The sequence below is a fragment of the Callospermophilus lateralis genome (assembly GCF_048772815.1).
Source record: "Callospermophilus lateralis isolate mCalLat2 chromosome 12 unlocalized genomic scaffold, mCalLat2.hap1 SUPER_12_unloc_2, whole genome shotgun sequence".
NCBI lineage: Eukaryota > Metazoa > Chordata > Mammalia > Rodentia > Sciuridae > Callospermophilus > Callospermophilus lateralis.
In genome coordinates, this window is record NW_027510157.1 from 903,557 (window position 1) to 975,645 (window position 72,089).

Below are 72,089 nucleotides of genomic sequence, written 5' to 3' on the forward strand. Positions count from 1 at the left end.
CCTCAAAAATTAACAATCCTGTGACACCCTGATTTCAGACTCTTGGCTTTCTTCTCTGAGAGAGAAGACACTAATGTTGTTCAGCCACCCAATTTGTGTTTCTTGCTATGGAACTAGTCCTAGGAACTAGAGAAAGCTCAAAGACAGTCAAGCACATTTCAAAATGAAGAGCACTTTGACACTGGGAAAAACTCCAAGCTCCTGCATGATCCTGCCAGGTCCTTGCAGGATCCATGACTCCTCCAATCTTGCAAATGAAGCTCCCAAGGTACACAGCAGAAGGGCTATTGTAGGATATGGTAGAAAGTTCTTCCAGCTCCTTGTTTTGACTCAGCAGTGGGAGGCTAGCCTTCATTCACTCAAGAATCAAATGTATGAAAGATGATATATCATGAGCTTTGTGATGTTTTGAACAACCAAAAAAAAAAATGTTTACAAGCTGTCTTCTGTTTACCAACCCACGTGCAGGCATTGCAGGAAAGGGGGAACCCTCTCTGAAGGCAGCAATGCAGATATAAACACAAAGCTGCACAGGCTTGGGAAGAAAAGACAGGTGGCCATGGCTATCTTGTGGGGTGGGGTGGGGGGTTGGAAGGGCTAGAGTAGCACTTGGAGGTGACACTGAACAGCTGTTGGGGACGGGACACAGGTCACAGCTGCCTCCAGCAGGGAACCCAGCAATACAAGAATAAAGCTGGACTTAGCCTCCCTGGAGCCCTCCTGGTAGAGACATGCTCTGGTTTTCTAGTTTCCATAGTTGGTCTGCTGTTCAGCTGGAAGCTCCCTAAGAGCGTCCAACTCACTTCTCCAGGTGACACTGTTCTGGATTTCCTCTGTTTCTGAGTCTGATGTGGCAATGTACTCCAAGGGAGCTCACGGGGCCATCAAATCCAGGTTTGAAGTACTCCCATGCATGGAAACCCCAGCCTGTTCCCTGAAGTTCGTTCTTCCATTGGGCTGAAGAGCTCACTGGAGTGAGGAGCTGGAACTATTGCTGCCAGTCTCCCCAGGAGGCCCCTGCAGCAGCCCCTCCGCAGCCTCCTTTCCGAGCTGGTTCCTCATAGGTGGAAGTGGTGGGTGGAGGGCTGGTCTGAAAAGAAGAAGAAGACAACCCCTTCTCTAACCCTGCTCTTCTAGGTGCCCCCCATCTGCATCTGTGCATCTCCAGAGCAACAACCTACAGATAGCTACTGAACATCCTTCCTATACCAGGCTCTTGGCCAGGCCATCGAGGTGATGACACGTGCAGAGGAAGAGTCACCATGGACTCAGCCAATCTCTGTCTTCAAAGGATTCATTGTAAAGAGGTAATTGTTCTACCTCCGCCTCCACCAGTGTGGGAGGGTCCTCCTAGGCCACCTTTGCCAAGGGCTGGGTGAGGGCAGGGCGGAGAGCTTTGCTTTCTAGGCCACCACCACAACTCGAAGTGTCAAGACTTAGGAATACCCTGGCCCAGGGAGAGCAGAGTGTTGGAATGGGATGGAGAGGAGGGAGATGTCACGCCTGCCATTGCACCTACGTAGACCTGCTGGCAGATAATGGTGCATGAACCTTTTTTTGCTGCATCTTAGAAGATAACTACCGTGGCTCCGTGTTCATGCACAAGACTGTAGGTTTCCAGGGGGTCGGTGATGGCCTCCACCCAGACAGAGCTCCAGGCATGGGGTGGGATTCTTCCTGCTGACTCAGGTGCAGCCCCACATTTCCTCCCCTTCCTTATTGTGGAATCTTTGTCTAGTCCAAGGGCGTGTTTGTGTGTGTGTGTGTGTGTGTGTGTGTGTGTCTGTCTGTCTGTCTGTTCGGTGGGATGGGAGGGAAGAAGAGTGAAAGTTCAATGGACTACAAAATTTGGCTTTTAATCTGGGCTAGAATTTTTAATTCCAAAGGTAAGAATGTGACATCTTTGCTCCCTCCTGTACTCTGATTCCCTCCATGCTCAGAATAATGTGATTCCTATTAATTGACCTGGTAAGAACTGCAGTATACAAGGAAATCAGGTTAAGATGTGTTAGTGAAAAAAAAATGCTATCTTACCACATAATCTAATCTGTATTTAATATACACAATCTGCTACACTAACAGGCATGACTGGTTACCACAGAAATATTTATTGAGCATCTAGTATATACTATATGCCAGGTAATATGCCAAGGTCTTGGGGGAATGGGGAGAGATGGCACAAAGATAAATAAGACAATTTCTACTCTCAGACAATCTACTAAAGGCAATAAAATGCAGAGATGTTACTATAATTCAAGAAGAATATAAAAGTAATAAGATAAATTATAGAGTGTTTGTTGAGGAATGAAAACACAAAAGGAAGAACAGTTTAAATATTGTAGGGAAGACAGACAACCTGACTCCCTACCTGGAAGACCCAGGAGAGTGCACTCGAGAGCCATTAAAACCAATGGGTGAGTTTACGAAGGAGAGTGGATACAATAGAACACAACCACCAAGAGCTTTCTCTGCATCAGCAACAGCCAATTACAAAATGTCATGGGAGGAAATACCTTATTCATGCCTGCAACCAAAACTCTAATAAGCCCAGGAATAAATCTATGGCGACACATGCAAGACCCACTTGAATTAAGCCTTAAAACTTTATCAAAGGACATTTTCAAAAGAATTGAATAAATAGAATGATACTTCATGTGGTTATATTAAGATTCAACATTGCAAAGATGACCATGCTCCCAAGATATACTTGTTATTCAATGTAGTCCTAATCAAAACAGATTTATGTTGGAATTTGGTGAGTAGATTCCAAGTTGATGCTGAACCAGAAAATATACAAGAAGTACCAAGAAAATTGTTGAGAGATGCAGCAAAGAGGAGGAAAAATAGAAGGGATGATGATATACTTCGTCATAAATTAAAATATACTCTAAAGCAAAAGTTATCTTAAACAGAATGATACCCAGTCAGGTCTAGATAAATAGATTAAATTGGGCAGAATTGAGAAAGGCACAATGTAGAGTGAGAAGACTCCTGGCCTTAGAGTTAGAGAAAACTGGACTTTATTTCCATCTTTATCAATTATAGCTCTACCACACTGAGCAAGTGCCTTTGACTCTCTGTGCTTTCATGTAAAATGGTGGGGGGGCATCCACCCAGTCCATCTACCATCACGATTATGATGACAAATCAAAGCATCCACATAAACAGCTCACATGTTGTAATTCTCAGAATCTGGGGTTTAAAATAAGTACATTTTCCTGTGTCTGAAGCTCAGGACGTTGGAATGTCACCATTATAACATCTTTCCTGTTTTTGTCAGCTTCTTCACTGCTGTGACTCAAAGATCTGACCAGAACAATTTTAGGGAAGAAAAAGTTTATTCAGGGTCCCCCATTTTCAGAGGTCTTAGTCCATAGAAGGCCGGCTCCAGTCCTTGGGGGCTCAAGGTGAGGCAGAACATCATGGCAGAGGAGTGTGGTAGAGGGAGGCGGCTCACCTGATGATCAGGAAGCAGAGAGAGAGACTCCACTCTCCAGATACAAATATATACCCCTTAATACGCCCCCAATGAACCATTTCCTCCAGCCACACCCACCTGCCTCCACTTACCACTCAATTAATCACATCAGGGATTGATTCACTGACTGGGTTAAGGCTACAATCCAATCACTTCTCCTCCAAACCTTCTTGCACTGTCTCACACATGAGCTTCTGGGGGACACCTCACATCCAAACCATAACATTTCCCTACCTTGTCATCTTGGCTCATATCCGTGACATGAAAATTCTCTAAGAGGCAGCTCTTTAAATTATTGCCACTAGTGACCCCCTCAGACAGAAAAAAATATTCTTTGGAAGCAAGCTTGAAGGAGCAAGATGAGCATGAATATTTAGCAAAGGACAAGCCCAAGGTCAAAAAGTCTAGGAAAACTAATGACCACCTCTATCACTTCCGGGCATTCCAGGAAATGAGCTTCCTGGCTTTGGTAAAACATGCTTCCCTTTGCGCTCTTGCTCTCCTATTTCTTCCTTCTCCATCCCTGCTCCACTCTGTGGAGGAAGAACTACATTTCCCAGGACCCCTTGCTCATCCTCCCAAGGAGGTTCAGTCAATGGCAGACATTAGTGGGAGACTGGAGAGTGGGAAGAATGAAGTCAAAGGCACATCTTCTTGTCCTGCATTGATGGTCCCTAGTGGTGTCTCAGGAAGGGGCAGTAGCAATGGCTGCTTTTCTCCTGCGATTCTAGCTCTGGAGTGGCACACTTCCTTTATTGTCCCACAGCCTGCTGAAGAGTTTCCACCATGCTTCCAAATCCAGTTTGATGACCTGGTTTCTGAGCTCTCCACCTGTTGTTCCTCCAGCACTAAAACTACAGCATTTTCCATTGTTGCAAATATCTGTGATTCTCCACTGATCCATGGTTTGACTTCTCAGATCTTCCATTATGACTAGTTCCCTGTGGTAAGTTTCTTTATTTGAAAGATTTAAAGTCCCTTCTGTTTCCCTGACTAATAGTCAACTTCCCAGAGAAAATCTTACATACGTACACTAATATTAATGCTAACAGCACATTTATTGAACATCTATAAACTACACCAAGCATTGTGCCAAACACTTTAGATAATTTCATTTTTTCCCAATGCAATCAACCTTGTGCAATAGTCACATAACACCCTGAAATTTTAATTGACAGAAACTTATAGCTTACATTCAAAGTTGGAGCCCTGTCTTTCTCAGGAAGGAATTCTTTGGGAGTCACTCATCGATTCTGAAAGAGGAAAGACCTAAATCAGCCCACAAAACCCTGAGCTCCCTGGCAATGTCTTTCAGGCCTCAGGAGGGTCCACAGTGGCAGGCACCCCAGCGGGATCAACATGTTGCCAGGGCCATCCTCAGTTACAATCCCACTGGAGCCTCTGTGTATGGCTGCAGCCATCCCATTAGCTGAGGTGAACAACAGTCTGGCTGGTGACCCCTGGCCTGGCTCTTCTCTAAGTGAAAAATGATGACCATGATCATCAGATGGTCCTCTTCCCTCCTCTGCTCAACATCTCTGCAGTAGCTTTGATGATGAAGCAGGCAGGGGCTGGCCCCCTCAGACATTTTCCAACCATGGCAACTTTCATCACCAGCCCAGAGTCTTTGTTTAAGATTAGGGTGGTTGGGCCTTTCCTACCTGAGTCTAGTCTTTGATCATTTTGCAGAGAAAATCTGAGGTGTTACTCAAACAACACAGAAAAGCCTGCAAATTGCTCCTGTCTCCCTAATGCTTCTCTAAAGCATTACCATCCCCAGCACTCTCACAACTTCCGCCTATTTTCTTAATATACTTCCAAGGAAGTTATGTTGTTGAAATCCTGTAAAGGCTGATTTCTAGGGGGGTCTTCTGTCCGCCTCAGCTCCCTCCATCCAATTTGAGGAAGGTAATTGGTGTTTTCTCATGTGTTCCTAAATGCATCTTTCCTCCGACACATCTTGAGATCGAGAATTCTTGGACTCACATAAATTTACCAGATTCTTCTCCTGATTTGCATGCCTGTCCCTTTAAAGAAAGCCCCATATTTCACCTGCTCAGTGGAAATATTTAATTTATTTCAGTTGATTAAACATTAAAGAGAAAGAGAGCTTTCATGAGGACCAGAAACAACGAAACAGCAGGATGGGTAAAACACAAACCTGAGTATTGTTGTCTGGGGGAGAGATGTGCCCAGTGTGTTCTGTGAATTGAGTTTCATAACAAAAACTAAGCAACCAAAAGTTTGGTCCAGAACAGACACCTCCCTTTTACCATGACTTTGGGGTCAGGGATGTGGGGTCTAGTTTGCTCTCAGTCTTCTTGTTAACCAGAGGATCCTGCTAGAGAACAGACTCGGTTTTTACATGCTTCTCTTTTGGAGTTCTATTTGCTTTTAAAAGCAATTAAGCCAAGCAATTTGAACAATGTAAGCAATTACTTTAACTTCTTATCATGTCTATGGAGGTTTTATAAAAGTAGACAATTGCCGTGTGAAATTGGAAATGCGAAGCTGTCTTTCAACCATCAATCAATCAATCCGTCTCTAAGCACAGTTGTAAGCACTTACTCTATGCGGGTCCCTAGGAAGGGGCAGGAAATGGCTGACTCAGCTCCTGCACTGGTATTTTCCATAGGATTTAGGAGACACGGCTGGTAAGGGCCACACCTTGATTCTAAAAGGTACTCCCTTCAAGTTTGTCAGGAGTGCAATTGTGCTGTGCTCAGCGAAGAGCCAGTTGACCTGAAGCTGCCTGGGAAACAGTCCCCCCAAGGAGAAGGACAGGCCAAAACATGCCCCGTGTGGTTTCAGGGCAGGCAGCCAGGATGGGAAGGTTCAGATCTAATTTGGAGTCTGGTCTTTTTATGGAGCACACTCACTCAGCACCCTAGCCAAAGGGGACTTCAAATCCTTTTTTGTAAAGCAATACGTAAATTAAAGGAGTTCTAGCATATTTGTTAGAACTCTTTGGTTGCAAATAACAGGAACTCAGTGAGATTGGATTAACAGGAAATGGGAATTGAAGGATATTAGTACCCGAAGTTCAGGATGCAGTTGAAGACCAGAAAGATCTAAACTAGGGATGGAAAAAATAGCAGTACTGTCTCTTCAATTCTCTTTTCTGCTTTGCTCAACACAAGGGTGATGCTATTTCTCAGGAAACTGGAAACATCTGCTCCCTTGTCCCTTGTAGCTGTAGGTTAGATGGCGGGCTGAGGTTACTTGGTATAGTTCTAGCCATACTCTTTCTCTTAATCCTGCATTTCCAAGAAAACTCTTGGCTCAGAGTAAGCTAAGGGGCCTCCCTCAATCCAATTGTCTGTGGCCAAGGGGATTGGTCACTCAGCCTCAGCATGATGGCCTGGGCTCATCTCTGCAGATTCCGTGTACCATCAAGGCCACAGCAGTGGGTGGAACAGGTACCTACTATTTTTCTTAGGATGTCTGCCCCACCGCAAGTAAAAGGCATCAGAAACATGAGGGCCATGCCAGGCTTTGGCTGGAGCAGGAGGCACGGCTGTCCACTGTGGTTGTGGAGAAAGATAGTCTGTGGGTACAGAAGCTGGGCTCTTCTCAGGGACTGATGCAACAGTGGGCAGCCCAGTGGGGACAGGCACAGCAGTTTCAGCCTATGTCCACACCCCTCAAAAGAGAAGGCAACACAGGTGTAGAGGAAATGAGAAGGAACGTGAAGGGGCTCAAGTCCCTAGAGGGAGTGGGAGCAGGGGAGACAAAGACATTTTTCTGTCTGTCAGTCTCACTGTCAGCCTGGTGACCTCAGAAACACATATTAGAGACTTACAAAGTAGCACTGTGGACAGCATGTGAGACCTTTGAGACAGAGGCTGCTTCTGTGAGAGCAGAAGTCTTTCAGAAGACAGTGAGAACTGCGTGGGGCTGCAGAGTTTTAAAAAACTGTTATTGCAGGAAAGTTAAACCATGCGCTAAAGTTGACAGAATAACGACCCCCAAACATTCTCAGGAATGAGAACCCAGCTGCACCAACCTTCAGCTCATGGTAAGTCCTGCCTCACCCCACACTACTGGGAAGCAAACCACTAGGCTTCATATCACTGTATCTAAAAGCACTTCACTGTTAATTCCTAAAAATAGTAGGATATTTTTGAAACATAGCCACTATTCCATTGTCACATCTAAGAAAACCCCCCCAAAATTCTTTGCTGTGGTTTAGATAGGAGGTGTACCCCGCAAAGCTCGTGTGTGAGACAATGCAAGAAATTTCAGAGGTGAAATTCTTAGATTATAAAAGCTCAAGCATATTTATTCACTGATATGGATTAACCAGGTGGTAGGGAGGTAGGTCACTGGGGGTGTGACTTTGGGGTTTACATTTTGTCCCTGGTGAGCAGAGCATGCTCTCTTTCTGTCCCCCCATCCCCGCACTCCTGGTGCTATGTTCTGAGCTGCCACCGTGATGTTCCACCTTACCTCAGGCCCTTAGCAATGTTGTTGGCTGATCATGGACTGAACCTTTGAAAGCATGAACCAAAAATAAAACTTTCCTGATGTACATTGTTCTTGTCAGGTATTTTTGTTCCAGCAATAAAAAGGCTGACTACATGGGTTTTTTTTTAATATTACCAATATCTCATCTGTGTTTAAAGAATCAAAAAGCTCATAAATTTTCATATGTTTACTTGAACCAGGATCCAAACAAGGTCCATACATTATAATTGATATGTTTTAAAAACCACTCCCTCATCCATCTCTTTCATTTTTCCCTCCTGAGATCATTAACAAAAACTGGGTCATTTTGCAATAGAGTTGACTGTGTTCTGGATCTTTCTAATTGTGTCTATCTGGTGTAGATTAATGTTTTCCTGCTCTCTGCATTTCCTGTAAATTGCTAATTAAATCAAATAGCATAATGAGATACATATTTTCTTTCCTCTTATTTTTGGCAAGACAATTTCATGGGAGGTGGTGGTATATTCTGTTATCAAGAACCACATGTATCTTGCTGGGCATGGTGTCTTGCACCTGTAGTCCCAGTTACTCAGGCCACGGAGGCAGTAGAATTAGCAGCTTGAGGTCAGCCTGAGCAACATGCATAACTTGGCAAGATCCTGTCTCAGACAGACAAACCATAAATGCCTGTTTCTCTCTGTTGGGATTTTAGCAGTTACTGTCTAATGCCAAAGTCCATTAATTCATTAGGGGTTGCAAAATTCTGACATTTCCATCATTTTCTCTCCATTTATTCGTTGAAATGTATCAAATAAGAGAAATTTACCCTCATCTCCTATTTGGTTTTCCCAAATGAAAGGGAAGGTAAATTCTTTCCCTTTATTTTCAAAATAATGACTCAATTATGAGGCCATTCCCAAGGGCTTCACTTACATATTGCTAGGTAACCAACAACCTCAAAACCTAATAGCTTAAAGCAATAGGGAATTTTTTAATTCCTCACAATTCTGCAATCTAAGCTGGCTCAGCTCAGTGGCCCTTCTCCTTCCTGTGGTGTCTGCTGGGCCTGGATCCTCCACCATGGCTTTGTCACTCATTTTTCTGGTCCCTCAGCTGGAATGGCAGGGATGCCTGGGGGTTTGTGGAGGTGGCTCTCTCCCACGTGGCTGAATTGGGCTTCCTCACAGCATGGCGGTCTCCTAGCACCTTGGACAGGAGATAGGACAGCCAGAGAGAGTGGTGAAATATACAGACCTTATGAGTCTCAGCCTTGAAAGTTACACAGCCTCAGTCCCACCCCTCCCGTTGGTGGACACAGGCAGCTGCCCAGATTCAAGAAAGAAGACCCAGATGAGCAGCAAAAAGTGGACAACCAACTTTAAGTCGCTGAACTTATCTTTCATGAGTCACTAATTAGAATTTTTCTTTCTTTCCTTTCTTTTTAGAATGACTGTGGTGTGCTTTAATCCACTTCAGTTATTACCCTTATTGATCCTCAGATTATTTCATGTTAGGCCAGTGGGGGATTATTTTTCTTCCAAGTCCTTTAAACCCCATTCTGGTTGGCTAAATGTTTCCTTGATTTCTGGTGAAACAAGATATTCCAGGCCCATCTGACCCACTTGAAGAATCCAAAGGAACTCGATTCCTCCATTTTCTTTTCCCCTAATAAAAGTCTAATTCTATTTATGCCCATCCTTTTCCTCTTCCCTCCCCACCTCCATGGTTAAGGGTGTGAGTCCTTCCAGAATCTTTTGGTTGCAAGCCACAAGAACAAAAGGCTCATCTAATTAAGCCTCCATATGTAGATTTGACTTGAGGCTAGCCACAGGAGGGTGAACTTGGCCTCTTTATTCCTTCTGCATGTTAGTTCCCAAATGGCTTGAGTCAATCAGTGGAGTCTAGGTTGGCTCAATTAGAGAAAATCCCAGAAAAAAAAAAAAAAACTCTGGTTGCTGAAAGAAGAGAGCCCCCCCACCTCTCTGGACAACAGGATGTGTAGATGTGAGATTTGTGGTGGCTACCATCATAAATGAGGGTAACCTAGCAGAAGATGAAGCTGACAATAAATGACAGAGCAAGGGAAAAAAAAAAAAGATCATCACTACACATTTCACTTGTGCAATCCAGGAAATACCCTGTAGTGCACAAAACTGTCTGTTTGCTTTTCCATTAACCACAACCTAGACCTATGAACCACCAAAGATTTCCTGTTCTTCAGAAAAATCACATTAGTTCTTTATATATGGACAGTACTTTATAGTCAAGAACTGACATAAAACTCACCTCATGTCTGGAAGTAGCTTGGCATTCTGCTCTCATATTCTGTTAAGTAGATAGAGAGGACTGAGTGTATTACTTTTTTATTGTGACAAAATATACTTAACTTGAAATTTACTATTTTAACCAATAAGTGTACAGTTTAGTGGCATTAAGTGTACTTACATTGTTCTATAATCATTACCATCATCCATCTTCAGGATATTTTCATCTTCACCCACTGAAACTCTGCACCCATTAAATAAAAGCTCCCCACCTCCCCTTCCCCCCAGACCATTATATTTTGTGACTATAAATGTGTCTACACCAGGTACCTCTGATTAGTGGAATCATACAATTTTTGCCCCTTTGTGACTGGCTTATTTCACACTTAGCATAGACCTTCCATGTTGTAACATGTATCAGAATTTCCTTCTTTTGGGGACTGAGCAATAGTCTATTGTATATATAACTACATTTTGTTTATTCACCCACACATTGATGGACACCTAAATTGCTCCTGCTCTGTGGCTATTGGATAATACTGCTATCAATGTGAGTGGACAAATATCTGTTTAAGTCCTCGCATGCAACTTTTGGGGACATAGAGCCAGAAGTGAAAGTGCTGAATCATATGTTAAATCTATTTTGTTTTGTTTTTTAAATTTTTTTTTGAGGCACTACTATACCATTTTTCACAGCAATGGCACCATTTTACAGTCCCACCAGTAATGCACAAGAGTTCACATCCTCCATATTGCCACCATCACTGATTATTTTCTCATTTCAAAGAGAGTTTTTTTTAATAATAGCTATCCTACTGCGTGTGAAGTGTGTTTTTCTTTTCATCATTAATAGGCTGCCCACCAACCAGGCAAGGGAAACCCAAGGAGGTCAGACCTTAGGTACCAGTTAGTGATGTTTGAGGAGCTCAAGAGGGAACACCTAGCTCAGCATGGGTTTGACAAATAGAGAGAGTCCATAAGTGTTGGTTAAAAGAGTTGGTAAATTGTTTTAGATGAGCCTCTCCCCCCGACTCAACAACAACAACAAAAAGAAAACCAGAAAGCAACAGAGGAGTTGGAAAGGTGAGGTGGGTGGGAGGCTGATGGTAGGATACTGTTGGGGCACTGCTAGGGTGACAGATGAGTAGAAGGGCAGGGGATGAGATCACTCCATGGTAAATCTTCTCAGGACCCTGGGTCCTGGCACCCCAAATGCCTTCTGCATCATTTCCCTATGGCCTGCCTTTCCTTCTGTCCAGAACCCTCCTTGTTGATTTTTTAGAAGTCACAGCCTTCTGGAACAGCACATTATGACTCAGAATATCAGCAATGGTGGTGCCTTAGTTTACATCAGCATTATGCGTTGTTGTGCCACTCAAGTAGGGGGTCTCTTTAAAACCCACGTCCTATCAGGCTTCAGCAGGTAGAAGCCCTCATGGGGGCCAGACATTCAGCACACCTGCCTGAGAGCTCTCTCCTTAGGATATGAGACCAGAGATGACAAAATCAATACTTCTCCCTTTGGGAAGATCCCAGGGTGTTAAATTCTGAAAAATTTCAGTAGCATCAGGAACTCCTTGGGATCTGGAAGTTTCACCTTACCAAGGCTGTACAGGCAACCCCAAATTTATCTACAGCCTGTCAAAATCACTTTGGTCTAGACACACAGCTGGAAATCTCCTGAGAAGCCTCTTTCTGGAGATTGCTTTGTCTTTTCTTCTAAAGAGAGTGGAAATAGCAAACAAACAACAAGTGATCTCCATGCTGTGATTTTCTCCCAAATGAACAGACCATGGGGAGGACTAGGCTTTCCTGGGTTCCTGGTTCCTGTGCTCTGCTCTGGAAGTCCTGCACGCCATTTCCTAGTAGCTTCTTCTCAAGCCATTAGTGAACCCCTCTCCTTCTCTCTGCTCCTGCTCCTCCCATGCACATTGTGATCCATAACTCACCCAGGAGCAGCCAGGAGAGTCTCCCAGGGGTATGTGGGCAACTCCGCCCATTCTGACGAGGAAAGGAAGGAGCATCGACTCTACACCCAATGGTGAAGGGTCCCAAATATCCAGTGAATGACTGGAATCTTTAAATATACCTTTCTGTCCTGGATGGCTTCCCTGGAGAATCTTACAAAGCATTTTACGAAGAAATAATATCAGTTACATGAACTCTTCCAGAAAATAGAAGAGACAGAAATAAAAAAAAGAGAAGGGATCACGTGCAACAACATGGGTGGATCTCTCACGCAAGCATTATGCTAATGAAAAAAGTCAGGCACAACAGCCTCTGTCGTATGATTCCATTTATATGATATTTTAGAAGAATACAGAATTAAAGGAATAAAGTCAGATTGGTGGTTGTCAGAGATTGGTGCTAAGAAGTAGGGATTGGATGAAAAGGGACACTTGGGTCTTTGGTGGTGGCAGAACTCTTCTATATGTTAATCACATTGTGGTTATGCCTAAACCTTTGTCCATACTCATTGAGTAAGACACTTAAAAGGAGTGAATTTTGTTTTATTGAATTATATCTCATTATCACTGACTTTTAAAAAAGAATGAAGAAAGGAAACCCTGGCTTTCAGAGCATTAAAATGTAATTTATTAAAAACTAGTTTTAATGGAGGTAGGGTGGTACATGCCTATGATCCCAGATACTCGGGAGGCTGAGACAGGAGGATCACAAGTTTGAGGTCACCCTGGGTAATTTAGTGAGACCCTGTCTCAAAATAAAAATAGCTGGTGATGTTGTTCATGGTAGAGTGCTTTCTAACATGCACAAGGCATTGGGTTCAATCCTTAGAACTAACTAAACAAAAGAAATAGTTTAAAAATACATTTTGCATTTACTGTTAAATATATATATTCATGTACAAATAAACACGTATGTATATATGTATTATTTTTGCCATGTTACCCCATCATCTCCAAGTCATAACTAAGAACAGCTTCTCAACTGGCCCTTGTCTCTGATTGTACTCGCTCTCATCAAACTTCTTTATCCAAGGCAGTGACTCTTTCCCAAGCTCTGCTTGGGCATAGACCCAGCAATGACTCAGTCAAGGCCAGGGTCAGCACTTGAGTGGGCACTGAAGGGATCTATAAATGGGCAGTAGACTTGAGAATTATGTGGTTTTCATTCTAAAATAATAGAAATGTTGTAAGATTTAAGTGAGGTAATGTGCATAAAGTGCTGAGTACACAGTGAAACTTCAACAAATATAAACTCATCTTGGTACTTTTATCAGCAATAGAAGCTCATTTTATCTCCTATCATCAGGTTCCATTTGACTTTCCTGAGTTGTTAGGTACCATTTATTAGAAATAGATTATGGCTATCCCAGTCTGCAGACATGAACAGCAGGTGGGAGGGAATCTGGCCCTGAATAACGAAGCAAGAGGCCCCCTCCTCCAACATGTGTCTGGTACCTCCATTGTATCTAAGTCCAGGAAATGCCAGTATTAGTCTGACTTGTTTCAGTTATTCAACAAATATTTACCGACCACCTAAGATAGTCAAAGCTCTCTCATGCGCTGGGGATATAGTTGTGAACAAAACAGACAAAGCTTTCTGCCCTCCGGCTTTTAAATGGTAGCCCAGGGTGACCCATAGAAAAGAAATACTGGCTTCACACCATCAGTCATTCTGCTCAAAGAAGTGGCCAAAGGCTATAGGGCACCTCCTTAGTTTTTTTTTGTTTTTGTTTTTGCTTTAGAAATTCTCCAATATTAGATAGAAAAATATCCTGTAAGTATAGAAGAGAAAAACCTCACAGTTCAAACCAGAGTAGTAGGATGAAACTAAAGAATAATTTAATGGGGTAAGATGGACAAATTTGAAGTAATTATACAAATTTTATAATCCAACTCCAAGACCTTAAGAGGGATACAGAAAACTGTTTTGTGTGCAGAAGAAAACTGGTAAGTAAAACGACTGAAGATATGATATTCCATGAGGAATAAAATTAATCCTAGGATCTATGGATGTGCTATCTCTCCTTAAGGACTTGCAGATCCAATTATAGAAAACATATAAGCCCTAGAAAGTGGGAACTACAGAGGGATATATTTTGGCTTACAATGAAGAAGGAGCCTCTTAGTATCGCAGTAGACTTAAAGTGGAATGGGCTACCTCGATTTGGGATGAGTTCCCCACCCCTGGAGGTGTTGGGAGTCTTCTGTATGAGAGTTCCATGAAACCTAAACCCTCTAGTATTTGCTGTGTACCTACTATGTTCCAGGCACATGGTCCTGGCCCTCAAGGACCTCTAGGTCTAGTGATGGAAACACATGATCACCCAATGGAATGACTGATATGGAGCCCAGGGCTAGGGGAACACACCTCCTGACTCTGCACAGGGGACAGGGAAAGTTAGTTGCAACAGGTAAGTTGAAATTCTTTTCCATTAATAAACAGGAATCAAGCTAGAAGTCAAGGGCCAGCAAAGGGTTGGACTACAATTAGTGACTTCAAGCTTGCACCATGATCCTTGAGGGTACCCACATAGACTCTTGGGGAGATATCCCGGGTGACAGGACAGGACTATGTGACCAGAGTTTCAGATACTTCCTCTACTTCAGTAAATTTTAATCTGTTACGTATCTCAGGAATCCATTTAATATTTTCACTCAGGTTTTCTGCATCTAAAAACATCAAAGAGAGAGAGAGAAAAAAAAGAATTCAGTAAAGCATGTCCCAAAGGGTGTGTCTCCTAGCCTGGGGTATGCTTTCCAAAGCTCGAGACTTAACATTGGAAGTATAGAGAGTTCATGGGTCCGAAAGGGCTCCATGAACCCCAGAATTAACCAGACCTCTTTAATTCTCCATTCAGACATGCTAATGAACACTGGAGTGGTGCAATAAGAAACTGCGCTGATTTCCTTTTCCAAGGGGAACCCTGTGACTGTAGAGGAGAAGTAAGAACCCAATATAACCAAGGTGCTAAGTCACGAAGTGGTTTCTGAGCCGTTCACTAATCACTCTGGAAGATGCTTCAGCACCAAGGACAGCGCTTGCAGCTGCTGGCTCCTCCCCAGGGGCTACCTAGTGAAAGAAGCCAGCTTCACCCTCCTCCACCCCTACCTTCCTGAGACCTGCTCTTGCAACTCTCCAGTTATGGAAATCCTGCTTCTACATTTAGCTTCCTTTTGGTTCCTATCTCACTAGAAAAATCAGACTGGGCTGAACTTAATCATTTCCCATTTAATTTGAGCAAACTCTTTTAATTCAAAAGTATAATTAGCCATAATAGCATGCTAAATATAAAGGTACACCACTCATCTCTAGGACGTGATAAGTGAAGAGAGAAATGAAGGGGGGTGCTTAATATTTTCTTCATTCTCCACTATCTACCGAGAAAACAGTCAATAAACCACAAGAGGAGATGATCTTTTGATGGAAAGCGGGTAATTTGGGAGAAGGTGAAGAAGAAAGTTTATCTTACCAGTGAGAGCAGCTTAGGGTGCATTCTCTGAGAGATAGTTACAAATGACTGAGCAATTTGAGTTGATGTCTGGGTTTTCAATACACAGAATGATAGTTCAGAGGCAGGAGCACTGGGTGCTCTATCCACATCTTGAGGGAGGGTCAATGGAGGCCCATCTTTGAAAACACTCATTTCCCATCTCATAGGAGGCACTGTGAAATAATCTGACTGGGCACTCAGAGCTGTCTCCAAACATCAACAAGACACTCCTGCCTAGTCACTTTAAATTTCCAAAGTTCATTTTTTTCCATAATTAAAATGAATAATATATCCATCTTCCCCAGGGGGTTGTTAAGAGGATTGAATGAGATAACCTGCAGGAAAACACCCAGCCCCATGCTGTTGCGCAGTCAGTTTTGAGAAATCAGAGCTCTTGTCCTGCGCACTTGCAAGGAATTGATTCTGTGCAGAGTGGAGGCATACAGTTTCTAAGTGGCTTAATAATGACTGTCTAGAAAGCATAAGCCTCTCTCTCCATCTGCTCACTTTCTGCAAAGGTAGACAGACTTGTTTGTTCCAGTGTAATCTAAACTGGCCCTTGGCAACGTCAACTCCACATGCTCCAGTGAAGTCAGAAACAGGTCAGTAAGTTTTGTGTAGGGGTCCTCCATGGCTCTTCCAAATCACCAGTTTCTCAATTACAAAGGAAATGAGCCTGAAAAAATGTCTATAGCTTAATCATTAAAGGTACTTTTGCTGAAAAACAAAATCCATAGCTTCTCTCCCTTAACTAGAAAGTGATATTAAACATTTCCAACATGGAGGACTGGGTACCAGCTCCTGGATACTTGGAGACCCATCTCAGGTGTCCCCAAACTTATTTAAGCTTGGAAAATTTGCCGGGGGGGGGGTGGGAGGGAGATTAAAAACGGAAAGAGGTGATGCTTTATGACCAGTTTCCTGACACATGCTTTAGAAAAATCACTGCCCTGGACTTGCTTGCAGGAATGTGCATCTCAAATTTAAGAATCTGAAAGATGAAGCAAAGTATAATGACAAAATGCACAGACTTTGTCAAATCAATTTCTGCCCAGAAAAAAAAATATGGCAATTGGGATCCCCCAAGGAGTTGAGCCATAGAGCTCACCCATTTCTGCTCCCATAGATAACAGAACTCAGGCCCTTCTGTCCAGAAGCCTGCCAGCAGGGAACTCAGTTTCTTCCCCCTTTCTCAAGATTCACCACCACCAGCTTCCCTGGAAATGCAAACAGAGCAACTGGCCAGCCTCTGTCACCTTCTCGGGCAGCATAGTTGCCCTATAGCCTCCTTATCAGGAAGATGCCTTCTGAGGTATTTACAACCTCCCTGGGAAGCCTCTTTAGCAGCAAAATTCATTGCTGTTCAGAGGCAAGTGTGAGAGGGAAACTCCTCCTGGAAGTGGGGCTGTGGTGTCTCTGTGTTCACCTGTGGGTCACCTGGTCACCTGCTGTCTTGTCCACCTTCCTTACTAGACTCTGCATATCCACACTGCTGGCCTCTGGTAATTTATGGACCAATTGTGTTTCTATCCTCCAGGCAAAGCCCTGCAGGGTGGCTGCTGATGGGCTCAGTTCATAACACCCTGCTTGGAGGAGAAGCCCTGCATTTCTGGCCACCTCAGGACTCTTGGCACCCTTTATACAGATCTTTCCTGAATCAAGGGCTGACTCTTGGTCGAACCAGCAGCCACCACTTCTCCTTTGAACCGGGAGTCAGGAAAGAGCACCACAGACCATCCAGACACTGAGATGGACGTGTCCTCCGGCAGCATTGCTGAGTCTGATGGGGACAATGCAAGCAAAGCCACTTCATGAGCCTTCCACAATACACAGAATGAAGCGTACACTTGACACCCCTCTGTCAGAGACCACTATGCCGTGTTCCCACACAGAGTAGTTTGTGTGGATTGAGGAACAGACTGGGTTCATCTCCCAGAATGATATTTGTTCCATAAGCAACCTAACACAGTGACTTAACCCTCCCTGTGTGTGCCTCAGTCTTCTCATCTGCAAAATAGGGATAACAATTAATCCCATGAAATTGGCTAACTACGTTAACTACAGGTAAGCACTTAGGACAGTATGGAGTACCAAGCACCTGATGAGCTAGCTGCTAGTTCTGTTATCTAGTCTGGTAGGAGGCTTGCATGGAGAATCTCTGCTATGTTCCCCCCACCTCGGACTCAGCCCAGGGCTAGGAGGTGGTAAATGCCCCATCTTGTTAATCTGCAGACAGTAAGTCATGTTTGTTGAGGCTGCAGGTACAGGGGCCAGAGGACTCAGTGCAGGAAGCAGGAATGATCCTCAGCAGTTGAGAACTGAAGAGATAATGATTATCCTCCACCCAGATCCAGCCTCACCAGGGACTTTGCTGACAGTAGCAGCAAGTAACTCTTGGCTTGTCCCAGTGGTAGTATTCCATGGAAGTGCATTTATGAGGTGTCTGATTAGCTCCATTTCCAAGTATATCTCTCTACTATTTTATCCCTCTACTGCCTGCGCCCCCCCAGCCCATCCTCCATCCTCCCTCTCCCTCTTCTAGACTCTTCCCACTGTTTCCCTTCATACACTCTGCTTCCTCCGTAGGTAGCACCAGAGCAAGCTTTGACACAGGAGCAGGTCAGATGCTCCCTAGTATTCCCCAATGTGGACAGTGAGGTCCCAAACGAGTTAAGCAGTTCTCTCTGGAACCCCTTCCCAACTCTCTACCTTCCTGCTGTGCAGCCTCCACAAGGTTCCCCAAAAGCTCCAAGGTCTGTGTGGCCCTACACACATTGCCCCAGGGCAGAGAAGGCTCCCTGCTCTCTCTACCTGGGTCTCCCTAGGTCTTCCTTGAGCCCTCTCCCAGGTTAAATCTGACTTCCTCCATTACACCGTCTCTTGCTCCTCCTGATCTTCATTCTCTGCGTGAGTCTGTGACCAAGTCTGTATTTATTCCCATGATTATGTGCCTGTTGTGCACGCCCTGTGGTACACGGGGCACCTCTGAAAGCACAGACCAGGGCTGTCCTGATTACCATTGTAACCGCAGTGCTGAGCTCAGCTCAATGAGTGTTGGTTGAATGAACAAAATCGAGAATGATCTCTGAAATCAGAGGCAGCCAGCAAAGGAAGCTCCTGGGGCTCCAGGGATCACAGCAAGAGCCACCTCATAGCATCCCCCCGGATTTGTGCAGCTGTTTTTTGAGGAAACCTAATTTGAAAGGAGTTATTGGGCTTGGCGCCTAATGTGACCCAGGGATCTTTGCAGAGATTAGGAATTTGTGATCCAAGAGCCCAGTTAGGCTCATAAACCAGCTTTCTTTTGCTAGTATTATTAGCGATCTTTTAAAAATTACTTTAATAAGCAGAGTGCCAGATTATTCTGAAAAGCTGGAAGCGTCAGCAATGGCAAGCTCATATATCCATGTGGCTGCAGCCCACCAGAAATATCTACTGCCCTTTTCTGACGGGGATGAGCTCTCTAGCTCCCACCACACCTCCATACCTCCCTGGCATCACGGGGAGATCTGAGACAGCTCATGTCCTCTGGCAAAGCCAGGCCCTGTCTGCTCCCAGCTCACCCTTCCTCTCTCCCTTCCCGTGCCAAGTCCTCAGGCCAAGGGTTGTGGTTAGAAATGTTTTTCAGTGCAGTTAGGCAGTGGAGGGGTCCTAAGGGCTGGCAGTTCGCTGTCACTGTGCCCAGGGACTCAGGCCATCACAAGATCATGCACTGCAGTTTTTGGGTGCCAGTGGCCTGGTCTCCCTGCCATTTGGTTTTCTTCTTCTTCTGGCTCTTTTCTTGGCACCTAATGTGACCCAGGGATCTTTGCAGAGATTAGGAATTTGTGCTCCAAGCCCAATATCTCCTTTCAATTTGTGTCTGAGTTCTCCATCTGGGGCTGTTGTGGCTGGAAACATGAGTCTCATTGATGAGTGAAAGGGGCAGCTGCTGGGAAGCATCCTGCTCTCAAAGTTGTGTCCGCAACCAACCTCCCCTGATTTCACTCTGTGGGAGGATCCTAAACTGAGGCATCAGGAAGCCCATGATGGTGGCCCCAAACCTGTTCCTAATCAAGCCTGCCTCAGTTTCTCCATCTGAGAAGGCAGACTGCTCCGTTGTCATGGCAACTGGGAACCCCAGCTCAAGTCCCATCCACGGCACCCTGCCCATCGCCTCCTATTTGCTCCTCTGCCTCGGCCAGCCTCCATCCTCCTGTCACCCCAACCTTACTCAGGAGTAAAGTACTCATGGTGGGAAGGTGAGAAGTGAGTAACTCGGCTCCAAGGAGCCTGCCCCTGCCTGGTACGGTTTTTGGCACTACTGGGGATGGAACCCAGGGTGCTCACGGCCTAGCTACATCTTCCATCTTCCAGTCTTTCTATTTTTTTTTTAATCATTAGATAGTCTCACTAAGTTATAGAGGCTGGCCTCAAACTTGTAATCCTCTGGCCTCTGTCTCCTAAATCACTAGGATGGCAGGCATACACTGCCACACTGGGGTCCTGCCGAGTGCTCTCACCCTCACAACAAGTACACACCCCTATTCTTCACTCCTCTATGGTAGTATTACATCTGTGTCACCAGGGCCTCCTGATGGGTGAAATTGCTTCCCCAGGTCTTGATCCTAGCAGTCCATAACTTGCATAGCTTGCTTGGGTCAATGGGGTGTCACCAGCCTTGATATAAACAGAGACCGACAGTGTGCATAGGTGGCTGGTTGTGACCCCTTATGCTTTGCCATCACTTGAGAGCAGCATGCCCTGGGCTGGCCACAGATCCAAGGAGGATGAGAGTCACAGGAAACTGCTCCAGGTGGTGCACAGCCTAGAGCCACATCCGGCAGAGCCCAGCCCAGTCCAGCCCAGCCCATCAGCCTATCCCCACTCAGCTGGCCTGCAGCCACCTGAGGGAGAGTAATGTTTTAAGCCACTGAGTTTGGGAATGTTTGTTACACACAGAATTTAGCAGTTACACATATCACTGAATTTGTGTGAAGTGCGGTGACCTTCTACTCTCCTTTCTTTCATTAGTACATAGAAGGTCCCCTCCTCCGCCTGACCTGGTGTGAAATGACTGGAGAAGAGAGGAGAGGTGCCAGGCTCCTACTTGCAAAGACCAGGGTGGTTTCAGAGGAGGACAGGAGGCTCCCTGACCCCTGATTCCCTGGGCTTTATCAGTGTCTCTGGTTTTATGTTCACATGTTTTTTCTTCATTATTTCTTTCTTTCTTTTTTTTTTTTTTTTTTTGGTACTAGGTACTATGAGCCACCCAGGAAGCCATTTCCTCGTACCTCCACTTACCACATCTAAGTAGATGTGAAGGAGAGAGCTCAACATCGGCTCTGTCCTTCATATCAGTGTGACCTTGGACACAACACAAAACCCCGACCAACAATGCCTCCCACTTTCAAAGCCTCGGGGAAATTGCTTAGTTCCCAGGAGACCTCTGTTTCCTTATCTATAGTAGCTGCTTTGTGGTTTCACTGTGGGAATTAAATGGTTTAACACACATGAAATAGTGAGGAGACTGTCTGACCATTAATATGCTCTTGATAATGCTGTCTGGGTCTTAAAAATTAGATAATGCATGTGAAAAAAGAAGAACCAGGACAGTTCCGAACACATAGTAGGTGTGCAACAAAGGCCACCTCTATCCCCTCCCTGCATCCTAGAACAGGTCACACCTCTGAGCGGGCAAGACCCAAACTATAGTCAAGATCAGTCGCTCGCCTAGCATGTGTGAGACCGTGGTCCGATCCTCAGCACCACATAAAAATAAATAAATAATATAAAGGTATTGTGTCCAACTACAACTAAAAAATAAAAATATTTTTTAAAAAGATCACTTTAATTAGACCCCAAATGAGAATTTTATACTTTTGTGCTTTTTTTGGGGTGGCGGCTCTTATCTTTAATTGGGAAGTCTCTTGAGCCTCACAATTCCTGCAGGGAAAATCTAGAAGGTTCTTCAGAATCCACATAGTCAAAACAGACTCACCATCTCCATACTTTCCTCCACTCCACCCTGATCCTCTCTGGAACCCCAGTCTCAGTTAATGGCACCTCCATCTACCCAGACGTCCAGCTAAAGGGATGGAAGCCTCCCTCAACTCTCCCCATCCCACACTCATTAGTTCCCAGGGCCTGTCACTTCTTAAGTGTGAGACGGGCATCATGCTCCGTGTTGTCTCTGGAGAACGTCTGCAGCTGTGACCAGATGACGGTGGTTGCCTTCTTGCTGATCCCTCTGGCTCAAACTTGACTCCTCTGTGTGACAGGCAGGATGATACTTCCACATCACACCCCGATCCCCACTGGCCCTCCACATCACCTAAGTGCTGTCCAACTTCCTTCAGAAGTACAAAGTCCTTCCCTGGTGCCTTATCTCTCCATCGATTGTACCTTTTGTCCCCAAAGCAAACTGCTGCTGGTGTCTCATCTAATCTGTGAATGTCTCAACCTGGAATGTTGCTTATGCTATTCCCCTGGTATGGATAGACCTTCATGGTAACCAGCCTCCAAGATGACCCCTAATGAGCCCCACCTCCTACTCTTCCTGCCCTGGAAGTCCCCTCCCATACTGAATAGGGTGGACTTTCCTAACAAATAGGATACTGCAGAAGTGGGCGTGTGGTTTCTGAAACCAGATCATAAAAGGCACGCAGATTCTGCCTCTCTGTCTCTTCCATCATCTACCAGAGGAGCCAGCTGCTCTATTCTGAGGACTCTCAAGCCTCCCTCTGGAGAAGCCCACAAGCAAGGAAAGAAAGGAGGTTTCCTGCCAATAGCCACGAGTGAGTCCACCTGCAAGAAGATCCTCACCCCAGTCAAGCCTTCCAGACAACTGCAGGTCCAGCTCACATCTTGACTGTGACCTGATGAGATGCTCCTGAATTCTACAGGCTGTGAGAAGGTCAATGTTCACTGTTGCCTAACCCCCTGAGTTCGGGGATAATGCTTTGCATAGGCACAGAAAACTAAGGCACTCTTTCTCCTAGTCTCTGCCTGTCTGACTCTTAAGCATCTTCCAGATTTTGGACAACCATAAGCTCCTGAAGGAGGCTATTTCTGGCCATGCCCAGATGGTTAGGCATCCACAATCGTGCTCAAAGTCTCCTCTGGTGGCACCTCCCATCATGCCGTTTTCTCTTCTATTCCTTCTTCCCTACCACACTCGGGATGCTTTAGAGCAGTGGCAGGGCTTGCCTTGATTTCCTTTCCGTTTCTAACATGCATTTAGAATCTACCTGCCTCTGAGGAGTGAAGGAGCCTCTGAGTTGTTGAAGGAGCCAGGAGTGGACCGAGAGTTGGTTCCTCCCAGCCCCCATCAGCGTTCTCTGTGTTTCCTGTAGAATTTTCAGTCTCTGTATTTCCAGCCAATAAGTAGCTTTGGGGGAGAATAAGTGTGCTTCTTTCAATCACCGTAAGGTTCGCATATGACCTCTCTCATTCAGCCTCCACTGAGAAGCCCCTCCCTTGCTACCCTACCTGGTGACTCAGCCCTTTCCTGAAGAAACTCACTGGCTTCCCCTTCCCTCCTGAGCTCACCTCTTTTCTTCACCATTCATAATGGACCAAGAGGACATGTCACATTAAACCCTACCCCTTGCATGTCTATTGGCTCTGAAATGACCCTTCAGCTTACGTTCTGACCCCTGTAGCTAAAAGATGCAAAGCATGGGGTGACTGACCCATCTTCAGAGGTAGAGCTCAAGGGAGCTACGCAGACCTCCAGACACAGAAGAGTCAAAGGTGGGCTGCTCCTTGGATTTTAGGGCCCCAGAAAGCCTCAGGCGCTGTACGATCCTCCCAAGGCTTGTGGAGGCTGCTGGCCCAGCTTCAGGTAAGACTTGTCAATCACAGTGCTCAGAAGGAGGCTGTTTAAACAGGTACTTCAGCGGAACATCCATCTGGAGGCTGGAGCCAAACCAGTGCATCTTCCGTCCCTCCCTTCCTAATTGATACATAGCAATTATACACATTTATTGAGTACAGTGAGACATTTCAATATGGATATGCAGTGCAATGATCAGGGTAACTGTCACATCTGTCACCTCAGACATTTATCATTTCTCTGAGTATGTTAAGAACATTTGAAATCCTCTCTTGTAGCTACTTTGGAATATTCAATTGGTTGCTGTCAACCGCAGCCATCCTACTGCGCTGTAGAACATTCGAATTTACTCCTCCCGTCTCTCTGCATCCCTGTGCCCATTCCAAGTAGCATTTCCTACGGTTTCTCCCTGGTGTGTCCCTGTGGCCTGAGTTTCTGCAGCAACCTCCTTGCTGGTCTCCTGCCTTTGCTCCCCTTTCCTCTGGTGAGCAACCAGAGAGGCATTGTTCCTAACCTCGAGCTGGCTGGGATTGAAGCCTGAATTCCTAACCATGAGGACAGGGCCACCAGAGCCTGGTGAGTGCTCCACCTCACCTCTCCTGCTCCTCACTCCCAGTTGCCCCCTATGGTGGACCATTGCCCAATACTCTGTAACTCCCAAGCCTGAATCTCCAGGTCCCTCCTCTTCCTTGAGCTTTAGAATGTCCCTCTGTGTTCTGCCCATCTTGTTTACTTGGCTGTCCCTCAGGGTCTACAAACTCAAGCCACCTTCAGCCAAACTCAAATCAGGTCTGCCCCCTGGGTTCACTGTTTCTTCCACAGTGGACCCCCTTTGCCCCTCAGAACAATGTCTTCTGTATTCTGGATTTATGAATCTTATTAATCCCATTTTGGGATGCCTCCTGGGTTCATCCTGTCTTCTCTAGTAATATGGTTTGGCTTAGGATCTCCATGCACAAAGTATGGTGATGACCTTACCACTGTGCTTCTTGCCCCTGGGCCCACCACTTTTGTCCAGAACCCTGGGTTGTCTTTTCCTAACGTTCAAGTGCAAAATCCTTGGTGTCTCCTCATGACCTGTGAGATGTAACTGCATCGGTTTGTATGATGCATATGAGAAACAATCAGTGTGATACCCAGGTCCTCCAAGAAGACCTCTGCTGGTTTTCTCTTACCGTTGTAACAAATCATTGCAAACTTTGTGGATTAAACTTTGCACATTTATTCCCCTACAGTTCTGGATGATGGAAGTCCTAAGATCAAGGAGTTAGCCGAGCTGCATTCCTTCTGGAGACCAAGAGGGTACTCAGTCCCTTGCTTTGCCTGGCTTCTAGAGTCCCCTGCTTCCTGTGGCTCATGGCCCCTCCTCTGTCTTCAAAGCCAGCAGAATGGCATCCTCCAGCCATGTTCTCTCTGCTCCTATCCTCCCATTGCTTGCTTGAATATTGATCTCTCTGCCTCTGTCTTGTGAGGACCCTTGTGATTACATTGGGATTTAACCCCATAAAATCCAGGATCATCTTCTCACATTGAGAGCTTTCCCCTGATCATATCAACAAACTCCCTTTTACAGATATAGGTAAAATATTCACAGGTATAAGGTAAACTATTCATAAGTTCTCTTTCAGGAGTCATTCTACTGATTACCACACAGCCCCAATTCAGCTTTTGTTTTAATCCACCCATCCCAATTATTTGGGGGTGTAGAAAAATGATTTTGGAATCCAGGATCACTTCCTTTTAGAGCCAGGTGTTGCAGGGATACCCATGAGAATGCTCCATCACTATTCCTTAGAAACAGACACTTCTTCCACTCAGACACCCTAGGGAGCAAAAGAAATGTAGCTTCAGTTGATTGTGCATATTCCATTGGTTCATTTAGTCAACTTACTGACTGATTTGCACTGGACCCTGTGAGGAGAAACAGAGGCCTTCCTTTGAGAGACTTATGATCTACTTCTTTTCTCTAGGTCTTGTTGTTTTAGTCACCTTTTATGTTGCTGCATCCGCAGACCTGACAAGAACAATTTTAGAGGAGGAAAAGTTCAAATGGGGCTCAGGGTTTCAGAGGCCTCAGTCCATAGATGGTCAGCTCCATTGCTCTGTGCCCAAGGGGAGGTAGAATATCATGGTGGAAGGGTGTCACAGAGGAAAGCAGCTGGGGACATTGCACCAGGAAGCAGAGACAGCTCCTCTCACCACTGAAAAAATATATACCCCAAAAGCATTCCCTCAGTGACCCACCTCCTCCAGCCATGCCCTACCTACCTACAGTTACCCCCCCAGTCAAACCCTATTAAGGAATTAAAGCACTGATAAGCTTATAACTTTCATAATCCAATCATTTCAACTCTAAATTTACTTGCATTGTTTTACACATGAGATTTGGGAGGACATCTCACATCTAAACTATAACAGTTGTTCCCATCTTTTCCCTGATATCCAGCCCCGTGTGTGGTGGATGGCTTATGCTCAGTGAAGAAGTTTATGGAGCTGAGATATTGCTCAGCATCATCCCCTTTCCCTAATTTCTCTCTTCTCTCATCAATCCTTTCACCACTTGTGGTTCTGAGCAAGAAACAACTCCCACTAGACTGGGACCCTAGCTGAGGGCAGGGGGTGTGGGCTGTGTGTGTCCGTATGTGTCTGCTCTCCTAAAGCCAAAAGTCTGCTGACTGGAGATTGCTCTCCCCAGGATGCTTTCCAGCAAGCTGCCTGGGCCGCTGTGCCTTATGATTTGGATCCATAAATACTTGTTGCATGGAGAAAGTGCCTGCCAGATTGTGCAGACACAGGAGTCACTCCAAAAGCACTAAAGGAATGAGTTTCTGCAGATAAAGTCACATTAAATATTTATGCCCAAGAAACTGTAGCCTTTTCTCCCATGGGGGAAGAAGTTGGAGGCAAACTCCAGAACGGCTCTGTCGGGAGTGAAAAACAACAGCAACAACAAGTGGCCGCAAACAGTGCCTACAGTCATGTTTTGGTGATGAAGAGGTCCAGGAATCGTTCATTTGTTCCACAAATGCCTTCAGAGGACCCGCTGCATGCCAGGCACTGTTCTGGCACAGAGAAATCTTTAGGGAATGAGACCGTCAAAAATAGGTACTCTTGCATAATTACTCTGGTTGAGGTAGGAATGGTGCTGGGGAGTGGTAATAGCTGGCATTCACTGGGTGCAAAGTATGTACTAGGCATTGCACTAAGTAATTTACCTACATGAACTTCTCTTTGACATCTAGAAACTGTTCTTCTTCATTCCTGCTTTATAAATGGGGAATCTAAGCATGGAACACTCTATTAACCTCCCCAAGATGGCAAAGCTTCCGGTGGACAAGTTGGGATTTAGTTCCAGGGAGCAGGATGCTGTGAATCTTACACCCAACTGCCCCTTGGTTCCTTCTTGTCATGTGAGAGGTGGGGAATTTAGGAGAAAGTCTTGGTCTTCCAAGAGTTAGAGACAGAGTAACAAACTATCCTCTGGGATGAGGGGTTAGGAGGCAAGAGAGAGAAGAAGCTCTGAGAAAATGAGCCTCCATGATGTCTGAAGTCCCTTCGCAGGGTCTTTTGGACAAATGCTCCCATGTCATTTGTTAATTAGTCTTAGTACGAGCACAGCTAACTTCTTAAGTTAGGAATGGAGGAGACACTTTGTTCATGATATCTGCTATGGTTTGAAGGTGTCCCCCCAAATTCATGTGTCAGAAGCTTAATCCCCAAAGCAGTAGGGTTGGGGGCAGCACCCAACAAGAAATGAGTGGGTCAGGAGGGTGGATCCCTCAGGAATGGATTAAGGTCCTTATCTCTGGAATGGGTCTGTTATCTCAAGTGTAAGTTGTTTAGACTTGAGCCAATTCCCTTCTGCTTCCTCCTTTGCACCTGCTCACCTGCCTTTTTTCTCTTCTATGTTTTACTTACATATCATGTGGAATAAAAACCCTCACTAGATGTTGAAGCTAGGACTTCAGATTTCCCAGCCTCCAGGACTGTGAGCTGACTAACTTCTTTTCTTTATAAATTACCCAGTCTGTGCTATTATGTTACAGCATCAGAAAACAAGGATAGGATCTTATTGAATCTTTCTATCACTTTCTTTAAAGTCCATAAAACACCATGATCAAAGGATAATGTCAAGTTAGACTAATGCATATGGAAAGATTCCAGTCTGGGTATGGGTACAGCCTAAGCTAACGCTTTTCGCCCCTCATGATTTCCTTTATGGTCTGCACCATAAATACTGTTTAAAGTATTCAAAATTGTTGACTCAGAAACTCTGCTTCAATAATTTTTTTAAGAAAATAATCGGATAGGTATAAAAATGTTTGTTGTCATCTCATTGTCACCTCTAATTGAGGTCTCCTCCTGTCCCCCATGTTGAACTGCCACTCGGACTCTATCAAGGTCTCCTCAGGTATGCCTCTGGCCTGGGAAGGTTGTTACCTCTTCCTAGCAAAATGCTGGAAAATAGAATAACTCAAATATCCAACAACAGGAAACTAATTAAATCAATTATAAAGCACACTTAATAAAATCCATGTGATACTTTCATAAAATATATGTTTAAGCATAGAGAATTGTTCTGAATATATAAGGCTAAAATAAATCTACTTGTGAATAAATGTAGAAGCTTGAACACACATGGTTAAAATTAACAGGAATAAAAGCCTGCTGGATGTTTACCAAAATGCCAATTGTGGTTATCTATTCATGGTGATTTCTAAAGGATTTTCAACTTACTGTTTGTTTCTTTAATATGGTTAATTTCTTTCTACAGTGTGCATTCATTGCTCTTTTGGTCAGGAAAAAACTATTAAGATAAATGCAAATAGTTAGAAACATAAAAAGTCTATTTTAACATTTACTTTTAAGACGAATCTTTGGCCTCTCAGTTGTTATGGTCTTCGAATAGAATTTTTTAAAAAAAATGATCCAGTTCCGTGGTTAAATTGAGAACTCATGACAAAAAAAATATATATATATAAATCGAACAGTTGAGGAAATTGATTTGTGGAATGACTTTTCCCCCCTTTTTGAAAACATTTGAGCTCTTGAGTTATCAATCAAATTATGTGCAACCTTTAAGGAAGCAAAATCACTGGACCATCTCAAAACTGCATGAGATGGATATGGCATCAGATTAAAAGCTAAGCCCTTGCCTATGAAGAATTTGTAACTGACTGAATTAACTGCAGACCAGCTAATCTGCGGTGCTAGGGGTCTAGAGTCAAGGTTGCTATGATGATCCAACGCTCATCTCGAGCAAGAATGATTGCAGTACATGGAAGTCAGGATCTTGTTTATACTTCCCTTAAGGTCAGTCTGTGAGACTTCAGACTTTGAGTCATGAGAAAATACAGGCTGAACTGGAATCTTTGCTAAGACAAACAAGTGCATAATTAAATATGCACCAGCAATAATGCGTTTAAGGCAAGGAACATAATAAATACGTAATTCCTCTTGCCAATGGAATGTCAAGGAAACCTCAATATCTAGTTTGATTATTGTTTCCATATTGCACATATTTGCTATAGTCTTTAGCCAAGACCATCTTTTTTCAACTCTCAACTCCAGCCTGAAGGGCCCTTGCCCCAGAGGAAAAGGTCCTCCAGAGCTCTGCCTTCTTCCTTGTTTGAAATGACTGGCCCTTACTCTGGATTTGTCATTTATTTGTTTTCTTTCTTTTCTTTTTAAAGTGTCAAGTCCTTCCTTCCATTGGAAACATGAACTCCTCAAGGACAGAAATCGCTTTTGATGCAATTCCATGTACATCACGATAAAAATGAGAAAAATGGGGTGAATATCTGGGAAACATGAAACTCTGTGCTTTTCACCTTCTCCTGCATAAATGGTGCTTCTCAGCAGTCAGTCAGCCATGATGTTGGGAGGGAAGGACGGGGAGGACACAGCATATGGGGAAATCCTTTTTAAATAGGAACCATAAGTAGAAATCCCACCCTTGGTGGATAAAAAGAAGGGGAAAGTAAAATAAGTAGAAAAAGCAGATGGTGAGAGTCTGCTCTGAACTCCTCTGTGGGAAGAAAGGATTGTACATAGGCTGAGGGGAAACTCCAGCCAGGGGACTTCTGTCCTGCCTCCTGTGCAGGGCTCAGGAGGCCGGAGGCAAATCTGGGGAGACCCTTGATAGAGTCCGAGTTGCAGTTCAATGTGGGGGACAGGAGGAGACCCAAATTAGCACTCCCAAACTGTGCTCACCACTGTGGGCATGGAAGAGACCCAGGATGGGCGAATGAAGGAGTCAAACTTGATTTTCTGGCTTGTGAGCCTTAGGAGAATTATTTCTGTGCCTGTCAGCCCCTGCCAGCCTGCCTCACCCTCTGGTTCCTCCCCAGATGGACCAGAATTGGCTGAATCTGATCCAAGAGTACCAACCCCACCACTTCCCCAGTTTTCTGTTTTATGGAGTCCAATCCTGGTGGATCCCCACCAAGGGTCATCACTGAAGAGGCAAGAGGGCCAGTAGCTCACATGAGCCCCCTACCTATTACCACCCCAAGAGTCCCTCAGCTGGAGATCAAGCCCCATCTCCTTGGAAGTCTTCTATGCACATCAGATGGCCACAGGTAGTTGTCTTGAATCAGAGTACAGCAGTCCCCCTGCCGGGGAAAACCAGCAGAAACAGTGCTTTCCAATGTGCGCATCCTGGACCCAAAGAATAAAATCAAACATTCCACTTACCATCCCTCCAGTACTACTGCAGGAATCAATTTTGCTCCCCAAATATTTATGACTTGTGGAATGTAATACAACTGTCTGGCTCAGGCACGATTCTGAGAGACTCCAGCCAGGTTTTGTCTTAAAACCTGTTACCAGGAGAGAAGGCTGTTCTGTCAGAAACAGGGACAGGAACAGAATCTATGCCATCTTTTTTTTCCAACCCACTGATGCCTCTTAAGATTCATGGCCTCTGAATGGGTGCATTTCCTCCATGCACCTGGCCCTCCACCCCACTGATATCAAGGGGCCAACCCTACCTGCCAAAATTGTGCTCACTTTTGGAGAATATGGTAAGACACGGACCCCTCCAGCAGCTAACAACATGGGGTGGGTAGAATGATGGGTCCTCAAAAGATGGTGTATATTTGTGTCTTAATCCCCAGAAATCGAATTGTCACCTTACATGGCGAAAGACGTGATTAGGTTATGAGGATCTTCTGAGGGGCTCGTCCTGGGTTATGGGGTGATCTCTAGATGCAAGCACATACATCCTGGTAAGAGAGACAGAGGAGGAGATGCGGAAGGAGTCAGAGACAGGTGATGACGAGATCCACCCAAAGCTAGGAAGGACAAGGAAGTTTCCTCCCTGACAGCCTTCAGAGGAAGTGTGACCCTGGTGCCACCTTGATTTCAGATCCCCTGGCCTTCGGGGCTGCGACAGGATAGATTCATGCTGTTCTAAGCCACTGGGTTTGTGGTCATTTGTTACAGCAGTCACAGAAACTAGCACACCACCTAACAAAGGAAATGTCTCAGTCAGCCTTTCCAGAAACTCCTGGGGACCAGGGACATGAGTCTTTTCAGGCATTTCCCTGGGGAAAAAAAAAACAGGAGTCTCTCCTGAAGGCAGATAGAAAGGGGTTTAGAACTAGTGCCAGCGGATCAGAATAAACTTCTGTAATATACACGCCTCTGGAGGGGAAAGAATTCTCTCCCTATCCTTGCTCAGGGAAAGGATTCTTCCAAAATGCAGCTACTAGGTGAACCTGTTTCCAGTCCCATCAACATTTATACTTTCTCCCCCCAAATGTCACTGTGCAGACAAATGATCTTCAGCATGACTCCAGGTGAGGGTCCCATAAGGCTATCCCAATCCAAGGTTATCTGCCTCTGGAAGGGTGGTGGGCTCTGACCAGGCAGACCTAGTGGACCACAAACCAGGCCTCTGAATAGGCAACACTGTAGTCCCAGGCTCTGACCTCCTGATACATTATAGTCCTCTTTTCGGGATCCCATTGAAAATTGTCCTTACCTAATTCAGCTTGAATTTACTGATGGAGAGATACTGAAGTTTGTTAGATTTTTTACTACTAGAACAAATACCTGAGATAGTCTATACATAAAGAGAAAAAAGATTATTTTTGGTTCATGTCTTCAGAAGTTTCAGTCCATGACTGGTTGACCCGACTGCTTTGGGCCTGAAGCAGCTCATCATGGCAGGAACACATGATAGAGCAGAACTGCTCCCTTTATGGAAGGGATGGAAAGAGAGAGAGAGAGAGAGAGAGAGAGAGAGAGAGAGAGAGAGAGAGACAGAGAGAGACAGAGAGAGACAGAGAGAGATAAAAGAAAAGGCCACAGTCCTAATAGCACCCTTAAGGACACATTCCCAACAACCTAAAGACCTCCCATGAAGCCCCGCCTCTTAAAATTTCCAACACTTCCCAATAGTACTATTTCAGGGACCAAGCTTTACCAATGGGCCTTTGGGAAACATTTATCCACCCCATAACATGAAGTAATCCCCTCAACCAATGTGAGATCCCTACTGGTGGTATAAATTATTTGGATATTGTACACAATATGCAGGCAGTAAGATTTTTCTCCTCAAGGACAAGGACTACCCCCACTTCACCAGCCACATTGCCCATAAAAACTTCAACCCATTTCTTTTATCTTCCAATATCATATTTTATTTGAATGGAACCCCCTGAAATTATGCCAGGTGAAGGACATGGCATGGACAGCCAGAAGTATACTAAGCTGTTGGAAAGCACAGAATGATCACTCAATGCAGAGCAGGGCACAGAGAAAGGTGGGAGGGGACCATGGAAGCCAGGAGCCCTGAGGATGTCTCTTGGTCAGTAGAGAGTGGAGGGAAGGATTCTTGGAAATCACAGGGCTTAACTGGGCTTGGGAACTGCAGAAGGAGGTGCCGCAGGATATTCATTTCCCTCTTGCTTTCACCCAATGTCGTTTGGGACTCCTCCATGATTTTTCAGAAATGAAATTCCTACTTCTCCCCACCTGGAAAAAGGCCATGTGAAGTTGCCTGTATGAGACATAGCCAGATTGCAAATCAATCTGTGAACCAGGGAGAATCGACACTTGGGATCTTTGATTTAGGGGTGCATGTTGGAAATCCCTGTTTGTTTTGCAGATACATGATATGTTAATATGCGTGCCGTCTGTCCTCTGGCTGGTAACCCCTTGGCCTCCCCTCATGCCTCATTTCGGCTGCAGTGAAGCCGTCTGCTGACTGCTTTGAGGTGCCTCCGGGGACCCCCAAGGATTTCACAGAGGCCACGTGGCCTATACTTTAAGACAGTTCATCCCACACAGACTTTCTAAGCTTTGTGGAAATCAAACCCAATGCTTTTATGTTTTGCAATAACAGATAAGCACAGGGAAATTTGGTTTCATTTATATAAATTCTAGTTCAATTTCTGTCAGAGCATCAGAGGCACCCACGGAATAGGGGAATCTCTACCACCAGGAGAGATTTATCCAAGGCCAGCAGAGACCGTGTGGTCAGCTTAGAGAACCAGATCTGCTCTCCCAAGCAGCCACCTTCAGAGGCAAGGGGAAGAAGAGGTAGAAAAGGGAGGATGAACTGTCAGGTCATGGCCAGGGGTACGAGGAGGCAAAACACAGCAGGCGTGAGAAGTGGGTCAGGGCAGGCTGCTCAGGACTGAAACTATGAACCCTGAGAACCTGATTAAAGATTCCAGACGGTTTGACCAACACATCTGAAATAACTAATAAATTACGTGTGAGTTCCAAAATGTAAGTATGCCTGACTTAGAGAGTTTATTGACAGGGAATATTACCCACTATTCTTTGTGTTCTTATCAGCAGCTGGCTTTTACCCTTTCTCCCAATATTTTGAAAATGTTATTCAGAAATGTTATTTAGGAAATGTTAATCCTAAAGAAAATAAAACAGATAGTGTTGGAAAATCCCATCTGTATTGGGAACATGATCTTGTCACCTAATTTCATCACATATGGCCACACACTCTCTCTCCAGTGGTTTGGTTAAACTATTTGAAAGTTAGGTACAGACACAAGCGCATTTCACCACCAAACACATACCAATTGTTTTTGATTTTTTTTTTGAAAATTTTATTTCATTTCCAAAAGCATATTTATGACAAGCACAAAACTCACTTATGACGACTCCACAAGCAATGTGTTGTGTTCCTTGGCCCGTGGAGTATTGACTACCAAATTTTCACTGAATACAATTTGAAAGAGAACACTGAATCTTTTCAGATGCACTGGAATTGTCAATTCTCTACTAGAAAAAAAAAAGAGATCCAAATATCGAGTCTTCAGGGATGCAGTAGGCATAAGGCAAAGGAGTGTCTGTCCTTCGCTGGGGTGCAAGAGGCTGGGGAGGCCCTAGGTGGTGAGGGGACATGGTTGGGGAAGGGAGACAGGGCAGAGGGTCAGCACTGGCCGCCTGCTTGCCCACTCTGACAGTGTGATGCCATCGTGATATAACAACTGGGCTCCAGTAGAATGGGTGCCATGTTGAATTCCAAGACCAGAGAGATGACCAGGCTGAGCAGGAAGGGAAGAACAGAAACCCAGCTCTGTAGATGCTGCAACATAGCCAGACATCACTCCTGGAGCTCCTTCCTTTCCCTGGGGACTGGCTACTTACCTAACCCCACAACATCTGGAAATGGATGGCATTACCCTCATTTTTGAGAAGGAGTCAAGATGAAGAAAATGCCCAATTCATGATACTTGTCAGGATGCTGGTAGAAACTATTCTCAAACAACTTTGGTCAAAACAAAACAAAACAAAAAAAAAAAAAATATATATATATATATATATATATATATATATATATATATATATATATTCATATAACCAGGAGAGCCAGCTGTTTGCCCATGGCACACTACAGGATGAGCCCAGAGCAATTGGTCTCATGCTCTTCCCTTTCTCCCAACATGGCTATGGAGAGGTCCTGTCCTGGGTGCAGGCAGAGGTGAGAAGGTGAGTCTTAGGCAGCTCCCTTAAAGCTGGGAGTCAGGAAAGAAGGAGCAGAAGCCCTGGGAATGTTGGGGAGTTCAGATCAGACACTGGCCACAAGCAGCCCACTGCCAGAGGACACATCACCTCCAGAAGCTTCTGCTGAGGTAGTGGGCAGAGTTCCTTTGACTATGCTCCAGCTATGGGGCAAACACTGCTGGGCTCCACAAGGCTCTTGAAACCTAAGGGTCTCTGGACTCCTTTAGACTCTCAAGTCTACCTGCATTAGAAATAAATAAACATAATTAAGAACTTGAAATAGTCTCTTTTCTATTATAATGAAGTATCTGAGGCTGGATAACTTACAAAGAAAAAAAGTTCATTTGGGCTCACGTTCTCATCTAAGGTGGATGGCTGCACCTGGTGACAGCCTTTTTGCTGGAAGAGCCTGCAAGGTGGTGCAGGGTGTCACAGGGTGGAACACAGAGAGCATTTGAGTTCACATCCTCTGGTCTCTCCCTCTTTCTTCTTAAAAGCCGCCATATTCCATCATGGAGGCTTCCCACTGATGACCTTATCTAATCTTAATCACCTCTCAAAAGCCCCACCTCTAAGCACCATGGCCAGACTGTTTTCACCCTCTTGGTACCTCTCAATTGGGATTAAATTTCAATGCATGAACCTTTGGGTTCAGACCAGGACCTCACCATAGCAGACCCCTAACCTATACCCTCCAGTGGCCGACCACTTCCAAGGACTCCTGAGGAAGACAGGCAGGGGACCTCTAGGTGTATCCCTGTAGGACTGAGTCCTGTCTCTTCATGGCCAGCCTAGGAAGCTCCATAGCCCTCATTCTCTTAGCTTTTGGCCTAATGGTGATCCCCAGAGCCTTCTTTCCCTCCCATTAGCCCAAGGACACTGGCTTAAGAGAGAGACCTCAGGTTTCTCTACACAGGTGACACCTGCATTGGGTCCTTGCTGACTCCCTACAGAATGGGAAGGGTATCTTCCCAAGCAGAAGGGACTCTAGGCTTCTCCTATCCTACTAGCCAGAGCAGAGTACCCAGTAGAGACCACCCTAGTGAGGACTTACTGCAAGGGAGGGAAGTCAACCCTCATCAACTTAAATCTACCTGCATTAGAAATAAATAAACATAATTAGGACATTGAAATAGATCCCTGGGACCTAAGTTGTCACCATCCTCCTCTGGGTAAATGGTGAAGGGAGGGCAGCCTCATTGGTCATAGCCTCTAGGACCTGCCAGATCCTCTCAGTGCTGCCCACCTGTCTGCCCCACTGCCCTCTCTAACCTCTGGGGATGGTCACTCTTCAGGCTGCCATAACCAAGAACAGTAGACCCTCCACATCCACAGGTTCCACATCCAAGGATTCAATCAAATTTGCATTAAAAATAATTGAAAAGAAAGCTGTGTCTGTGTTGAATGTGTACAGATTTTTTTCTTGTCATTTTCCCCTAAACAATATTGCATAACAACCGTGCCACAGCACTTACACTGTATTAAGTATTTTAAGAAATCTAGGGATGATCGAAAGAATACCCGAGAATGTGTGTAGGTTATGTGCAAACACTACAGCGTTTTACATAAGGGACTTGTACATCCGTGGGTTTTGGTATGGGGGAGGAGGGTCCTGGAACCAGTCACACTCAGACACTGAGGAAAGGCTGTACAACAGACGGGGCCACTTAAATAGCAGAAATGCACTTTTCACATTTCTGGAAGCCACAAGATCAAGGTGTCTGAAGATTGGATTCCTCCTGAGGTCTCTCCAGATTGTAGATGTCTGCCTTCTCCCTGTGTCCTTTGATGGTCTTTTATTTGTGTGTATGCATCCCTGGTGAACCTTTCCCTTCTTATAAGAACACCAGTTATAATAGCCTCCTTTAAGTATAATTACCTCTTTAAAAGGTCCTATGTCCAAATACAACTGTATTGGAGGTTAGGGCCTTCAATGGGTGAATGTAGGGGTCACAATTCAATCTGTGACAGTCAATTTTTCTCGGGCCTTTCCCGACTCCCCCTTGCCATCCTGCCCCCTGCCTTTGGATTCTGGCCAAGAGACAGGATTCAGGTGTAGGAATCCTCATACCCACGCCCTCAGGCACTCAGCTGCAGCCAGACTCCTCCACCTGAGCCTCCTCCCTCCAGGGCATTTCCACGCAGAGCCTGGGGCATCACAAAGCCCAGTTTTTGTTTCTCTCTTCCATTTAATTAAGGAATGAGGCAGACGAGCACTTTCTCCAGTTTAATGACTGTTCTTAGTTAGCATCATCCAGAAAATGACTTCTTAAATTAAAGACCAGAAAGCACTCAATTTTCTGGATATTTATTGTCACATCTACAGCAACACAGCTGCCACTGAGCATGTGATTCCCAAGACTCATGCTGAGATGGGAGGGGAAACCAGTCTCATGGTGCTGAGACCTCCAAACAAAAATGACAACATTCTGTCACTCTCAGGGCCTGGCGACACCGAGGCCATTAGCCCAAGCCCTGGGGATCGCAACCCCGGGGGGCAGCTGATCCACCAGACACCACCGTGCACAGCTGCCTTGGAGGAGAGGTGGGAGGAAGACACTGATCCTGGGAGAGAGCGCTTCCTTCCTGTAAAGAGCTCACCAGGAAACGTTGGCTCCCCCCGCCCCAGCTCTGTTCTGAGAAGAGGTAGAATGTTCCTTGCAGGGGAAATCAGAGTATGCAGGACTTCAAAACCTGGAAGTCAGTGTTTCCTCTCAGCAAGAGGCTTTGGATGGAGAAGAAAAGCTGGATTTCCAAGTTCCACTGTGGTTCTATCTGGGAAAACTTGCCTTGTTCCTGAATTTCCGTTTGGTGGACTGGGGAAGGCAGAACTCCCAGGAGAAGGCACTGTTGGTATCTGCTGGTGGGGAGATGTCCTGGTGCCACCTCCTCTAGAAGGATTCTTTCAATGGTGCCTCCCTCCCTTCTGTGGCAGGAACATTTTCTCTAGCAATTGAGAAGGATCAGAAACCCCAGAATTCTAGGCTGCAACTGCAGCTCTGGGAGGAAGAACCTATCCACAAGGTGGTCTGAGGACACCCCTGGTTAGTATTTTAGCTTGAAGCTGAGAAGCGCCACCTCCAGCCCAGCAGGTTCCATGGATACAGCTGAGATGATAGCTGACATCTCAGGAAAAGAGCATCCGTGTCATGATGGCCCTCACAGCAGTGAAGACCAGTCCACCTGCCCTCAGCACATCTATTGTCTGCAGTTCTCCTCAGCTCAGAGTTCTGCAGCCTCTCTTGTGTGGCTGTCATGGCCCTGGGGGACAGAGGTCCATTCCCATCTATACTAGATACCACGCAGTCCTCTATTGAAGTTCTCACCCACCAGGATGCTCCAACCCTTTTAAGCCTGTGGATGTTGCCACATGCTGTCCCTCTGTCTGGAAGTCCCCTCCTGACCTCCTTACCTTGCTGCCCATAAGCCAACTCATGCTTTGGGAACCCACTGTTTTAGGAACTCTCTGGAAGCCCTTGAAGATAACGACTGTATCTCATGCATCTAGTGTCCCCACAGTGCCTCACACGGTACCAGTAAAGCTCACTTATTATGCATTTATTAATGAAGAGAATATCAATGCACTCATTTTCTATTAGTAATTTAACAAATTATACAACTTCAGTGAGTAACTGCAACTCAAGCAGCTTAAAACGCATGTCAATTATCTCAGGTTTTATGGGTCAGTAATCTGGGCTCAGGTGAGCTGGACCCTGTGTTCAGGCTGCAATAAAGTTGTCAAGCAGGTTATCTTCTTTTTCTGGCTCTGGGGTCCCCCAGTGAGCTCATACCATTGTGCAGAATTCAGGTCCTGGTGTTTGCAGGGCTGAGGGCCTCTCTTTTCCTCAGGGAAACTTGCACCGTCACAACCAGCAGTAGAGCTGCCCCCTCCCCCATTTGAAGAGCCTTGTAAGACATCACATGACTGCAGAAGTGTAGCCCAACACCTTTGCTATGCAATCCTACAAGGGCATCCCATTTCCACATTCTCCAGGTGAGAAGCAAGTCACAGCTTCTGTCTCACCCAAGAGGAGGGGATTATAGAAGTAAAGGACTCATCAAGGTCACCAGAGGGTGGTCTGCCAGCCAACCACAACTCAAAATGACAAAGTAAAAAAGAAGAAGAAAAGTTACCACTTACTGAGCTCTTACAACATGCAAGTCACTTTTCTGAGTTCTCTCCAAGCATTGCCTAACGAATACATGAAGTAGCTGGAGAACCAGGATGTCCTATCTGTGATGCAGGACAAAAAGGACGATTGCAGGAGGGAAAGTATCCCACTGCCATAAAAGCCACTGTCATCCTCCCACTGGGTCAGGCAGGGACTCACCTCTAATTGGCCGTCTACCTACCTTTGCACATTCTAGAAGCCAGCTCTTGTCCCCTGATCAAGTCCCAGGCTGTGACCAGGTCTTCTCTCCCTGACGTGGACCCTCTGAGCTCCAAGGGCCAGCTGAGAAGATTTATGCTGAACCCAGGCCCCACCACCCTTCCCTGTAGCTGGGGTCACTGCTGACCACTCCTGCCCTGGTTCCTTCCCCGTTCCTTCCGTCTGGTTGGTAATGCTTGGCCAGTTCTTAATACCCAAAATCTGTGTTCAGTCCCTTGGTCCCCTTGTCCTACTTCTCAGCTCCTATTCTCTACCTTTAGCCCCTTCCTGAATTTCATTTTGAGACAGAGTCTAAGTTGCTGAGGTTGGTCCCAAAACTTGGAATCCTTATGCTTCAGCTTCTCCAGTAACTTGGATTATTGGCATGTGTCACCATGCCTGACTTAATAGAGACTTTAATAAAATTAGTTCTAAAGGAAATCATAAACTAATTTTCTTATCATAAAGTTACACAATGATTTTAAAGATGGATAATACCATGCTTTGCTCTCCCAGATTTTGAAACGTATTATAGGTTGTGAATGTTTTTAAAGTGTGTGAAGTGGCCCCAGGCTCAATGGTGCTAATAGTCTTTGGTCTATCCATGAAGTTCAGATGGTTCTTGGAAAAAAATGATGTGGCCATTTTAAAAGTATATATTTATTTATTATTTATTTATCTATGTATATATGTATTATTTATTTATAATTATAGAAGGATACAATGTCTTTATTTTTTACTTTATATGGTGCTGAGAATCACACCCAGCACCTCACACATGCTAGGTGAGCACTCTACTGCTGAGCCACAAACCCAGCCAAACATGTGACCATTTGAACCCATCATTTCTATCCTCAGAGAGTGTGTGAGAGTGCTGCCAGAAAACCTACTGTGGTTAACAAGGTTCAGACATTATACACAGCTCTGAAAATTTTATATTGCTTCCATTTTCTCTTTCCCTGCCCCATAGAGGTCTCCACTGTGCCCAGATACTCAATGAGTTAACTCTCATTGGTGTATTTTCTCATCAGACTCAGGAAAGTCCAGGAGTAGGGGAGGCTAATAGGATCAACTACTTTATTTTTCCACATAGCATGTGTTTTAGAAACCAAATGTTTTGCTGGGCACAGTAGTACATCCTATAGTCCTACCAGCTTGAGAGACTAGGCAGTAGGATTCTGGGTTCAAAGCCAAGCTCAGCAACTTAGTGAGGTCCTAAGCAACTCACTGAGGTCCTGTCTCTAAATAAAATATTTAAAAGAGGAAAGAGAGACTGGGAATGTGGCTCAGTGGTTGAACACCCCTGGGTTCAATCCCCAGTACCAAAAAAAAAAAATCATTCTTAGTGTGTAGACAAGTGCCAAATTATCATATGAGTGATGATAGTTTTCTTTGAGACAAAAAGTTTACATATTTACCACTTTAGAATTAGTATGGACTTCTTGTAGGTACATGTAACAGACCATTTTGGTACATGTGGTACATGGACTTCTTGTAGGTACATGTAAGAGACCATTGTGGTACATGTATTCTGGGTGTGCCTGCCTAAGCCTGTTTCCCTGGGATAACAAATGCTGTGGGATCAGCTGTACACTGAACTGTCCTCCTGTATTCTCTAATAGGCTTTCTTGTGTATTTCACTATATCATGGTACTGATGTGTGTGTCTCTTGATCCCTACCCAAAACCATATAAAATCACCAAACATAGCTGCAGTCACATCTGGAGTAGAGAAAACCTGGGGACAGATAAAGAACAATTCTAATTAGCAAACAACAGTCTGTCAAAAATAAAAACTCACACCTGTAGCATTTTACATTTTGTAAAGCTCCGTCACATATTTGGAATCCCTATAACAACCTCATATTTTATACATGTGTAAAACTGAGTGATAAAGTGACTTAACCAACAAGAAGCAAGATTTAAATAGTTCAAGAACTGGCCATATTAGCTATCTTTTCTATATAAGTCATATTTCAACCTAAATCTTTTGCAAACAATCTTATTCAACTTGGTGTGGTAACTAAATACACCTGGGTAAGACACCCTGCATGTCATACAACTGGGTGCTGAACATTGGCATGTCACAACAGGTTACAGATATGCCAAGATGCTGATCCTTTCCACCCTCTGGGGGGCTGAGGGAACCTGAGGCATACAGGGCCTTCAGACTAATTGCTACCAGCAAAGGCACTGTCCAGACTCCATCACATTATACATGTGCTATGGCACAAATATAGTTGGGAGGTACTACCACAGAAGTATTAACTGGATAAGAAAATTTAACTATGACAGCTCAGTTACCTGACAGTGATGTGGCACATTGTATTCAGGATGTCAGGATGGCTACAGCTATAAAATGATAAGACTACTCTACTGTGGGTTAAAGTACAGAAATGTAATACAGTTTACAAAGAAAGAAATACTTTGGCAATTTTTCTGTACCTAAAATAAGTAAGTCTTGCTAGTTCCTTATTATGTGGAAATCAAAAACCTGGTCTTTTGAAGTCCATTAAAGAATTCAAGCCAAGAGCAAGCAGTTCATTTCAATTGAAGGAACACATTTTTTTTTTTCTGGGAAGATATTTGTCTCTGCTTCTTAGCATCACCTCTACTTGGATTGCCATTATGAGAATATATAATAATTTTTATACAATACTAAAACTGAACTCCTTGTCAGCCAAGCTCTATAAAACTAAGAAATTGTTATGAACTAACTTTATTATTTCTATATGGAAAAAAATGCAAAACAAAATTCTGCAGGATCACACATTTTTCAGCTCCTCAAACAAAGTGTCATACAATCTTGATTTAACATTCTTAGGCTTCAGTTACTTTATCTGATATTTGAAGATTACAAAGCCAACCAATTGGAATAGGAATTGACTAAAAAATAATAATAACAAAGGCATTAAGTGAAGACTAAGTATATTGGTGCAGGATATTTTCCCAGCTACCAAAAAGCTAATGAGTTTGGCATTCTAGCAGTTGATAGAAAAATGTGTAGTCTTCCTGACATGGAAAGATAAAGGCATCAATAAAATGGGCATAGAAAAGTTTACAAACTTCAATCCAAAGGAGTAAACTTTCTATTTTTATTTAATACATGTAAAAGAATGCTCTGCATTATGGTTTACACCTTACAGATCTGGGCAGAAGCTTGACCTTATAAAAAGAGAGTGATTCTCTGCAACTTTCTGTACAACAACCCTTTTCTGGGTCACAAGAATGAACCTGTGGACCCTAAAAAATAAGAACAGGATCTGAAAACTAGAATCAATGTTTGATCCTGGGAAAGATAATCAATATTTCATTACTTTAACTTCAATGTGAGAATAATTATACCCACTAAAGAGTTGTTTTAAAAATAAACGTGTAATTTTTAGAAGTACCAGGTTTATTGTAAGCTCTACAGTGTTAGCTATCTTTAGTTTTCAATATTACCAAATTACATATACCCTGCTAACCCCTGGTAACCCCATACATATACCCCTGTGTAGCTACACTAAGTCTACAGACACAGAAATGCAAAATCAACTTTTTTCAAAATTAAGGTCTAGGCTTTCTTTATATTTCCTTAGTTTTTAATCTAATGCTGGTTGCTGCTACAGGATACCACACTACATTCTGGCGGATGTACCCTTAGGCTTTCTGTGAATAAATATTTACATCAATTGTTCCCCTTCTCAGTTCTTAAAAACTTTTGGATGACTGAATTATTGAAGTCTTAGTACTGGGCACAGGGTCTGGAATATGGCACACACACAGATATTTTTGACTGAATGATAAGACATTAGTAGCCAAGTAGAAGTCAGTATTAAGACCTTCTTGAATACCCCAATGGCACTGAATCTCCCTTATTATTCATGAAATAGTGAATATTTCTCTTGCTGGAAAAAGATTTGAATCCATTTTTTTATTTCTAGCCACCCAGAACTCCTTCTCTTTGTCTTTTTGTTTGAGTTCCAGTTTTTCACCACCTACTTTTAAACATTTGTCTTGATTTCATCCTGTTGTCTTGGAATTCCTAATTCATGTCATTTGTTATTATACACCATCAATTCCCAAATATGTATCATGCAATTATTGGCTTAACATTTTCCATGAAAACTAATACAACTACCTACTACATAGTGTCAGTATGAAAGAAAACTTAAAGGACCTTCTGAAAGCTGGAAAAAAATCTGAATTTATTTTTTTAACAAAATGTGCTCTCTAACACACATCCTCTATTCCTTGGGGTCAGAATAACATGTATAGCTCTAGCCCTGAGTCATCACCAAAAAGTTCTCTTATTTCTTTCTCTCTTTTGAATATTTTTATCTAGCCAACAAATTGTATTCATTAAAGCAAAAAGTCATAAGTTATTTCTTTCTTTTTCAATCAAATGCATGTGAATATTGGCTGCAACTTCTTGACTTACTTGGTGTATACAGGTATATGTTAGAAACTTAAAAAGAAAGGCTAGTAGAGTTATGCATAAAATCTGACTTAGTTTTAGCATTTTTATCTTGAGTAAAAAATGTAATTTCATTTAAATTTTTTGAAGTACTATGGGTATAGTAAAATACATCATGGTGTGGTGAAGCTTGGCACAAGGAACACTGGTTTAAGGATTTGGGTCCTTTTACTATAAATTTTATTACCATCAGCAACAGAGTTTTAGAAAGATTGAGGGATTATCTGAGTACCACTTACTGTGAAGTTAGATTTTCTAGTATGGGCTAATTTTTAAAGATTTTAAACTACAAAAATGTTTTTCCCTCTTCATTTATAAGCTTTTAAATTTGGCTTATTTGATTTTACTTTAATTTGTTAAAATAGGTAATATACAACATGCTGTGTCTCTCCAGCCTGGGAAAGCTGGTTCTTCATTTGTTCCAATGTGCTGTGTAATAATTGATATGTATTGTCATGAAAAGGTTTGGGAAACAAACTGCTAATTTTCCCTTTTCAGTGAGTAACATAATATTCAGCTTCTTTGTACTTTTCTAGAATCAATCAATGCATGTATAATCATATGTGTATACATGTAGTTTTTTCACAAATGGTAACTTAACACACTTGGATACATTCTATATTTTTTTCAACTTTTAAAGGAGCACCTTAAAAATTGCTCTCTGTCAGTGTATAAAAGTTACTTAATTGTTTTTTTGTTATTAAATAAATATGTCATCTTTGTACAAATGGTAAGTTTTTAGGAAACATGGTTAATGTTTATTTAAAGTAGGTGTATATTGTTTATGTTATGTCTATTTCAACAAAAACAGCTTTTAGAACTTTTTAAAATTACAACTGTTTATGTAACTGGTGGTTATTTCCCTGTGCTACAGTTTTCCTGGTTAACAATTTTCTCTTCTTGGCTGAACTATTGTGTTTCTTAGCTGGGCTTTTATTGGAAAAGTGGGATGTTTTTAAAGAGATTGTATTTACATGACATCCTGGAACTGTGGCATTCCCTCAAGTACATTGTACACATTTAAAATGTAGACTAAATATTTATTCACAATATGAATTAGTGTGGCTCAGAAAAGGCAGTTACAACCTATTGAATAAATAATTTTAGTTTTAAAAGATTTGGAAAATCTTTGAAGGAGTCATAATGATGTCTCATCTCAGTTGTTAGAAACATCCACTAAATACCTTTTTTTGACTAAATGGTATTTTAATTTTTAAATGTTTAAGTAACAAAACAAAGGTTAAAAAAAGGGGGAAATTTTAATCAGTTGGCTGTAGGTGTAGACTATCTTCCTTTCCATTTTCAGATACCACCTTCCCATCATAAAAACAAATAGATAAAAAAATTTTGCAAACAACTGTTGTAGCAAGTTCTTAACATTCCTGGATGCTAATACTAAATTTCAGAACTATACAGTTGAAGTTGCAGAAACATTTGGAATAAGTGGATGTTTTATCCTCATATTGCAAAGATTAGTTTTCATAACAAATTTGATATAAATTTTGTTGTTGGAAATCTTCTGTTTAATAAGTTGTTCATTATTTTTAAGTCAGTTTGAAAATGTGGAACTTCATGCTATCTCTGCTCTTTTAAACAGGAGACAAGGTTTTTGGTATTGATCATGGATAATAAATTTAAAGGTGTCTGTGTGTATGTATTTTTTTTCAATCATGTGCCAGGGTATTTTATTTATAGTTAAGTTTACTTGAACTCTTCAATTCTTTTACATTTATTAGAGATTATCTTTTTTAAAAAATAAAAAAGTGCAGAAAATAATTTATTTCATGTAATGCTAAGTTTACATAGATGGTGTAGATTTGTAATTGTGACATCTTTTGACAAGCAAATTAGACCATAGAAAGAACATCCAACTTGGAGCTTGAGATGTATATTATACTTAAGTATATGTCAAGAGCAAGCCATTCTGGTCAGTGAGGGTTTATGATCAAACTCAGCCTTTGCAGTGTGGAAGTAGCCTCATAAAGGAAATTGCAATCTATGTAGAAAATAATGTACTGTCTGAATTGAAGCTAAAAGTTAGAGGTAAAAACCAATGCATAAAATTACATTATTTTTCTATCCAAAACTAACTTGAAAATAAAAATAATTAAGGTGGCAGAAATCAGAAAATGCAGTTATTTTGGTTCCTTATCTCAGAAATTGAAATTATTAAGACTGTGAAAATTTTTCTCTATGTAATAATACTAGATTAAAATTCAGTATCTGTTACCTTATGCTATATGACAATGGTAAAAAGAATTGTCTTGAAATGATCAAATCTATACATTACTTTTGGATGGTAGCATTCCTCTTTTAATTTTTTTATCCTGGATTGATTGGTAAAATAACCCAGTATTGCTTTATACAGATATGTAAAAAGATGAGAGAAGATCTCTCAATTAATTTTTAATTGCATTGTCATTTAGAACACAAAATTGTGAGGTTTTGACTGCCCATCAGAGCACCAATGCCTTTGTAACAAGTGTTGCAGATAAACCTCTTTAAGTTTAAGAGTAGCAAAACCTGTTACAGCACCTGCTTTTGCATATGCAAATATGTTGTTTTGTCCTTTCATTAAGCAAGAAGAGTTAACAGTCTCCTATGGTTATAAATAAGTCTCAATCATGGCCTACATGGATTGAAATCCTGTAAAAAGACAACTGTGGTTTCTGTTGTATGCTCATGGGAGGTTGTTTCTGTTTGGGCTTTGTTTCCGGAAGAGTGCGCCTACTTTGGAGGAAAGGTAGAAAGGCAAGTTGATGTTCAGAGGCAAGAACAGGGAAGGTGTTTGCTGTCATTGACTATGGGGTAGTTGTGAATTTTGACATGCCCTAAAGCTACTGAATGCCATGTTGGTCCCTATTTACTGCATACCTCAGTTTTCATCATCTGGTGAGCCTGCATCAGGATTACCAGGCACTGGAATTAACACCACATCTACTTTCCTTTGGAATTGATTGATTCACAGAACAGAACATGCTTGTGGAATCTTTCTTTGCTATAAGATGATATAAATGATTTAAAAGTTTTCTTTTTTATTTTTAGTTGTAGATGGACACAATGTCTTTATTTTCATGTGATGTTGAGGATCAAACCAAGTAACTCACATGTGGGAGGCAAGTGTTCAATGCCAACCCCTTGAAATGAATTCTTTAGAAAAAAAAGAATGTATCATTTGTTTATATACCTTATTATTTATGGGAAAGAAATTTTCAAATAGTAATGCCAGCAGAGAGAGCTGAAAACTTTTGGATTATTGTGTTGAACTTCAGCATATTAGAAACAAAAGTGAGAAAATAAAATCAGGGGAAGAAACGGTGGAAGGATTTTCTTCTCATGTGCTGTATATCTTCAAAAAGGGTATCATAGTGATATAATAAAAATGGCATCTCAGAATTTGCAAAATGACAGGAGATTTTATTCCATTGGAGCAGATTGCTTTGGGGAAAGAAAAATGAAATACTAGAATTGATGAGCAAATATTGCATTCTGTCCTTATAAATTATAATATTTTGAAGTTTTTTCCAGTTTTTTTTTTGCAAAAATAGTATAAAATGCATGTGACATAGAAAATAATATTAAGGATCTGTTGTGTTATCTTCAAGTGTATTTATTCTGACATAGATTTACTATGAACAGGATTAAAAATATTGTATAGCTTTGGGAGAAAATTAATATTTTTTCTTATCTTTTAATAAACTTTCTCAAATGATTTCCCTGCTCTGACACAGTGCATTACATTTGCAAAGGTTGGAAGTTAACTCTCAAGGTACCAGACATCATTTTTATTGGGATTTTAATTCTCAGAGGTCCTAGTATTATCAATTTGTAGGCATTTTCTTTTATAGGTCATTCTGATTTGTAGATCTTTCTTTTTACAGCAGTATTAAATACCAAACCTTCTATGATATGAAGTTCATTAGAGATATGCCTTTGATAGCATCCCTTTCCTGGCTTGAGTTTCAAAAATACCATGATGTAAAATTTCAGAAGCCATGTGTTGTAAGCCTTCCTTGAATGTGCCTTTTTTAGATCTGCATGGTAAATCAAGGAATATAAATAACACGGTAGCAGATGGAAGTGTGGAGATAAGACCAGTGAACAATTTTATATGTATTTTGTTATGATGTTGACAGGAGCTAAACTTCAGTAATCTAGTTCAATCGATCTATATTTCAAAGAAATCTCCTTTAGCAGCAACTTGAAGGTTTGTAGTATAAAATTCTCTTAATGCTGCTTTTGTTGTATTCTTTGCTAATTTATCTGGTCAAGACTTACCTTTGCTTTCTTAAAGCTGCAAGCATGTAACAAGCAGTCTTAAACATGATGAAGGCATTGATGTCTAGACCATGAACTGAAGGTAATCACATATTCAGCCTTGAATAGGGTACATTTTGAAAATACTGTTGTCCAAATTTAAATATAAAGGCAATACAGATAAGGGTGTGTGTGTGTGTGTGTGTGTGTGTGTGTGTGTGTGTGTGTGTGTGTGTGTGTGTGTGGTGTGTGTGTGTGTGTGTGTGTGTGTGTTTCCCTGCCTCGTGGCTCTGAGATATTTGTCTACTTTATAAACAAGCTAATAAACAATTATCTACTATTCAAATTATGCACAAATAAATGGGTTTTTTTAAAGTATGTGTCCATTGATGCTGGTATTAGTTATACTTTTGAGAATGGAAGTTATTAGTTATTACTCCACTTATTGCTTAGCATGCTCTTCCAAGAGTGGCTCTGGATGGGCTGGAATGCAAACAGTTGTGTTAGGCCCTTGATCCAGTCTGTCCTGCAAGTGCTGGACAGGACCCAGGGGAGTCAGGTTCCTTGGGCCTGTCTCTGGGCTCTGCCCCCCAGTACCATGGTGAGATGGTGAATGGGGAACTGAAAGGAGGGCAGAGTTAAAGGTTCAGACTCAAGAGCTAACCAATTGTGTGGGTACTTTTGCAAAAACATTAGCACAAATTTGGACCAATAATGTTGACCCAAGAGATATATATACAGCCCATAGCAGAGCCCACTTGCAGATGCTGCTATGGTTTTTCTGAGATACATTTTGTCCTTTGGATTCAGAACACTGGAGCACTTGGAGCAGAAATTGGCTGTGAGTTTCCACAGTCAGCTGGAACATCCACAGGCAGAACCAGCTATTAAGAGCTGCTTGTCTGCAGAGGCCTGCTATTTTCATGGAGCCCACCCACCTATAGAAGCAAGAAACTGTCCATGAACTACAGGGACTTTTTATGGAGAGATGTGTACTCATTCATATGTATCAATAACAATGAGATTTGTTGATATGGATGGTTAAATGATGAAGTCTTTAAAGTGATGCCTGAATCTCCTTTTCATGGAATCACAAATAATCATATAGTAGAGCTTAGGATAGGTGTCATGCTTCAGAGTAAAACACAGATACATTGGTTTGGTGTTCTCTTTCCTGTTAAAGGATATTTGAAAGGGCACATCATTAACATAATCTAAGAAAGGTAGCAAATTCAGATTTTTGTCACAAAAGCAGAAGGAAGTGAGCAAAGTTTTGGTGAATAAGGTGAAGTGATTGCTGTAATACATATTCTGGTAGTTTGAGAGGAAATGGCATGGAGTCAGGTTTGGTTTGCAGCAGGGAGAAGACTTGGAAGAAATTGCAGTTCTCCCCAAAACTATCTGTGTGCAAATACACAAAAATAAAAACAATTGTGATATATTCTAGAGGTCTTCCTGCTGTCACTTGCTTATAGATTGGTTGAGCCCATGAATAAAAAGGTGAATTAGGAATAATTTAATTTGTTAATCAATTGAATAAGTTTTAGTAAGAGAAGCTATTTGGAAACTGTTTCAGAGGATAGTTTGAGAACATTATTTTGAAGTTTTACATTGGAGGGAATCAAATAGGCAGCTTAATGTTTGTATCCAAAATTCAAGTAGTGTTGGTACAAATGATATACATTGTGGAGGAATCAGCAATGAAATCACAGATAAAGGGAAAGAACTTGATAAGATCAGGTAAGTAAATAGTATGAAAAAAGAAAAGTACCACAGACAACAACCTAGCTTCAAGTGCATACAATATTGCTATAGAAAAAAAAAACACTAAGAGATACATGGACAATTAGTGCAAAGGAACAAAAATTTCCAGGAGGGTAGTACGGTCATTTCATTTTAGATTTCTGACCAAACACATTTCCATTGGAATTGGAAAGAGGGAGTTTATTGTTGATTCTGAAAATGGGTTCTGTGGCAGCACTGTGTCAGTTGTAGTTCTTTTGAGTACTTACTTCATTGTTGTTACATATCTTCCATACATAATCTATCTGTGTCTTATTTTCTTATTAAACCAAACTAAAAACCACTGGGAATCAAGTCATGTCTCAATAGTAACCCTGAATGTTATTGGCATAAACTCATTAATCAAAACATATAGACCAGCGGATTGAATTTTAAAAAGTGACCCAGCAATATGCTATCTTCAAGAGACTCATCTCATAGGAAAAGATATTCATAGACTAAATGTGAAAGGTGGGAAAAAAACATATGACTGATATGGACTGTGTTAGGAAGTGGGGGGTCTCCATAATTATATCAAATACAGTAGGCATTAAGCCAAAGTTAATCAAAAGGGATAAAGAAAGATATTTCATACTGCTTATGGGAACCGTACATCAAAATGACATAACAATTATGAATGAATGTGTCCCAAACAATGGAGCATCTCTGTTCATCAAACAAACTTTTCTTAATTTCAAGAGTCAAGTAGACCACAACACAATAATACTGGGTGACTTTAACACATTTCTTTCACTACTGGATAGCTCTTCCAAACAAAAGCTAAACAAAGAATCAATAGAATTCAATCTATAGAACAATCAATAACTTAGATTTAACAAACATATATAAAATATTTTATCCATGAACAATGAAATACACTATCTTCTCAGCAGCACATGGATCTATCTCTAAAATAGACCATATATTAAGCCACAAAGTAACTCTTAGCAAATAAAAAAAGTAGAGATACTACCCTGCATTCTATCAGATCACAATGGAATGAAATTAGAAATCAATGGTAAAATAAAGAATAGAAACTACTCCAACAACTGGAGGCTAAATAATATGCTATTGAAGGAACAATGGATTGCAGAAGACATCAAAGAGGAGATGAAAAAATTCTTAGAGGTAATGAAAACACTGATACAATGCATGAAAATCTCTGGAATACTCTGAAGGCAGTACTGACAAGAAAGTTCATTGCATGGAGTTCATTCCTTAAAAGAAGAAAAAGTCAACTCAAAATGACCTAACCTTCCATCTCAAAGCCATATAAAAGGAAGAACAAATCAATGTCAAAAGTACTAGAAGACAGGAAATAATTAAAATTAGAGCTTAGGTCAATGAAATTGAAAAAAAATGAAAAAAATGACATAACAAAAAGTTGGTTCTTTGAAAACATAAATAAAATTGATAATTTTTTTACCCTGCTAATGAGGAGAAAGAATGCTCAAATTATTAAAATCCATGATGAAAAAGAAAATATCATGATGGATACTATAGAAATACAGAAGATAATCAGAAATTATTTTGAAAATTTGTACTCCAATAAAATAGAAATTATTGAAGCCATCGACAATTTTCTAGAGTCATACGATTTATTCAAACTGAATCAGGATGATATACAAAAGTTAAACACATTTATTTCAAGGAATAAAATAGGAAACACAATCAAAAGCCTACCAACAAAGAAAAGGCCAGAACCAGATGGGTTCAGAGATGAGTTCTGCAAGACTTTGAAAGAAGAACTAATACCAATCCATCTCAAATTATTCCATGAAATGAAAACTTAGGACCTATATCTCTAATGAACATAGTTGTAAAAATTCTCAGTAAAATTCTGGCAAATCAAATACAAAAATATATTAAAAAGATTATGCACCATGATCAAGTGAGATTCATCCCAGGGATACAAGGTTGGTTCAACATATGGAATAGACTCAAGTCATATGATCATCTCAATAGATGCAGAAAAAGTATTTCACAAAATACAGCACCCTTTCATTTTCAAAACTCTAGCAAAACTAGGGACAAAAGGAACAGAGTTTAACAATGTAAAGACTATCTACACTTAACCTCAGGCCAACATCATTCTAAATGGAGAAAATTAAAGGCATTCCCTCTAAAAACTGGAACAATACAGGGATGCCCTCTCTCACCACTTTTATTTAACATAGGTCTTGAAACCCTGGCCAGAACAGACAAAAGAAATTAAAGGGATATATAGAGAAATAGAAGAACTTAAATTAGCATTGCTTGCTGATGATATGATTCTATACCTAGAAGACCCTAAAAGCACCACCAGAAAATTTCTAGAACTAGTAAATGAATTCAGCAAAGTAGCAGGATATAAAATCAACAACCATAAATCAAAGGCATTTCTGTTTATCAGTGACAAATCCTCTGAGAAGGAAATGAGGAAAACTAACCATTTACAATCACCTCAAAAAATAAGATACTTGGGAGTCAACTTAATAAAAGAGGTGAAAGATGTATACAATGAAAACTATAGAACCCTAAAAAAAGAAATTAAAGTAGACCATTGAAGACAGAAAGATCTACCTTGCTCTTGGATAGGCAGAATTAATATTATCAAAATGACTTAGTAATGTCCCTGTTTATTGCATTTATATTTTGTGTCCAAGGAGTTATTCCTTGTGCCTTGATACAGATTTAATGCAATTCTGATCAAAATTCCAATCAAATGCCCTTTTCGCCACTTTCATTTAATGTAGTCCTTGAAACTCTAGCCAGAGCAATTAGATAGATGAAAGAAAGGAATTAAAGAAATACAGATAGAAAAAGAAGAGCTCATACTATCACTCTTTGCCAAAAACATAATTCTATACTTAGAGGATCCAAAATATTTCACAAGAAAACTTCTAGAAGTCATTCTGAATGAATTCAGTAAAGTAGAAGGATATAAAACCAACACCCATAAATCAAATGTGTTTATGTACCTCAGTCATAAATCCTGTAAAAGAGAAACTAGGAAAACTACCCCATTTACAATAGCCTCAAACAAATAAAATAAAATAAAATAAAATAAAATAAAATACTTGGGAATAAGCAAAAGAGGTGAAAGACCTCTACAATAAAAACTACAGAATGCTAAATAACTAAATTAAAAAAGACCTTAGAAGATGGAAAATTATCCCTTGTTTTTGGCTAGGCAGAATTAATATTGTCAAAATGACCATATTACCAAAAGCACTTTACACATTCAATAAATTTCAATGAAAACCCCCATGACATTCCTCATATAAATAGAAAAACACAATTGTGTATACCATCTGGAAAAATAAGAGACCAGAATAGCCAAAGCAATACTTAGTCAGAAGAGTGAAGCAGGTGGCATCACAATATCAGAGATTCAACTATCCTACAGATCAATAAAAGCAAAAATGGCATGGTATTGGCACCAAAATAGACATGTAGACCAGCGGTATATAATACAGGACACAGAGACAAACCCACATAAATATAGTTATCTCATACTAGAGTAAGGCACCAAAAACATAATGGAGAAAAGATAGCCTCTTCAACAAATGGTGCTGGGAAAACTGAAAATCCATATGCAGTAAAATGAAATCAAGTCATTATCTCTCACCATTCACAAAACTCAACTCAAAGTGCATAGAGGATGTAGGAATTTGACCAGAGATCCTGTGCCTAATAGAAGAAAATGTAGGCCCAAATCTTCCTCATGTCAGATTAGGCCCCGAATTCCTTAACAAGATTCCTATAGCACAAGAAACACAATCAAGAATCAATAAATGGGATGGATTCAAATTAAAAAGCTGCTTCTAAGAAAAAGAAGCAATCAGTAAGTTGAATAGAGAGCCTACAGAATGGGAACAAATTTTTACCACATGCACGTCAGATAGCGCACTAATCTCCAGGATCTATAAAGAACTCAAAAAACTTAACACCAAAAAACTCCACAAATAACCCAATCAATAAATGGGCTAAGGATATCAACATATACTTTCAGAGGGTGATATACAATTGATTAACAATTATAGGAAAAAATATTCAACATCTCTCATAATTAGAGAAATGCCAATCAAAATTTTTCTAAGATTTTTATCTCATTCTATTCAGAATGGCAGTTATTAAGAAAACAAACAACAATAAGTTTTAGCAAGAATGTGAGGGGAAAGGCACACTCAAACATTGTTGGAAGGACTGCAAATTGGTGTAGCCAATCTGGAAAGCAGTATGGAGATTTCTTGGAAATTTTGGAGTGGAACCACCATTTGACCCAGCTGTCCCATTCTTTGGTTTATACCCAAAAAAACTTAAAAGCAGGATACTACAGTGATGCTGCCATACCAATGTTTATAGTAGCACAATTCACAACAGCTTAATTGTGGAAACAACCTAGTTGTCCCTCAATACATGAATGGATTAAGAAACTGTGATATATACATACATACATACATACATACATATACACACACACACACACACACACACATACATACAATGGAATATTAGTCAGCATTAAAAGAGAATAAAATAAGGGCATTTACAAGTAAATGGATGGAGTTGAAGAATATCTTGCTAAGTGAAGTAAGCTAATTAGAATAAAACAAAGGTCAAATGTATTCCCTGATAAGTGTATGATGATCCATAATGAAGGTGTGGGAGAGCATCAGAGGAATGGAGGTACTTTGGATATGGCAAAAGGAGGGAGGGGATGGGAAGAGGCATCAGAGTAGGTAAGAGGGTGGAATGCGATGGATACTATTCTCCTAGGTACATGTATGGAGACATGAATGGTGTGACTCTACTTTGTGTACAACTAGAGAAATGAAAAATTGTTGCTCCACTTTTGTACTATGAAATGAAATGCATTCTGGTGTCATAACAAATTAGAATAAATAATTTTTAAAAAACATGTAAAAAGTATCCATTATTTTGGTAACCACTAAAAGTGAACAGGGATTGATTGAAAGTTACTATTCTGAGGGTAGAACACAGTGAAGAGTGCAAATTTCTATGTTGTCAAAATAAATGCAAAGTCTGCAGGAATAAAACTTCAAAATAACAGTTGAGAAGACACTAGATGTCACCATGAAAAATCCATACAAATATGTTTAAATTTATACTGGATTCTTTTCAGAATAATCTTTTAGAATGCAGAGATTGCCATTTAATGTTTATGTCTAAAATCAGTGTAAATGGTTGTGAATTGGAAAATGCTTTTAGAATTCAAGGTAAATTGATGAAAAAATTAGGTCAAATTTGAGACTCATAAATATCTAGTTCAAATTATGAACACATGTAACAGCAATGGCCACTGAATGTATTTATTTTAAAGGGGAGTCATTCTCAATGGCTCAAAATTTTGGTCTCATATTGCCAGTCCCTTATGCCAAGGTCAGAAATTTCATTCTGCCTTGACTTCAGTGTCATGAAAAGGTAGGGAATAGACTCATTATAAAAACCCAGTGCTTATTAAAAATGGAACATTTGCTGTAAGGCATGAAGAAAAACTTTTCATGTAGGTAACAAGTAAATGTTATTAGATGATTTTTGTCCAACTTCTTCATTGAGCATTAGGATATGAATCTGTGGATTCAGTTATTGGGGAGTTATGAAATTTTAGAGATATTGTATTGTCTTGTTTTCTCATGTTGTCTGTGTTGCTATGCTGAGGTCTGTGAATAAAGTTGGATACATTTCTATTCTACTATCATATGTGGATCCTTTTAGTGAACAAGTTTCTCTTTGGCATGTGACCTGGCCACACTTATATCTCAGTGTTAAATCCCCAACTGAACAGGACTAAAATGTTAGGTTCACTCACCAGAACCCTCTAAGAGGAAAAAATAACCAGTAACAGTAACAACATAGAAGCAAAATACATCTCAACTAATATGACTCCATTAATAAAATTGGAGAAGTGGGAAATAACAATATGCACCTGGATGAAAAAATAAGCTTTAGTGACAGTAAATTTAACAACATGTAGTGAAAGAAATAGACAAAGAAAAAAAGTGGAGGCAGGTAACAAAAGAAAACATGGAAAGAAAAGAAAAAAATGATAAAGGATGAGACTTCATTAGGATATGAGTCTAAAGAGAAAAAACAAAAGAAACAAAGAGATCCCACAAATTAGAAAAAAAAAAAAACACAAGAGACAAATACTGAGGGAAACCCATATACAGTAAGTGACCAAAACCCAAGAACAACAACAAGAAAACTTTGAGATTTTCCCTTGCTGATGTAATTAAAAGGATCACACTTCCATCCAGTAATTTTTTATTTTATCCATTTAAAAAAATAAATGACAGCAGAATGCATTACAATTCTTATTACACATATACAGCACAACTTTTCATATCTATGGATACATATAAAGAATGTTGACACCAATTCGTGTTTTCATTCATGTACTTTGGATAATGATGTCTATCACATTCCATCATCCTTGCTAACCCCCTGCCCCCTCCTTTTCTCTCCTATTCCTCTGCCCTATCTAGAGTTCCTCTGTTCCTGCAATGCTTCCCCTACCTACCCCACTATGAATCAGCCTCCTTATATCAGAGAAAACATTTGGCATTTGTTTTTTGGGGATAAGCTAACTTCACTTGGCATTATCTTCTCCAATGCCAACCATTTACTTGCAAATGCCATGATTTTATTCTCTTTTATTGCTGAGTAAATGTCCATTGTGTATATATGCCACATTTTTTATCCATTCATCTAGTGAAGGCATCTAGGTTGGCTCCACAATTTAGCTTTTATGAATTGTTCTGCTATAAACATTGATGTGGCTGTGTCCCTGTAGTTTGCTCATTTTTAAGTCCTTTGTGTATAGACTAAAGAGAGGGATAGCTGTTTCAAATGGTGGTTCCATTTCCAGATTTCCAAGGTATCGTCATACTGGCTGCACCAATTTGCAGTCCCACCAGCATTGAATGAGTGTACCTTTTTTCCCACATCCTCACCATCACTTATTATTTTTTATATGCATAATAGCTGCCATTATGACTGGAGTGAGATGGTATCTTAGAATAGTTTTGATTTGCATTTATCTAATTGCTAGAAATGATGAAAATTTTTTCATATATTTGTTGATTGATTGTATATCCTCTTCTGAGAATTGTCTATTCAGGTCCCTGGCCTATTTATTGATTGGGTTATTATTTTTTTGTGCTTATTTATATACCCTAGAGATTAGTGCTCTATCTGATATGTGAGGAGTAAAAATCTGCTTTAGGATGTAGGCTCTCTGTTCACCTCACAGATTGTTCCTTTTTCTGAGACAAAACTTTTAGATTGAATCCATCCCATTTATTGATTTTTGATTTTAATTCTTGCATTATAAGAGTCTTATTAAGGAAGCTGGGGTCTAATCCCACATGATGAAGATTAGGACCTACATTTTCTTCTACTTCATGCTGAATCTCTGGTAAACCGAGACTCTGGAAAGTCTCTGGTAAATTAAATCCCTAGGTCCTTGATTCACATTGAGTTGAGTATTGTGCATGGTGAGGGATAGGGATTTAATTTCATTTTGTTGCATTTGTCCATCCAGGGATTCTAGTTTTAGAATCTAGTAGCTTTGGGGGGTTTCATGGAAGGAACTAGATTTACCTGTTTCTTCCCAGTTGCAGTCCAAACAGGCCAAGCCTGGGAATGGTGTATATGCTCAGCTCCTCTCCTTCTTGGCCCCAAGAGTGTCCTGAGGGAAAGTTGGCAGCTATGTAGGTATAGTCATGCTCAGTATTTGTTTTTGTACCCAGAGATGTGATCTGTTTCTAACAAGAGCTACCTGATAAACCCTCTACCCTGTGGACTCTGCAGGCCAGGCCATAGTACAGACCTCACTTCTGGAGTCCTTCAGTCAGTGAATTTAGGGGTGTGCAAGAATCCAGGTTCCATGGGGCTTCTTTCTAGTGTCTCTGAGCATGGCAGAAGCAGTCTGCCTGCAGAACTTGGGCTTGGTTGGAAGAGCTATTGGCAATAAGCTTTCCATCAGACCCTGCCCCTTTGCTCCAGGACACTTCTTCCTTTGGAGAACACACAGCTGGTCTCTCACACTGTCATAAATCTCAGAGTATCCATTTGAAATGGGAAGTTCTGTCCACTGCATTAGACTTTAAACACAGTCCAACACCCAGATCAAACCTCGCATTCCTGGGGCACATTCCTGCCAGTCTCATTCTTGTGCGCAGTCTATGAGGTGGGCAACACAATGACTGTGAAGGGATGTGGCTGCTGTGTCTTGGAGCTAATTTTTTATTGTTTTGCAGGGGTGTCTGGTCTCTCACACAGACATTCCTACAATGGAATCTTTTGAAATGGACTCCCCCTCAGGGCTCTAATGGACTACGCTGGGAATTGCTTGGAACCTTCTTGGTGGAAGTGTAGACAACTTTTCCAAATGCCTCTGAGCATGGTACTGTGTTCAGGAAGGAGAATATTGCTCACATGTGTGGAGCTGCATGTAGTAAGTTTTCTACCAGATCCAACCCTGGAACTCATTGTCACATAGTTCCAAACACCACATAAATTTAAAAAAAGTGTCCTTGGCTTCTATCTCTGAGGTAGACCACAAGAACATCTGTCCAGCTGCTCAGAGCTCTCATAAGATCTGTGACTGACCTTCTTTCCTAGACTCAGCTTGGCTCTTGTTGGTGGGCGTCTTCTGACATAGTGAATTCATTTCACAGTTGGGTCTTGGAGATATAAAATAAAAAGTTTGAAGCTTTTGATCTATCATGAAAAAAGCCTAAAAAAAGGCCCCAGTTGAAGGTAGCTCCTGGGGAGACACTGAATCTGCAGGTAGATTTCACAATTCATCCATCCTCCCTTGACATCTCAGGTATAAACCAAGGCTCTCTTGTACTGAAACTATTTGTTAACTTTAGAAGGGTCTGCTTTTCTGTGGATCTCTGTGATTCTCCCCTTCATGCTGTCAGAGGGCAGTTTCCCATCTTCCTCCCAATTAATTTCCCCTAGTCCAACTGCAATCTAATTCTTTTATGAAGACTGTTATTAGTCTAAAAGCCAATCTCTGGATTTTATCTAGCCACTGGTTCTCCATAATCAATTCTAGTGTTTTCCCATAGCCTCTTTATGTCTTCGTTCAGCCTCATACCAAATGATCTGATTCAAACTCAGGAGAGTTAGTAAGCCTTGTGTGCTTATTGCTAAAGTCTTTTCTTTCTTGGTATCCTTTGTTTAGTTATTAGGTGGAAATGTTGTATACTCTTCCTCATGTATGTGTGCTGTAATGTAAAAGTCACATATAGAAACAGTATCTTACTACTTTGTCATGTTATTAAAATAGATTTTCTGTGAATTATCAAAAGGTACTTGCACATTTTTAAACCCTCAAAGACCTAAATGAAGCATCTGCAATATTCCGTCTCAGCATGATATAAGTCAAACACTTATCACACAAGTATCTTAACATAAAACAGTCTGTCAACAGGAAATTTTAAATCTGTAATGCTGTAGAAAGCAATTTTGATTATAAAAATTTTTTTACATTTTTTTTTCAAATGTCTTATTTTTGGTGGCTATGAAAAATATTGTTAAGTACACTGAGGTTTTTTCCTTGTGCACATATGTACATCCATGGGTGTCATATCAGTGGATATTCTTATTCTTCCATCCTGGTTTTAGGGTGTGGGTAGCCACATGAAGACATTAGTTCAGCTTTTTTTGTGAAGAATACAGGTGAGGCTCTCTTTAGAAGCCCTTCAGTTTTCAAAACGAACTTAGTTGTCTAATTTTTAAGACTCACTGATTTCAAAATAGGAAATTTGGGAGTCTTATTAGAGAAGGGCTAGGAAATCTTTATGCAACTCATTATTGATATCAATTTTAGCAGAATAACATTGAAAGTGTTCCAGAGCAGACTGTTGGTCATTTACCTTGTGATGTATACCAAAGAGCTAAACAGTAAATGGACATGTGAATGTAAGAACCACATATTATAAAAAATTGATTGGATAGAATTTTTGTCTAAAACATGTGCACTAGTATATTTAAACAGTGGAAAAATTAAAACTACTAGAATATAAAACTGTAATGCACCGATAAAATTATGAAAAAAAAGAAACTAGCTAGAGCACTTCAAGTATACATTTATTATAGAACATAAAATTTATAAATAATTGTCAAATATACAGTATCTTAATAAAATAGTTTATCAAAGTAAGTTGTTTAAAAAACTTTATTTAAATAAGAAACAAACTATAAATGAAGATGTCATCAATCATGAAAAATTAAGACTAAGAAAATGTTTTTTAAAAGGAAAAAATCAGACCATTTGGCGCACTCCTCTACTCCTAACAAATCACATCAAGGCTGAGGCAGGAGGATAGCAAGTTTGACACCAGCCTCAATGTTTTAGTGAGATCCTTTCACCAAAGGAAACCTGAAAAAGATTATGTTGCTCAGTGTACAGCATACAGCAATATGGAGTACAAAGAAAAATGAAAGAAAACAGCTAGCAGAAGTGAAGAAAGGAAGGTGGGAGGGAGGAAGAGGAAAGAAGAAGGGGAAAAGGATGGAGAAGATACTGTTGAGCCCATATTCCAAGATGTGTGCAAGTCAGTAGGCTGAGACAATAGGATCACAAGTTGAAGGTCATACTGGGGTTGAAGCTCAGTTCTAAAGTGTCCCCAGGTTCAATTGTCAATAGTAAGTAGGTAAGTAAATAATAATGAAAAAAAAAAGATGGATAAGCTTTACATGATAAATTCCAGCCTACTTTAAATTCAGTTTTAACCAAGGTATGACCCTGTGCCTTCCCGTTGGGACTTCACCCCAGTGCCTTTTTCCCTCAGATTTGAAGGTGGCTGCAAAGGGAGAAGGGACCTCTTCTTGGGAGGGCCTATCCCCTGGGGTAGAGGGACAGCTAGGCTGTAAAGCCTCTTTCTTTCTTGACCTGTAGTGTGCAGTCCTGTCCTTGAGCAGGCTTGCGACATGAATGGAGGCTCTAGCTGCAATTCTGGGCTGTCAAGGCTGACAGAGTCCTGGGGCCCAGAAAAAGTGCATGGCAGAAGCAGAACCCTAAGAAAGAGAGGCACCAACAGCACTCTCAGAGACTAAGGGGCTCTTGGGCCTAGTGTTCCCTGGACAGCAAGGCAAGACTGTAGAGTGCAGTAGATCAGCCTCTGTGCTGCTGAGCGCAGGCTGCGCTGGTCTGGCCTTGCAGGAGCTCAGAAAGGTCTTCTCTGCACTGAGCTCAGTACTTTTTAAAATTTTGATTTATTTAATTATTTTGTTTTTGGTACTGGGGGTTGAAACCAGGGTGCTTAAGCACTGAGCCACATCCCCAGCCCCTTTTAAAATATTTTGTTCGAGACAGGGTCTCCCTGAGTTGCTAAATAGTTTGGCAACTTGCTGAGACTGGCTTTGAACTCGACATCCTCCTGCCTCGGCCTACAGAGCCACTGGTGCTCCAGCTCGCCAGTTACTGATTTTTGATCTGGCACCAGGAGGCTTAAGTTTCATCCAGTTCCACCTGTGCCTAGCGGCAAGCTGTGCTTGGGGAACTGCTGGCCAGCACTCCTTCTACAGTTATCTGCTGGAACCCTGAGGTGCACCAGGCTCTACCTCCTCTTCCAGCATCGCTGACTCTGGGACTCCACCTACACCTTCTAAGTGGGCTAAAGAGCCCGCGCTGACTGGAGCTCACGCGGTGGGTCTTGCAGGCGCGAGGTCAGTGCCTACAGTTAGACAGATCCCGTGGCACTCCTGTGCACGTGCATGCACATGCACGTGTGAGCAACAACTGTTTTTGCGGGAGTTGGCGCCCTGAGCGGAGCCGCGTCTGGACGTCAGCAGCAAAGAGGCTGAGAAGCAGCAGAGTGCAGGAGCAAGCCTCCTGACAGCTTGGGGGCATCCCTGAGCGGAGTTAGGGCCTGTGCCAGGTCTGCCCCTCTGTGCCTGGGTCCTGCCCTACGGGGGACTTGCCTCTTCCAACAGTTCTTCACACAGTAGGTGGCCTCTGACCTCCACCCTCGCCCCTGGAGAAGGATGAACACCTTTCTGAAGACCCTGGACGCCATCCAAGTGCCAGCTAAAGTCGTGGGCTACAATCCCACAGGCCGCCTACACAAAGCTGCCAGGGATGGCGACTTGGAGGAAGTGAGGCGTCTCCTTCTTCGAGGGAGCTGTCATGTCAATGACATAGATAAGAAAAACAGGTAATAGAGTCCAAGAGGCCGGCAGCCCCTGGTGCAAGGGACCTCATGGGGGAGGCAGAGCCGATGGAGAAGAAGCCAGCGTCATCCAGGCCATTCCCTGGAGGATAGGGCCGAAATGTGGCCTTGTTTTACCTGGATGCTTGGCTTTAACAACCTCAGGGACTCTTTAGCACCTAGTACCTATAGACCTTGGGGCAGTCTGACGCCCAGGCCCTCTTGTTAAGCAGCTACACGGGGGGGGGGGGGGGGGGGGGGAGGCAATTAGCCGCTTTCCCTGGTGCGGACATATCCCCTCAGGAGGCTGGCCAGCCAGCACTGCAGAGCTGCTCACCAAGGGGACAGAGCACAGTGGGCGCCAGAACCTCATTAAGGGGGCTGAGAAGCGGTGGGAGGGGCCGGCAGAGGGCGGGATTATGCTTTCTGACACATTGGGGGCAACCAAAAGCTGTGCAGTGTCTGGACTAGGAGCTTTGCTGGGTCCACACTTCTATCCCTGGGTCCTGCCCTAGGGGATATTTGCGTTCTGTGCTTAGCAGCCTAGAGGAAAGAACCAGGGAAGACATGGAAGGGTCAGCGAGAAGGAGCATCTGCCTGAGGCTGGAGGGAGCTGACCTGTGTCCTCACCTAGCCTGGGCCTATGTCACCTTAGCCCTACCCTAGCCCTAACCCTAATCCTAACCCTAACCCTAATATTGTGTCTCACTAATAAGAATCAATAAAAATAGAAAAAAAAATAAAAAGTATATTATAGTCCAGGTGGGAAAGTTCATTATATAAAAAAATCACTCATAATATAATTACACCACTATTCTTTATTGCTGTATACTTATGTTTACATTTTGTCTAATCTGCAGCCTTGTAAGGGTCTTTGATGTGGGCAGATGATTCTTTGTTCTCTGTTCTGATTTTAGTTTTGCAGTTGTTTTTTACATTAGTTTTCTTAGGGTTGCCACTTCTACTCCTCTTTATGTATTTCTTGCTTCTCATATACTTTACTTACTAGTTCATGTGTTCTCAGTGTCTCTTGACCAATCAACCATTTTCTTAACAAGATTATTGAGAACCTCTTTTTTTTTTTTTTTCTGCAAGTGCTAAGTTAACTTTAATGAATTCTGAGACAGTAGAATAGAAGTCATGCATGGGAGCATTCTCATTCTCCAAAGCACATTGTGGGTTTTCAATCTTGTCACCCCTTCACGCTGATCACACTAAGGAAAATTCACTAAATGCTTTAAATGCAAATCTGCAGATTTATGCTGTCCAGGTATCATTTTCTGTAGTTATCCATTCAGGTATCATTTTCTGTAGTTATCCATTCTTGTTCTTTTGTTTATTTAGGCACAGAGATCAGAACATCTGTTCACTGCATCCAATGGTACAGGCTCTCAGTCACTAGGGCCAAGATGACTGCAGGCAGGGTATGCACAGGCTGCACAGACTGTAAGCTGCTGCCCTAGTGCCCCTTCTCTGGCTTGTTCTCAGGACACTTGGAATAGCCAGAGCCTGAACCCTGGTGTGGTGTATTTTAAGAGAAATATTTATTATTACCAAAATCTGAGCTCTTTTTATGGTTAACAGTTTCAAATGACGAAATAAAAATGTCAGACCGTAATCATTTTTGAGTTCTACATACAAACTTTTAGGATAATTATGACACTAAGAAAGTGTTTGTAGTAAAGACTTGCCCGTCTGTGTACCAAATTCCCCATCAACTGTCACATATTGTTTGCCAACAGACAAAAGGCAGATAAATGTGCACAACAGAATAAAACAAGAAACACCCAAATATCTGAAAAAGTCTAGAATGTGCTACTGATGAATATCATATTCGTAGAAAAATAATTGTCAATAAAATATGTAATAATTGTTTGTAGAAAACTAGCTGGATTTTTATGTCACAAAAATAATTCCCTGATACAATATGGATTATTAATTTTAAATAATGCAAAATGAGAAAAAATATTAGAAGAAAACACAAATCCTTCTCTATACATTTTATGTGAACAAAGTTCTTAGAAAGAATGAACTGAAAAAACAAGGCTTCCTTTTGTTCTTTTTTAGTTTTTAATTTTGTTCCTGGGGTTTGATCCCATTACCTTGAGCTTTCTATTCGAGTGCTCTGCCACTAAGCTGTATTCCAGAGCCCTTGAACCTTATAATTTAAATTAGGGAAAGTACTTTTTTTTCAAATGCACAAGTGACCTGTGTATATAGGAAAAAGGACTTTGTATCCCTGGTAAGAGAAGGAATTTAAGTTTAATGATAAATGAAATACAGTTTTTAGCTACAATACTTGTGAGGATGAAGAGTAGTGGTACTTATGTCGCTGCTTAAGGGTTGAGTTCCTTATGAATTCTAAAATGAGTGATAGTATTGTACATTTTAATAATGTTTATTTCTGTACATATCAATTTCTTTATACTATCTTTAGGATATTATAAAATATGCATGACTTCACATAGCAGTGTGTTAGAAAGGACTCATAGAATTGATTGTAGTAAGAAAATGCAGTGCATTCCTAGCATGGAATATATGTGTCTATTGGAGGAGGCAAATATATAGATGTATGTTGACCTGGGAAGATGTCTTTTGAATATCAAGTCAAAATGAAGCTAGATTTTACAGAGACACAAATAGATTGTGGTCTCATGTTAGGCACAAATATGTACCAAATGTAGTAAAATTTATTATTTTCAGCATTCAGAGAGTAAAAATTTCTTCTTTCATTTAATGTTTATTTTATTTCCAATATTTGGCAATTCTTTCTTATCTTTCTGTTTGTTTCTACCTTAGTTTCATTGACAGTAGTAAATATACTCTGTATTAATGCAGTATTTTGACATTTTCTGTGTTCTGCTTATTTTTAACTTCCATATGGGTAGTTTTGGTAAAATTCCACATTGGCTTCTACTTTTCCTTTTTTTTTATCTGTTATTTCTACAATGAATATGTGTAAAATTTTAGTGAGAATTTCTTGTTAATGAAATAATCTTTGGGAGGAACAGGATATGAATCTTGTTTCTGTAGATTGCTATCTTCAGCCAACTTCTGGCCTCTTCAGAAGACTAGGTAATGTTTTCATCTGTGCTTGTAGATGTAAGTTCCTATACATTTCTTTTACATGTTTCATTCCATACAGATTTATTTCATAAATGCAGTTGTAGGTTTATCATTTTGTTTTAGTTACATTCTTAAGAAAACAAAATAAAGCAAATATAAATACTGTGAAAGTATTGCTTTAATTTATTAAACTTTTGTTTAAAAATGCTGAACTCCCCACCAGGCACCTAAGTCTGTAATCCCAGCAATATGTAAGGCTGAGGCAGAAGGATCACAAGTTCATAGCCAGTTTCAGCAATTTAGAGAGGCCCTTAGCAACTTAGGGAGACACTGTCTCAAAATAAAAAATAAAAAGTTCTGTGGCTGTGGCTCAGTGTTTAAGTGCCCCTGGATTCAATTGTCAGTAAAGACTGACAAACAAACAAAAAAATACCTTACACTGAACACCCCAAAGTATACTTTATCTGTTCTTTCATTTCATTTACTCACCACTCATATCCTGAATACCTATTATATAGTTGACATATTTTACTATTTCTCAGGTCCTCCTTTCTTAAAAACTTCATGTTTCCCTGACTAGAGATTTAAAACTGAAATAAAAGAACTCAATTTGAAGTGAAGCATTTCCTCAGGCTTTTCAAACAAAAGCACTTCTGGAGATAAGAGTTTGTAAGCTGCCCATTTGAAAAGTTAAGATCACATTAATACTGATACTAAGTATGGGATATATATAATTTACTTAAGTGCTACAAATCTAAATACTGAACAAAGTGAAACATACTAATTTATTTGAATCATACATTCCTTTTGGCTTTATGTTTCTTGAAAAAAAAAGCAAGAAAACTTTGCTTTAAATTTGGTCTTTTGCTGTTTTCTTATTTAGCCTTCTTTATCTATAGTACTTTTATAACTGAAATTTATTTAAATGTCACTCATACGACTAGAACTGCCATTGACCAATTATTTTATCACCTTTCACTTAAGGTAAGGCACCATGGATTGGTGATAGTTCTTAATGTATGAAGAAACATTTTAAACATTTAAATACTGAATCGTTAAAATAAATCTGAAAAATTATTAATAATACACAACCAAAATCAAGATTCACTGGTGTCAGAAGCAATGGTGCATACTTGTAATCCCAGTAATTTGGGAGGGAAGGTGAGGCAGAAATATTGCAAGTTCAATATGAGCCTGGGCAACTTAGTGAGACCATAGCAGAAAATGAAAATTCAAAAGGGCCCTGGATATGGCTCAGTGTTGAGTGCCCTTCAGTTTGATCCTCAGCAGGGGGGATGGAGGGGGAAGGAAAGAAGTCAGTGGAAGAGGCAGCTAGAATGAGTTGATCTTTCATTTATTTAGTAATAACAGCTAGTAAATATTGTTGTTTCTTCTGAAGAAATTATTTTGAAGGGAAAGGAATTATATGCTATCTAATATTCACAATGGCATGAATAATTGTCTGTTTTAAATAATTGTCTATTTTAAGTGGGAGCTCTATGATCTCCTAACAAATCTTACTTTTGTAGGACCCCTTTACATTATGCATGTGCCTATGGCCAGGCAGAAGTGGTGGCTTTTCTAGTAAAGAACAAATGCAACATTCACCTCTGTGACAGTGACAACAACACACCTCTGATTAAGGTAGGTGTATCAAAGTATTTCTGTGAGAGATGAACTATATTTACATGCTTGGAATAAAAATTGATTAATATCATTTAAATATAATTAGTAAATCCTATGGAATGTTTGTGTTGAATTTTTGGAAATGACAATCTATTTCTTGGTACCAAACCAACAGGCCATCCAACAGCAAGAAGAAGAATGTGCAACTATTCTTCTAGAAAATGGTGCCGATGTAAATGTCCAGGATACCAATGGTGGAACTCCTCTCCACCATGCTGTCTGTACTAACAACATATCACTTGCAGCAAAACTGCTTTTTCATAATGCAAATATTGAAGCCCAAAACAAGGTATACACCCCCCATCTTTATTTCCCAAATATTTGAAATACAATTGTTTTGACAGTGATATAAGTCAACAAATGTTGTTCATAAGCAGGGTTTTCTTGATTAGAAGAGTAGAAAATGTAGGAACTTAATTTATCTTATGGATATATTTAGTTAAAATAAGCATATATAAATCGACTCCACATTTAAAATTCAGGAGACTTGTGTGGAAATATGGAGTTCAAGCTCTCTTGAAGAACCACATGAGGTCTCCTTTGAGCCCATGTTACTGGGTGCACTGTGCTCAGGGTGCCCCCTTCATACAAGGCATGGGTGTTTCCCAGTTTGTGCTGGCAACCTACAGCATTCATTCACTCAGAACCCCATACTTTGCCCTATAAAAAAGTTTTATAACTCCTGTTTTATATTTTGTTTAAAATTTTATGGTTTTCATGGTAGTATCTATTTATAAGAATTGGCTTATGGAATATATTAATCTCTTTGAAATGCAATTGAATTTAAGAATTTATAAACTGATGTTTTCAAAACTTTTACTTATATGTAAGATATATAATCCCATTAGAATTTCTATAATCTTCATTAGGTTGCTCATAGTTAGAGGTGGATTGCATACACATTGTGCAAGCAGTATTACATCTTTGTCTTCAGCTTTGTCTCTTAAGCATGTGGGTGCTTTAGTCTTTTATGATGCTAAAAATAATTCATGTAGATCAGTATAAAACTTTTGTTGATACACAAAGTTTCTGAATTGCATTTTGTCTAAAATTATAAATAGCTTTAAGTAGCAATTCAAATGGAACTAGAATGAAAAAAGAAATTTGGTAATGTGAATGTGCAGTATGGTCCCAGGATAATTATTATGAATACATTTTGTATTAACTTTTTAAAGTGTAAGATTAATATCTTTGATCTTATAATAGGAGAAAACACAGGTACCAAATGAATCAAAGTTCATTTGAAGCCTCTCTCTTTTATTGAATTATTTATGTATTCTAATTTGTTGGAAATGACAGCAGAATGCAATTCATTTCATCTCACACATATAGAGCACATTTTTTCAAAGTCTCTGGTTGTAACCAAAGTATTTTCGTACCATTTGTGTCTTCATACATGTACTTAGAGTAATGATGTCTAACTCATTCCACTGTCTTTCCTACACCCATGCCCCCTCCCTTCTTCTCCCTCCCCTTTGCCCTATCTAATGTTCCTCCATTCCTCCCATTTTCCCCCCACCATCACCATGATGAGTCAGCATCTTCATATCAAAGAAAACATTCAGCCTTTGTTTTTTGGGGCTTGGCTCACTTAGCATTATAATCTCCAACTCCAACTCATTTTTGCAAATTCCATGATTTTATTCTCTTTTAAAACTGAATAATATTCCATTGTGTATACATACCAAAGTTTCCCTATCCATTCATCTACTGAAGGACATCTGGATTGGTTCTACAATTTAGGTATTGTGAATTATGCTGCTATAAGCACTAATGTGACTGCATCACTATAGGATGCTGGTTTTATGTCCTTTGGGTATAAACCAAGGAGTGGGATAGCTGGGTCAAATGATGGTTCCATTCTAAGTTTTCAAAGGAATCTCCATACTTCTTTCCAAATTGGCTACACCAATTTGCAGTCCCTCCAACTATGTATGAGTATGCCTTTTCCCCCCACATGCTCGCCAACACTTATTGTTGCTTTTCTTCTTGATAATTGCCATTCTGATGGGAGTGAGATGAAATCTTAGAGTATTTCTGATTTGAATTTCTCTAATTGCTAACTATGGTGAACATTTTTTCATATATTTGTTGATTGATTGTATATCCTCTTCTGAGAAGTATCTATTCAGTTCCTTAGCCCATTTATTGATTGGGTTATTTGTTTTTTTTTTTTTTTTTGGTGTTGAGGTTTTGAGTGCTTTATATATCCTAGAGATTAGTGCTGTATCTGATGTGCTTTTGGTAAACATTTGTTCCCATTCTGTAGGCTCTCTATTCACTTCACTGATTGTTTCTTTTGATAAAAAAATTTTTAGTTTGATTCCATTCCATTTATTGATTCTTGGTTTAATTCTTGAGCTATAGGAGTCTTATTAAGAAAATTGGGGCCTAATCCGATACAATGGAGATTTGGGCCTACTTTTTTGAAGCTTCTCTTTTATTTCAAGAGTATATTTTTCTAGTGGAGTGGAAGTGTCTTATGTTGTTTTCTAGGATCTTGAACTATATAGAAGAGAAAGAACAGGGTTTGTGAAACATGGAGGTACTTCCCATGTTATTGGATAACTCTCAGGACTTGTACCCCTGTAACTTTAATACTCCATAAGTGAATGTCTGCCAGGAAAAAGTGTTGTCAATTTGGTGTTAGCAATGGTACAGAGATTTCCTTAATAATGGATGCATAGGACACAATTATGTGGTATTTCTCTGATAGTGAATCAATAAAATTTTTTGATGAAGCTTGGTATTTCTCCAAAACTGGAAATTCTCTGGAATATTGATTGATATGACCAACTCTAGAGATGAATGTTTAGCTCATTAATACAATAGGATACTTAAGAACTTTTACTACTGCACTTTAGGTATGGGGTCATTGAAAAAAAAATAGATATAGTCTTTGTCCACAAGAAGTGTTTTGTTTTGATGGGATGTGATGGTAATCACATAATACATTGTAAGGTGAAAGAGCAGTTCATGTGGAAGTGCAGGGTGTTAGAAGGAAGAGGCTACTCTTCATTTATTTTATATAGTTTATGTTTATGTTCCTGAGGTCTAAGATTTTCAGTTCAATTGAGAAATAAGAAAAATTGTTAATAAATTGTTCTTATTGTTTTCCAGGATGGCTGCACCCCACTTTTACTTGCCCTAAAGGAAAACAAACATCAGATGGCAGAATTTTTAATTAAGGCGAAAGCAAATATACATGCAGTTGACATGAGAGGAAGGTATAGTAATTTATTCTTTAAAAACACTCACGCAGGCCAAACATTAAATTAATGGAAAAAAATATTAATTTATACATATTGGATTAGAGTGAAAAATATGAACACAAACCATGTTTTAGGTAGAAATAGTTGATTTTGTTGTTCACATATGTTATGGTTTGGATATGAGGTATCCCCCAAAACTCACCTGTGAGACATTGCAAGGAGGTTCAGAGGAGAAATAATTGGGTTGTGAGAGTCTTAACTCAATCAGTGAATTAATCCCCTGACAGGGATTAACTGATTAAGGGAGTGGTAACTGAAGTGTGGTAGGGTGTGGCTGGAGGAGGTAGGAATTGGGGGCATGGCTTTAGGGTATATATGTTTGTGTCTGGCAAGTTCAGACCTCTCTCTGCTTCCTGATCACCATGATGTGAGCTGCTTCCCTCTGCCATACTCTCTTGCCATGATGCTCAGTCTCACCTTGAGCCCCTGGAAATGGAGCTATCTTCTATGGACTAAGACCTATGACACCATGAGTACTTGAATAAACATTTTCTCTTCTACAGTTGTGCTGGTTTGGTCCTTTAGTCATAGTGGTCAAAAAGCTGACTAAAACAACATGATCATATATGACCAAAAGTTTTAAATAAGTATAGATTTGGGCATTTTTGCTTCAATAATGAATTTCTTAACCTCTGTACTGAATTTTAACTTCTATTTTTTATGCTTTTCCTTAAAATGGTATATTGAGCATGAATAGGCTTTGATAATCTTTCTTTTTCCTTTTAGGATGGCTCTAATTTGCTTTGTTTAAAGAATATTGATATTAACTTTTACCTAATTGAGCATTAATTGCTGTTGCTAGATGTTCATTTTCTAACATATTTTGATATTATTCTTCCCTATTTCTTATTCTAATTAGTTATGCATAGCAGTAGAAAGCTCTTCAATTTATTATACACAAATGGAGCAGAATTTTTGACTTCTTTCATTGTGCATGGAAGTAGCATCACACCATTTGTGCAATTGTGCATGTAATGATGTCCAAATCTTTCCACTGTCTTTCTTATGCCTTTATTCCCTCACTCCTCCCCTTTGCCCAATCCAAGGTTCCTCCAGTCATCCCATGCTTCCCCCATATGGATTAGCATCCATTTATCAGACAAAACGTTTGCCCCCACTTTTTTGAATTTGGCTTATTTCGTTTAGCATAATTTTCTCCAACTCCATCCATTTTCCTGTAAAAGTCATAATTTTATTCTCTTTTAATTGTAATATTATTTTGTGTATATGTACCACAGTTTCTTCATCCATTTGTCTATTGGAGGGCATCTAAGTTGCTTCCACAGTTTAGCAATTGTGAAATGTGTTGCTATAAACATTGAAGTGGCTGCACCACTGTTTTAAGTTTGCTGTTTAAAGTCTTTAGGGTATAGACTGAGGAATGGAATAGCTGTGTCCAAACGTGGTTCCATTCCAAGTTTTCTAAGGAATGTCCATACTGCTGTCGAGATTGGTTGCACCAATTTTCACTCCCACCATCAATGTATGAGTGTGCCTTTCTTCCACATCTTTGCCAACACTTGTCCTTGCTTGTCTTCTTGATAACTGCCATTTCTGACTGGAATGAGATGAAATCTTAGAGTAGTTTTGATTCACATGCTTTTCTTTCTTTTTAAATACATTTTTTTTAAGTTGGAGATGGGCAGGATAGCTTTATTTTATGTATTTTTTTTCCTGTGGTGCTGAGGATCGAACTCAGTGTCTCACATGTGCTAGGCAAATGTTCTACAACCCCAGCTCTGATGCTTTTATTTCTAATTGGCCAAGGCTGAGGAAAGAAAAACAGCTTTAATGGCACAAACATTTCCTTTAATGAAGAAATAGGTGTGGGTGAAGAGAAAGAAGATAAGCTTTAAATTCTCACATGACTGTGTTGCATTTCTAGCTTTCCTAGTTACAAAGTGTGACACTTTGGAAACATTACTTATCACTAAATATATTTCCTGATATGAAAAAGTATGAAACATGTTTGAAGGGTGGTACTAAGATGATACATATAGCATGATTTTAATCCTTACCAAATGCTTGTTTTCATTGTTATTAACTGAAGCAATAATGATGGATTATCACCATTATTATTATTATAGAGGTTGTTTTAAGTCTGCTCACAGCCTTTGTTTGCTTGACTTTTAGCTGACTATGAGTTATAATATATCACATCAGACTGAGGAAGAAATGGAGCATTCTTCATTGAAATCTCTTGTTTGCTTCAGATAAATAACCTTGTCTCAGTTATTGTCCATCAAGTGATTTTATGTTTATAACTTGTAATTCCCCATTGGGACAAGAGGTTTCCTCTTTGTTTTTGTCCATTTAGACTGAGAGATGATTTGCAGAGCTGATTCCCCAAGATGCTTATGTCTGTTAAGATATGTAAAGGAAGATACTAAATTGATAAGATACGTAAAAATTAGCTCTTAAAGTACCTAATAACAAAGTTATTTCTCCATTATTTTAGAACAGCCCTCATGCTTGCAGTGAGGTATGAATCACCAGATATAACCAAGCTTCTTATTGAAGGAGGTATTGATGTCTTTGCAGAAGATGTGGATGGAGGGACTGCATTATGTTATTCTGTTGCTAGTGGCTGCAATATGTAAG